The sequence below is a fragment of the Equus asinus genome, chromosome 17, assembly GCF_041296235.1.
Source record: "Equus asinus isolate D_3611 breed Donkey chromosome 17, EquAss-T2T_v2, whole genome shotgun sequence".
NCBI classification, from domain to species: domain Eukaryota; kingdom Metazoa; phylum Chordata; class Mammalia; order Perissodactyla; family Equidae; genus Equus; species Equus asinus.
Genome location: NC_091806.1, coordinates 22729589 through 22801677, shown reverse-complemented (window position 1 = coordinate 22801677; position 72089 = coordinate 22729589). Strand labels below are relative to the sequence as shown.

Below are 72089 nucleotides of genomic sequence, written 5' to 3'. Positions count from 1 at the left end.
CTCAATTCATAGATAAAAAAGCTGAGGCTTAGAATGGTTTATTTCACTTGTCCAGGATAGTGAGGCTGGTAAGTGGTAGAACTAAAAACCAGTCTGTGTTCTCTAAGTTCAGTGATCTCTGTCTAATTTAAAAGCTTTCCAAAATCAGAAGTCTCTGGAAAGTGTTGAAGCATGTTTCAATTGAAGCAGAATGATAATCCTGGATTTCAAATTATAATGAGAATATTCTGAGAATTCAAATACATGGAGGCCATAATTTGATCTATAAAGAAATAAATTTAAAAATCTTAGGCATTGAGAATTGAATGAATTATTAAAGACTATCGAATTCATTATTTTTATTTTTCATATGAAGAAAGTGACCCAGGGAACGAAAGAAATACTCCCCAAGTTGCACATTCAGATGGTGACACATTAAAAACAAGAAATTAGATTTCCTAAATCTCAACCTGTTTATCTTTTCCCTACATGTAATAGCTGGAATTCTCACTTGTTAAACAGTAATTTAAACAAAAGACATTGTTTTGTTTGTCTAATTGATCTATATAATTATTTCAATGAACCTCATTATTTTCCAAGTGAGACTTGCCTTGGGAAATGAAGACATTGAGAGATCATAGCCAAATATAGCCTTTGACTCTTTCCTATAGGATTTTCTCATAGAATGGTAAATCACAAAATGTCAAGCTTATGATACAGAATTCTTTTAAGCTTCCATTTTCCACACAGATTTAGCCTGTCTCTCCATTTTATTCCTAACCAAACAAGTAAATTAAGTGACAGTGTGTTAAGATTCACTTTCTGCATCTGTCAAATCTTTTTGATAGCCCAGGCACATAGTACAGATTTTTTGCTTACTATTTTGGAAAGAAAGATTAGTTCTAAATACTTCTACTCAGTCTTTCATACCATGATAACTTTACTGCAGTGGTCAGGGACCCACTATGGAAATGTATGCCTCCTGTAGAATACATTTAGTCCGACTGTATAGACAGAACTGGCCCAGTGTGACAGCTTTGGGCCAATATTCTTTCACCTTCCCTCTGCTTTCTGACCAGTGCACTATAGTGGCATTCTGCCACCCAGGAATGAGCATTAGTTTAGAACCTATTTCCAGTAATATCCAGAAAAATTTGAGTATTTTTCTTTGCCCAGAGCACAGTTATCCTGGTAAATAGTCTCAGATCCCTCAGAGAAATGTTTAGATGAAGGTTTATACCACCAATTTGTGGTGATATCATAGAGTTCTTATTCAAGGATGCCTGATGACACCTTCATTCAAAAGGCTCTGGATTCAGAAACTATTCACATCTGGTGATTAGATGAAAAACCATGCTTTTCCTGAATTGAAACGTGGTGATTCAATTCAGACCTCTGTTCACCAAAACAAGATTATTTTTATCATCATCAACATCATCATCATCATCATCATCATCATCATCATATTAGATACCAGAATGGGTAGCTTAAACAACAGACATTTATTTTCCCACAGTTATGGAGGATAGAAGTCCAGATCAAGGTGACAGCAGGGTTGATTTCTGGTGCGGTCTCTCTTCCTAGCTTACAGATGGCCACCTTCTCACTCTGTCCTCACATAGCCTTTCCTCTGTGAACACACATGCAAGAGAACTCTGGTGTCCTTTCCTCTTCTTACAAAGACACAGTTCTATTGAATTAGGACCCCACCCTCATTATCTCAAAGAGTGCCAGGCATTGCAGTCCCCATTGTTCAAGACTTTCAAACCTAGTACCAGATATATACGTATGAAGAAAATTTTTAGGGGGCCTGGCCCGGTGGCGCAGCAGTTAATTTCACATGTTCCACTTCAGCAGCTGGGGGTTCACTGGTTCGGATCGTGGGTGTGGACATATGCAATCCTTGTCAGCCATGCTATGGCAGGCATCCTACATACAAAGTAAAGGATGACAGGCATGGATGTTAACTCAAGGCCAGTCTTCCTCAGCAAAAAAGAGGACGATTGGTGGCAGACGTTAGCTCAGGGCTAATCTTCCTAAAAAAAAAATCAATAAAATTTTTTAATCTCAAAAAATTATCAAAATATAGTAAAAGATCAAAAAATAGTTTAATCTGAAAGAAAGGAATAGAATGCCTTGGACCTAGCCTCTAGGAGTAGCCACTTGAATATATGAGATAAATGACATATACTAGTTGTCAGAATAACAACATATTACACTGACTCAACCAAAGTCACTCATGTGATAGAGACTAATGTGCTATACTAATAACAGAAAAGCTGTTTATAATCATTTGAGCAGGCTTTGCTAGGGCTAAGGATCACCACATAGCTTGTAGGGATGTTACAAAAGACCATTAGGCATGGCTCCCCGTAGTCTCCAATGGATTTATCTTGAAGTGGACTTTTAATTCCACTCTTGACTTCAGTTAGCCTGTGATCCATATCACAAATGAAAATGCTATCAAGCTATTTGAACAATACATGGTGTGCCAATTTGTTCCCATAAGTTACATCTTAATGAACCAAGGCACAAATTTCCCCATGTCCGGTGCACATAAATGGCTAAGAAGTATATCACATGAACATGTTATCCTCCTTACAATTGATATAATAAGGGATTATTCAAAGTTAAAAATTGGGATCAGATGGGTAATAAGTGGCTAAAAGGGAAAATCATGACAAAAAGGAGAGAAGCACACAAATGGGTGATAACTCTTAGGAAGGACACTATTATTCTTTACCCATGAGATTATCTTGACTCTAGAGAATAAAATTCAAGTATTTCTCTTATATGTGACATTAAGTCAGTTTATGCTAGGAAAAGGCGCTCAATCCCTTTTTGACTGAGTGGGAGAACATGACTGAAGTTTATTTAGTCCTTTACCTGAGAATTATATTATTTTTTGGAAAGATATAATGCAATGCATCTACTGACCCACCGGAACTATCAAATGGTGGAAATCATAAAGGCTAAAGAAGGAAAACTGGTAGTCCAGTTGGTAGAGGAATGCCTAAAAGTCCTATAGTATAGTCCAGAATCCTGGGATGTAGACAGCAATCCTGAGGCATGGACCTTCTTGAGTCTCAATGGAAAGTCTAAGGCATTTAATTAGTCCCTCTGAACTGGTAGAACTTGAGCTCCAAACTCTTCTGCCGTGCCTCCGCGTTGGGAGGCTACTGAAATTTCTGCTCACTCTTTCAGCCTTTCAGCTATTTTTCAGCTGGGCTGAATGTAGTCTCAACCTGCGTATATGCAACTCAGGAGTAAACTCAGTATTTGAGGGGTGGAAAAAGCCCTAGCCAGCAGAAGTACATTGCAAGAAATGCAAAAAGAAGTTATTCAGGCTGAAAAAAAATCATATAAAAATCAGGATTTATGGAAAAGAATGGAGAAAGTGGAAATGAAATACATGGATAAAACAGAGATTCTTTTTTCTTAAATGCTTTTCAAATTAACCATTTAAAGGAAAATTAATAATATACTCAGGAGTTTATAACATTTGTATCAGTAAAATGTATGACAACAATTTCAAAAGACAGTGGGATGTAATGGGAATTACAATTTGAAGAGATTCTTAATTTATGTTGAGAAACTGAATTATGGCAACAATTATCTGAGCAAGCTAAGTGGATTCTTCCTCAGCTAAGCCTTCATATGAGACTGTAGCCCCAGCCAACACCTTGATTATAGCCTTGTGAGAGATCCTGAAGTGAAGAAAATAGCTAAGTCATGCCCAGTTTCCTGAAATAAAGAAACTGTGAGGTTAGAAGTGTGTTTTGTTTCAAGCCACTAAGCGTTGGAGCATTTGTCATGCAGAAAGAAAGTAAATATAGATATCCAGAAAATTTTCCAAATATTTGGAAATAGCAATAAATACTTAAAGAACTCATGAATCAAAGAAGAAATCATCTACTTATTTCTAAGAAGAAATCATATTAGAAATAAGTAGATGTTTATAACTAGCTAATAAAAGCATATTGGGATGTGTGAGATTCAACCAAAACAGTACTTAGAAGGAAATTTATAGTTTCAAATGCTTATATTAAAGATAAAGTCTTAAAAGCAACTATCTGAGCATTTATCTTGAGAAGCTAGAACAAGTGGTGTAAATTAAAGCCAAAGTAAAAGAAAGGACACAATAAAGATAAGATCAAAAATCAGGCGCTGGCCCAGTGGCGCAGCAGTTCCCACGTTCCGCTTCGTTGGCCTGGGATCCAGTGCGGACATGGTACCGTTTGACAAACCCTGCCATGGCAGGTGTCCTACATATAAAGTAGAGGACGATGGGCATGGAGGTTAGCTGAGGGCCAGTCTTCCTCAGCAAAAAGAGGAGGATTGGCAGCAGATGTTAGCTCAGGGCTAATCTTCCTCAAAAAAAAAAAATCAAAAATCAATAAAATATAAAAGGAAAATGGAGGGAATCAAAACAGCCAAAAGCTGGTACTTTTTAAGCAAAATTGATGAACTTCTAGCAAGAGTGATCAAGAGAAAACAGAGAAAAATCCAAATTACCAGTATGAGAAATAAAAGAGGAGATAAATATCACACAGATCCCTCACACTTAAAAAAAAATAAGGTTGGGGGCCGGCTCCGTGGCCGAGTGGTTAAGTTCACGCGCTCTGCTGCTGCGGCCCAGGGTTCGGATCCTGGGCGCCGACATGGCACCGCTCTCAGGCCACGTTGAGGCGGCGTCCCACATCCCACAACTAGAAGGACCTGTAACTAAGACATACAACTGTGTACAGGGGGGCATTGGGGAGATAAAGCAGAAAAAAAAAAAGATTGGCAACAGTTGTTAGCCCAGGTGCCAATCTTTAATAAAAAAAATAATAATAATAAGGTTGTTATTAAAAAACCTTATTCCAATAAATTTGATAACCAGGTAAAATATAGGAAAAATACATACTTCTGAACATGACTCAAAAAGAAATTGAAAAGGAAGTACTCACATCTCTCGAAGAAATGAACTGTCCTTTTTTAGTGGACAACATGATTGTGTCATAGAAAATCCTAAGGAATCTACAGAGATTATTAGAAATAGTGAATTTAGAAAGTTTGCAGGATCCAAGGTCAAAATTAAATAATCAATTGGATTTCTATATATATATTAATATCAATAACAATTGGAAAAAATATTAAAGATCTGTTACAATGGCATCTGAAACATAAATATTTAGGAAAAGATGAGCAACATACCTATACTAAAAACTACTTTTCAAAAATAAAATGAAAAGAAAATATCTAAATAGATAGATAGTATTCAGGAATTAGAAAATTCAATATTGTTAAGAATAGTGTTCACTCCAAAATGATCTATAAATTCAACTTAATCTGAATGAAACTCCCAGCATGCCCTTTCAGAGATGTAGATGATTATATTTTCCAAAAATGATTACAACAATATCTCCCATCCCACATCCTGTTCTGCAATTTGACTTTGCCAGTCTGCCATCAAATGATGTCATCTATTTCTCCACCACCCCAAATCTGGGCAAGCCATGTAACTGCTTTGAGCAATAGACGATCGTGACAGTGACAGTATGATAGTTTGGGACATAGCCCTTAATTTGCCTGACACTTTCAACTTTCTACTGCTGGAATCCCTGAGTATCACATAAAAAGTCCAACTATCCTGCTTGTGGCCCTACATCTAAAGGAATAGGGAGAGGGACCCCGGAGGTCCCTTCCAGTCATCACTTCCAAGATAACATGATTGTGAATTAAGGTGTCCTGGATCTTACAGAGCACCCAGTTGTCAGTTGAAAGCAAGATGTTAAAGCACCATTTTCCTTGAAATAATTATGTAGAGTCGTAAAATTCTGAATATATTTTTATGAGTTTTCAAACTTTACAAAATGACCCTAAAATTTATCAGGAAAAATAAATATTTGAGAATTGCAAGAAACTTTTGAAAAAGATAACTAATTAGGGGAGACTACCCCTGGTAAGCATAAATATACATTACAAATCCTTGACTACTGAAATAGTGTGCTATTTGTAGGGGAATACACCAAAGAACAAGAAGGAACACGAGGATAAGGAGAAGGAGGAGGAGGAAAAGGAGGAGAAATGCTCCCCAAATTGAACCTTTTAAGTGTGTAAAATGACATATTACATAGAAAAATTTCATATTATTACTGAAAATAATAATAATGCTGGCAGATTGTTTTACCTGTTTTGGGGAAGTAGGCTTAGATATTTCCTAACTGCAAACAAAATTAAATTCTAGAAGGATTAAAAAATAAAACTTTTTTTTAAAAGTTATCAAAACAAACCCAAGAGGTTAAAATTTATAAAATCACTGAAAAAAAAGGAATTTTCCAAGAGTGATGTGATGGAAGAAATCAAAAAGTAAAAGAATATTAGAATATAACATCTTTATATAAAGTCCCCATAATTACAGCCTAAATATGGTTAACATTTGTAGCAAATATCAAAGAAGAGCAAATGTTTGTAGCAAATATATATATTTAATGTAGAAAGAGTTCATCAAAATTAATCAGTAAAAATTCTCACTCCAGTACAGCAAGAATTCAAGGACACAAGTAACAACAAAGTTTATGGAGAGGATTCTGTGTCCCAGACATTATGCAGGGAAAAGACAGCACAAAAACTACTGAGTTACTTTCCCTGACTTCAGGCAGCTTATAGAACAAGGAACAGAGGCAATTGATAAAGATTTTTATCTCATCCATTGAAATAACTATACAAACTTGAAAATTAACTGAATGTCTGTCTTAGTCAATTTGGGCTGCTATTACAGAATACCATAGACCGGGTGGCTTAAACCACAAATACGTATTTCTCACAGTTCTGGAGGTTCAGAAGTATCAGATCAAGGTGCTGGCTGATTCCGTGTCTGGTAAGGATCTGCTTTCTAGTTCATAGACAAGTACGTTTTTGCCATGTCCTCACAAGGCAGAGGGTCAAGTGAACTCTCTGGGGTCTCTTTTATGAGAACACTTACCTTATTCCTGAGGGTTCCACCCTTGTGACTTAGTAATTTCCAAAAAAAACCACCTCCAAATGCCACCACATTGTAAAGAATTTAACTTGTGAATTTGGAGGGGGGAGGGTGGTTCTTAAGTATGGTTGATTAATTTCACCTCACTTTCTGAAAAATATATTATGAGAATAGATGCATTTCCTTACTGCAAAATAAAAGTATAAATCTTAAACCTAAAATTGGTAACGCGATTAATAGTGAAACATTAAGCCTGTCTTATTTCAGCTTAATTTTAAAAGCAGAATTTTCCTCCTGTTTATGTGAGTTTTTATGCTTAGGTCAGAACAGAAATACATTATATACCATTAGGATAATAACGTTTAAGGGTACCTCTGACCCTCTTGAGAACGAGTAGTAAAGAAAAGGCATGAATCCCAGACAAAAAGTAGAATTATAGGATATGAATTCTCAAAACTCTCAGCAAAATGTGTATGCTTACACTGTGTGAGGTAAGGAAATAGGATGTCACTGTGAATGTCCCAGGCCTCCAGTCTCCTTCTCTGACCAGCATTTCTGTCAGACGACTTCAGCACTCACAACATGTGCAGTACAAACAAGCTGCATGTTCTGCTATTTTATTCTGTCCAGTAGGACATTTGACTATTTTGGGGGCAAATACCAGTTAAAAGAGAAAGATAATAATGAATAATAAATGCTAAAAATAAGGTAATAAATTCTAGGTATGATTCTTCCTCACAAAGCTTCAAAGAAAATATCATCCCAATGCTATTTAAACTGTTTGGGAAAGTAGATTATTTCAAAAAATAAAATTCCTAATTCTCTCTATAAGGCATTCATTCAATTATTTGCTATGCCAAGCACTACTATAAGTGCTAAGGAACCAAAAAGAAACTTACATTCTGATGGGAGAACAGATGATACACAAAATTTTAAAAGTATATGTATAGTGCATCAGCTAGTCATAAGTGTTAACATTAATTGTGAAAGAAAACATTACATGGGACAGAGAGATAGGGACTGTCCGTATGTATTGTAACTTATGAAAATCCATGCAGGAATGCTTTAAAAACATCTCACAGAATCTAGCAATATAAAAACATGGTATAAAGTGACCTAGAAAAGTTCATTCCACAAATGCACCGGTGATCCAATACAATAAAATCCTCTAATATAATTAATTACATTAATATATTTTAGGAGAAAATAGTGTAATCATCTCAATAACTGATGAAAAGTCATTTTGAATGATAACACCATTCTTGATTTTTAAAAAACTCTCTAAAATGCAAATTGTGGGAAATTTCAGCTACTAACAACTTTATTTGATATTATTCTGAGTGTAACAACCAATGTTAACTCCACAAGAGAAATAAATAAGAAGTATTAGAATTTGGAAAGGAAAAAGTGCAGATGATGTAATTATGTACCTGTAAAAACAGAAAAAGAGAAAGAAGCTATTCCTAAAATTTGAAGGAAAAAAACAACCAAATGATTTTAACTTACATAAAGTTGGTGGCATAACAACAGAGAAAAATGGATATCTTGAGTTAATTTTAAACAATATTCTAATTGTAAATCTCTACTAGAATAAATTCTACAGGCAAAAAGAACTGCAAAGTAATCTTAAACTGCATTGAGTAGTAGTAATATTAATATTGTTACTTTTTGGAAGTACCAAAAAGTAAGGAACAGGGGCCGGCCTGGTGGCGCAGTGGTTAAGTGCGCACATTCCGCTTTGGCGGCCCTGGGTTCACCAGTTCGGATCCCGGGTGTGGACATGGCACCACTTGGCATGCCATGCTATGGTAGGCGTCCCACATATAAAGTAGAGGAAGATGGGCATGGACGTTAGCTCAGGGCCAGTCTTCCTCAGCAAAAAGAGGAGGATTGGCAGCAGTTAGCTCAGGGCTAATCTTCCTCAAAATAAAAAAAAGTAAGGAACAACTTGAACACTACTATAACTTGAACTCAAACAATTTTAAGCTTTTGAACATTCTATAAGACTGGTGACCTGGTATCTCTAACAAAACAATAACGTTAAAGTGGCCATTAAATAGATCATTTGTGGATTAAAAAATAAGATATGTTAAGTCACTAAAATAGATTAAAATGAGAGAGATGAATATTACAAAATAAAAGTAACCCAAGAGAATTTCTAACAAATACAATGGCTGGATCTTGTTTGCATGGTGATAAAAACAAGCAATTGTAAAGAGACGACTTTCAGAAAATGAAATCAATAATTCTGCTAAATATAAATGGTCCAAACACAATAAGTAAAAGACAAAGATTTTCAGATTAGATAGAAAGCAAGACCCAATATACTTGCTGTCTACAAAAAAATCAGTTGAAATATAAAGATAGATATACCAAAGTGAAGGAATGGACAACAATATACCATGCAAACACTGATCAAAACTGAGCTGGAGTAAGTATATTGATAAAGCAGGCTTCAGAAAAATAAATATTACCAGGAATAAAGATGACTATAACATAATGAAAAGGAGTCAATTCACCAAGAACATATAACAATCTTAAATGTGTATTCACCGAACAAGAGAAATTCAAAATACATGCAGCAGATAATAATAGAAATAAAAGCAACAAAAAAAAATCCACAATTTTAATTGATAAATACAACTCATTTCTCCCATTAGTCAATATAAATGTAGACAGATAATCAATAAGGAGATCAATCCAACTGAAGAGCACTATGAACCAACTTGACCTTTATGACACATAACAACAGAACACATATTTTCTCCAAGTGCATATGTAATATTTACCACTCACAAACATTAAGCATATTGGGACTACAAAATGTTGAATTCCTAAGAATTCTAATCGTGTATACCATATTCCTTTGCAAGGCAGAAATTAAATTCAAAATCAAGAATGAAAAAATCTATAAAATCTACCAAATATTTGGAAATTAAATGACAAACAGAATATTCATTCTTGTCACATAAACACAGAACATTCCCCAAGATAAAGTACATTCTGGGCAATAAAAAAATACATTAACAAATGTAAAAGGATTCAAATCATACATAGTATATGCTTGTATCTTAACAAAATTGAACTAGAAATCAATAACAGGAAAAAAAAAGAAAAAATCACCAACTATTTGGAAATTAAACACAAGCTTATAAATAACACAAAGCCAAAGAAGAAATCAGAACATTTTAAATTAAATAAATTAAACTAAAATTAAAATGAAAGTAAATTAAATTAAATAAATATTTAAAAACAGCATTTTGGTGGCCAGCCCCACGGCCTGGTGGTTAGATACAGTGTGTGCCACTTCAGCAGCCTGAGTCTGGTTCCCAGATGTGGACCTACACTACTCATTGGTGACCATACTGCGGTGCTGACCGACATACCAAGCAGAGGAATATTGGCACAGATGTTAGCTCAAGTCAAACGTTCTTCAGAAAAAACAAAAAAGGAAACAGCATTTCAAAATTTGTGGGATGCAGCTAAAAGTCTTCAGACATAAATCACCATTATACAGTCCTTGGATGTAAATTAGCATTAAATGCATGCATCAGAAAAGAAGAAACATCTCAAATCAATTATCTAAGTACCTACCTAAAAAGCTGAAGAAAAAAGAACAAATTAAATCCAAGCAAGGAAAAAGAGAGAAACAATTAAGAGCACAAATCAATGAAACTGAGAACAGAAAAAGGTTAGAGGAGAACAAATGAGATGAAGAGCTGATTCTTTAAAAAAAAATTTTAAAGTTGGTAAATTTCTACCCAGACTGATTTAGAAAGAAAAAGAGAAAACAGACAAATTGCAAATATCTAGAAAGAAAAAGAGAAAACACACAAATTACAAGTTATAAATCACAAATATCAAGAGTGAAAAAGGGGAAATACAAACCTACAGACATTAAAAGGATAATAAGGAAATATGATAGATTGTGTATGCTCATAAATGTGACAACTTAAAGGGAAAATTCTTTGGAGCACATAAGTTGCCAGAGCTCACTCAGAAAGAAATAGATAGCATGAATATCCCTTTTGCTATGAAATAACTTGAATTAATAGTAAAAATCCTTTCAACAAAGTAAAATCCAGAGGTAGATCACTTCATTCGTGAATTCTACTAAACACTTAAGGAAGAAATAATATCAATTCTATAGCAATTCTTCCAGAATATAGAGGAGTATGAATCAATTCCTAAATCAGTTTACAAGGCCAGAATTACCTTGATACCAAAACTAGACAAAGAGCTTAACAGAAAAGTGCAGATTCTTACATGAACACAGGCACAAAAATCCTCAACAGAATTCTATCAAATCAAAATTATATATGATGACCAAGTAGGATTTATCCTGGGAATGCAAGGCTGACCCAATATTTGAAAATCTACTTATGTAATTCATCCTATCAAAGTAGTAAAAAAGTAAAATCATATGATCATTGTAATAGATGTGAAAAATGCTGAGACAAAATTCAACTTCTAGTCATGATAAAAAACCCTTGGCCGATTACAAACAGAAGGAAACTCCCTCAATATGATAGCAGGTATCTCCAAAACCCTACAGCTAACATCATACATAATCAAAAAAGCACAAATGCTTTCAATCCAAGATCACAAACAAGGAAAAGATGGCATCTCTCACCACTCATGTTCAATACCAGATGTAGGTCCTAACTGAAGCAATAAGGCAAGAAAAAGAAATAAAATGCATCACATTGGAAAGGATGGAATCAAAATGTTCCTATCCACAGAGAAGAATTATATACCTAGAAAATCTCAAAGAATCTAGAGAAACAGCTACTATAACTAATAAGTGAGTTTAGTAAGCTCATAAGATACACAGTCAAAAATTAACCATATATCTATACACTAATAAGGAATAATTTGAAATTGAAATTTTCTTTTGAGGAAGATTAACCTTAGCTAACATCCACCGCCAATCCTCCTCTTTTTGTGCAGGAAGATTGGCCCTGAGATAACATCTGTACCTATCTTCTTCTATTTTATATATGTAGGACAAATACCACAGGATGGCTTGATAAGCAGTGCATAGGCCTGTGCCAAGGATCCAAACCAAGGAACCCCAGGCCCCCAAAGCAGAATGTGTGAACTTAAGTGCTTCACCAATGGGCCAGCCCCTGAAATTGAAATTTTTAAATGTGCCATTTAAGCTAACAAGAAAAATCATGAAATCTTTAGTCATAAAACTTATAAATATTGCCATAGTGTTCTGAACTACAAAATACTGATAAAAAACAAAAGAAAATGAAATATGTAAAGAGATATACCACAGTCATGAATTAGAAGACTCATCATTGTTAAAATCTCAGATCTCCTCAAATGGATCTATAGATTCAATGCAATCCTAAACAAATTCCCACTACAATTTATTTTGTAGAAATTGACAAACTGATTCAAAATTTTGTATGGAAAAGCAAAAGAACTAGAATTGCCAAAATAATTTTGAAAAGAATAAAACTGAAGAACTCACATCACCTGCTTTCTAGAAGTAATATACAGTGTAGTATTGAGGAAAGCTTATACATGTAGATCAATGAAATAGAATAGATAGTCTAGAAACAGACCCACACATTTGATGATTTATAACAAGTGCTAGAGGTAATTAACTGTAGATATAACAGTCTTTCCAATAAGTGGTACTTCAATAATTAGATATCTATTTGCAAAATGTGAACTTTGATCAATACATCAAGCCATAAACAAAAGTTAATCCAATATGGCTCACAGAACTAAATGGTAAACCTAAAAATAATATTTTAAAAAAACCTTCTAAAAGCAAACATCAGAGAATGTCTTTGCGACCTTGGATTAGTCAGAAATTTCCTAGATATGACAATAAAAGCATGATAAATAAAATAAACAGATGATACATTGGAGTCTATCAAAACTGAGAAATTCTGATCTTCAGAAGATATTTTAAAGAAAATGAAAAGATAAGAAACAGACTGGGAGAAGATACTTGCAAATCACATATCTGATAAAGGACTTGTTTTCAGAGTATATAAAGTACTCTCAATTTTCAATAATAATAAACAACTAAGAACAAAGTGGTCAAAATAATTGAACATAAATATCACTAAGGAATGGCGAAAAATGGCAAAAAAGCACATGAAAATTGCCCAACATCATTAGTTATTCAGGAAATGCAAATTAAAATCATAACAAGATATCACTACTGACTTATTGGTATGGCTAAAATAAAAATCTTGAGAATATCCAGTTCTAACAAAGGTGGAGAAAGCCTGAAAAATATCATGTGTTGCTAGCAGGAAAATTATGTGCTATGCTTTGGAAAATATTTTGGGAGTGTTTTATGAAATTAAACATACACTTACTATAAAACCAAGCTCTCCCTCTCCTAGGTAATTATCCAAGTGTAAAGAGAACTTATAAAATCTATACATGAAAATTATAGCAGTTTTATTAATAACTTCAAATATCTAGAAAAAATAAAAATGTCTTCATTGAGAAAAGGATAAACAAACTGTGATACATCTGAAAAAACGGAATACCATTCAGCAGTAAAGTGAATGATCTATTGATGAGCACAATAATGTGCATTAATCTCAAATGCATGTACTGAGAGAAAGAAGCCAAATTTAAAAGACGACATACTGGACATATACTTATATATAGAAAACTCTGAAGACTCCATCAAAAACTGGTAGAACTAATAAACAAATGCAATGAATTCAACAAATAAATAAGTTAGAATATTATACATACTAATAGTGCACTATCCAAAAACAAAATTAAGAAAATAATCACATTTAGAATATCATGAAAAAGAATAAAATATTTAGGATTAAAATTAACCAAACAGGTGAAAGATTTGTACACTAAATTTCATGGAACCACAAAAGACCCCAAATAGCCAAAGCAATCTTGAGAAAGAAGAACAAAGCTGGGTAAATCACACTGTCTGATTTAAAAATATATTACAAAAGTAATCACAACAGTATTGTACCAGCATAAAAATAGACACATTGAAGAAGGGAACAGAATACAAAGCTCAGAAATAAACTCATCATATGCAATCAATTGACCTTCGAAGAAGAGGCCAAGAATACACATAGGGAAAGGAAAGTCTCTTCATTGCACTGGGAAAACTGGATATCCATATGAAAAGAATGAAATTGAACCCTTGCTGTGGTTTGAGTGTTTGTGTCCCCTAAAATTTGTATGTTGAAATCCTAATGTCCAATGATGGCATTAGAGGTGGAGCCTTTGGAAAGTGATTAGGTCATGAGAGTTGAGCCTTCAACAATGAAATTAATATCCTTATAAAAGAGACATGTTGACAAGGATGTAGAAAATTTAGAACCCGTGTACACTGTTGGTAGGAATGTAAATTAGTTCAACTGCTAGGGAAAACAGTACCTAAAATAGAACTACCACATGATCCTGCAGTCCCAATTCTGGGTATATATCCAAAGGGTATGATATCCATATCTCAAAGAGATATTTGTACTCCCATATTCACTGAAACATTATTCACAATAACCAAGATATGGAAACAACCTAAGTATTTATTAGGTTTATATGTCATCTGCCTGTCGACAGATGAATGAACAAAGAAATGTAGCACATAGAAAAACTAAAGTCTTATTCAGCCATAGAAATGAAGATAATTTTGCCTTTTGGGACATGGGTGAACCTGGAGGATGCTAAGTGAAATAAACCAGATAGAGAAAGGTAAATACTTTATGATCTCACTTATATGTGGAATCTAAAAAAGTCAAACTTATGGAAGCAGAGAATAGAATGTTGATTGCCAGGGACTGGGGGTGGGGGTAGGGGATGTGGGAGATGTTATTCAAAGGGTACAAACTTCCAGTTATAGGATAAATACGTTCTGGAGGTCTAATATACGGCATGGTGACTGTAGTTAATAATGCTGTATTGTATACTTGAAATTTTCTGAGATTGTAGATTTTAACTGGTGTTACAAAAAATGGTAATAATGTGAGGTGGTGGATGTGTTAAATGGGCTTGATCACTGTAAAGATTTCTCAGTGTGTGTATATATATATTAAATCATCACATTGTACATCTTAAATATATACAGTTTTAATTTGTCAATTATACACCAACAATGCATCGAGAAAAAAGATGACATTCTTTGTGATTCAATATATATGACACTCTGGAAAAAACAAAACTATAGGGATAGAAATAGATCAGTGTTTGCCAAGATATGGAGGTGATGGAAGAAGATGACTACAAAGGTGTATAGGGAAATATTTTTGGTGATGAAGTGTTCTGTATATTGATTAGGATGGTGGTTATGCAAACTCTGTGTATTTGTCACAACTTAGGCTAAAAGAAACAATAAATGATGTTCTGGGAAAATTATATCTCATTTTAAATTTTTTTTTAAAAATTGCCTACATCCGAACAACAGACACTCAGAAATATAATAGAAGATAAGATCCTATTTACAATAGTACCATAAAAAACAAACCCAAACAGACTGAATTTACAAAGAAACATACTAGATCCATACGACCATAAAAGAAGACCAGTTAAATGAAAATACCTGCTCAGTTTGTGGATAAAAGAATTCTCAATTCTTCAAAGATACAAACTCTTTCTAAATCAAATGTTACTGAAAATACTAACTAAACTTAGTTTTTACTAGACTGAATCTTTGAAATTTAATTTTAAAACATAAATATGGAAGAATAGACATAGTTTTGATAAGGAATAGTTATGAAGGTGTGCTAAGCTTCTCAAAGTGTATTATAAATCAAATGCAATCACATCCACAAGATATGACATTTCTTCTCAAGAGCTTCTTCATAGCATTAGTCATTTCCGAATTTCTCAGAGTATAAATTAATGGTTTCAGCATGGGGGTTACAACTGTATAAAACATAGCCAAGGATTTGTCATTGGGGAAGGTCTCCGCAGGGCTGGCATACATGAAAATACAAAGAATGTGAAGAAGACAACCACAGTGATGTGGGAACCACAGGTCTAGAAGGCTTTCCACCACCCTCCCTGACTATGGTTCTTCAGGGAGCACAAGATTACACCATAAGAGATGAGTAACAGCAGACACACAATGGTGCAAATCAGTCCTCGATTGTCCACCAATGAGAAGCCAATGACATAGGTGTCAGTACAAAGTTTCAATAAGGTGTACACCTCACAGGAAAAATGATCAATGACATTAGGTTTACAGAATTGGAGCCAATAAATAGTGCTAAGTTGAGTTACTGAATGAAGAAAACCTCCAACCCAACACACTAATAACAACACAATACACATTCATTGCCTCATGATAACCAAATAATGCAAGGGCTTACAGATGGTCACATAGTGGTCATAAGCCATCACCAACATACAAAAAACCTCTGATCCACCAACAAAATATGCTATAAAGACCTGGGTCATACAAGATTGGAAAGATATGGTATTTTCCCCAAAGAACAAATCTGAAATCAATATGGAGGTAATGGAAGAGGAATAAATGACATCCATAAATGAGAGGCTAACAAGAAAAACGTACATGGAAGAGTCTAGGGTCTTAATGACAGTTACGGTCATAACAATGAGTATGTTGCCCCCATTGTCAAAATGTAAAAGAGCAAAAACATGACAAACAGAACTTTCTGCTGTTTTGGATTCTGTGTGAGACCCAAGAGGACAAAGTAAGTCACACTTTTCCTTGGTTCAGTGTAATTATTTTAGGGACTGACTTCAGAGATTAGAAGCAGTTTACCTACAAAACAGGGGAGAGGGGACTTTTAAATGAATCAGTTTAATCTTTTACTTATTCATTCAATTAGAAGAACATGTGCAGAATATCTATTTCTGTCAAGTGTGTCACAATGTGATTACCAAGTTGAAAAAGACATAATTCCAAACACTCATTGATACGATGCATAATTAGGGATCAGTCAATTCCAGAGCAATGTAATATGTGCCATTGTAAAAATATTCACACACTGCTAAAGGTCACAATATATGGATATATCAAACAAATCAGAGAAGGCTTCCCAAAGGAAGCAATGCTATAGCTGAATTTTAAAGGAAGAACTGAACAAAAAAGAGACGGTGGAAGGGAATTCCATGAAAAGATTCACCATATGTAAAATCACAAAAGTGTAATACTGGAGTCTCATTTAAGGTAATTTACATATTCAAAGTGAGTATATCAAATTATGAATGGAAAATCCCTGTCCTGGATTGTCTCAGACCTCATTAAGACCTTTTCCTTCAGGTCTTTAGACAGATTTCCCACTTTCCTGTGACCAACAAATGCTGAGGCACTTCAATTTTGTCTCTCCAACCCCCATCCATCCTCTAGTTTTCAAGGATCTGTGTGTAACATCTCCAATTTTGGACATTTCCAACTGGATATCACTCTAGAGCTTTTAAAACTAAATTTTTAATTTTCTGCCATAAACGTAGGTGTTTCTAATCTCAGTAAATGGTTCCACCTTCCATGTAATTGTGCAGACAGTAACTCTTACCATGTCCTTCACTCCTTTAATGCTCTCAAATTACTTATTCGGATCTTAACAAATCTTGTTGACTCTACTTTCTAATATTTCACAAATTTTACCATTTCCCATCCCCCATTTCCTTCGTGGCCCACTTCAAAAGCCTTCTGCCAACTCTCTCCACTTACATTCGGGCCTCCAACACCTTCTTCTCCTGAAGCAGCCCAAATGGTTCTTTTCAAATCTTATTGAAGATATATCACTCCACTGATCAAAACTCATACAGTTGATTACAATCCTATTCATAATTTATCACATTTAATATTTACAGTAACAAGGACTGTAATCTCCATAGTTGAAGAAACTGAGGTTCAGTATATCTAATGCATTTTTCAAAAGTCACACATTTTTTAAGTGAGAAAACTAGGACTGGAATCTAAGTTTGATTTATTTCAAAGCGATTCAATTTCTTACATAATGAAGAAATTCACACAATTGTGCAACTTGGTTCCCACTATTTACTGTTACTCTTACCTTGTGGAGGCTTGTTCACAATCTGTAGGAAGACATTTTAACTCCCTCAGAGAGACCTGGAATTCTTTCTTCATCCAGTGTGACAACAGAGGACAAAACGCTGTAATATTTCTTGAAGATATATTTTGTTTCATTCTACTATCTGTCCATTTTCTCCATGGAGTCTTTGATTATTTAGAAGACTGTTTTTATTGACACTGTAGATTATTTAATAGAAATACCATGGTGCACACAGAAAAACAAGAGTTTACCATTTAGGATACTTCATCAAAAAGGCAAGCAAATCTTATATTTACATAAGAAGATGGCAACCAGCCACTTGGAAGGAAATATTTCTGCAGTAACTTCATTCCGACTAACTTCAAGCTAGGAAAATATTCAATTGTTTCACCATTCTCACTCTATTGTTTGTATAGCTGGATTATTTGACTTGAAATTTTGGGATACATTCTTGTGTACGTTTTTTATGTCATGCTTTAAAGGACATCCTGAAAAATTGATTTCACTTCTTAAGATGATAACATCTTCTTCCTGACAGAGTCAAAGATCATTGAACATTTTCTCCTATAACTACAATTATCACCAAGTCCTAGAATTGAAATATATTCATGACTAATTCTAGCTTAATTAAATTCACTGACATTTTCGAACACATTTAAAAGTATATCTATATGTAAACATATTACTAGGCAAAATCAGATAATTAGGATCAGAAAGATGTAATATGGATAAAAAATATGTTTAGAACAATTATGGTACTATTGCTAACTATGAATAAAATATCAGCCCAGACATTTTGTTCCAGTGAAGATTGATTCATCAAGTGTTTCCCTACTTGCCATAGCAAGCTTCCCTCTCCTTTTATTTAATACTCAATTTATTCTGCCTTGAAATGCAGGTAGATATGTTAAAAATTTTGTCACCAATTTACATGAAATTACTAATTATTTATCCAATTTTTAATTATTAATCTAATTAATTAACCTGTGCTTATACAGCAAACAGGATACTGTGACAGAAAGTAAGAGAGAGAATTCTACTATGGATAACGTAATCAGAGGATGCCTTTCTTAAAAGGTGATGTTAAAGCTGAGATCCAAAGGGCAGGAAGTTGTTACCAGGGAAAGCACCACTACATGTAGTCTCAACAGTGAAAATAGCTTAGCAAGTTAATGACACTGACATTCTCCTTTTGTGTGTTGTCCTTGTCTGGTTTTGATTTCAAGGTAATGTTGGCTTCCTAGAATGAGTTTGGAAGCATCCTGTCCTCTTCAATAGTTTGGAGCAGTTTGAGAAAGATAGTATTAAATCTTCTTTGAATGTCTAGGAGAATTCACCAGAGAATCCATCTGGTCCTGGACTTTTGGTTTTGGGGGAAGTTTTGATTACTGTTTCAATCTTTTTACTTGTGATTGGCCTGTTCAGATTCTCTATTTATTCTTGATTCAGAATATTCTTGATTGAGAGGATGTATGATTCTGAGAATTTATCCATTTTTTCTAGGCTACCCAATTTGTTGCCATATAGCTTCTCAAAGTATTCTCTTGTAATTCTTTGTATTTATGTGATGTCCACTGTAATTTCTCTTCATGCCTTTCTGATTTCATTTATTTGAGGCTTCTGTCTCTTTTTTTAGTGAGTTTGGCTATATGGCTGATGCACATAGATGCAAAAACCCTCAGCAAAATATTAGCAAACTGGATACAACAATACATTAAAAGGATCATACACCACCATCCAGAGAGATTTATTTCAGGGTTGTAGGGATGCTTCAGTATCTGCAAATCAACGAATGTGATACACCACACTAAAAAGTGAAGAAAAATAATGTGATAATCTCAATAGATGCAGAGAAATCATTTGAAAAGATTCAACATACATTTATGATAAAAACTCTCAATAAAAAGGGTATAGAAGGAAAGTACTTCAACATAATAAAGGCCATATATGACAAACCCACAGTCAACATCATACTCCATGGTGAAAAACTGAAAGCTACTCCTCTGGAACAGGAAAAAGACAAGGATGCCCACACTCACCACTCTTATTCAACAGAGTAATGGAAGTTTTGGCCAGAGCAATTAGGCAAGAAGAAGAAATTAAAATGATCAGAACTACAAAGGAAGAAGTAAAACTCTCACTATTTGCAACTGACATGATTCTATATATATGAAACCCTAAAGAATCCGCAAAAAAACTATTAGAAATCATCAATGAATATTATAAAGTTGCAGGGTACATAATCAGCTTACAAAAATCAGTTGCATTTCTATATATTAACAATGAACTTGCAGAAAGAGTATTCAAGAATACAATCTTATTTACAATCACAACAAAAATAATAAAATACCTAGAAATAAATTCAACCCAGCAGGTGAAGACCTATACACTGAAAAATACAAGATATTATTGAAAGAAATTGAAGAAGATATAAAGAAATGGCAAGATTGGGAGAAGAGCCAAGATGGCGCCGTGAGTAGTCCTCTTTGTCTCTCGCCCTTCGAGTCTACAATTATTTGGACACTTATCGCTTGACAAAGGATATCCAGACAGCATCTCAGGACGTCTGAGACACCCACGCGACTATACATCGGAAGGCGGATGGACTTTCCTCCGGGAGGATGTGGAAATAGGTGAAAACTCTCCGACCCCGACGGGAAGCCTAGTACCCGCAAGCGGCTTTCTTCCAACGGACGCCCCCAGAGGATCCACACACATCTAGGGCAGGAGCGAGAACACAACAGAGGAGCGACGGTGGAAACAGGTGACCAGAACCCTACCTAAACCCCCTGCAATTACTCCTAAATGCAGAGGGAAACTTTGGAGTTGCACACCTGAGCCCACGGGGAGAGACTCAGCCTGGTGCTCAGGGCGCCCGGAGGGTCCCAGAGAGAGACACGGAGGGCACGGAGATCTCCCAGCTGCCGTTGCCCGCCCCGTGGGACTAGGGATTGCCGGAGATCTCGGAGAGGACCGGGGCCGGGGGAACTTTCAAAGGCCGGTTCTGCGACCCGGAGGGGAAGCGCCGGAGCTCCGCCCGGGCAGCAGACAAGGCTCTCTGTCTGCCATTAGCAGAGGGGCCACGCTGAGCATTCACGGCTCCGGGAGAGGCCCGGAGAGAATCCCAGAGGGCGGGGCGACCCCCAGCTGCCGTTGCCCGCCCCCGTGGGGCTAGGGATTGCCAGAGATCTCGGAGAGGACTGGGGCGGGGGGAACTTTCAAAGGCCGGTCCTGCGACCCGGAGGGGAAGCGCCGGAGCTCCGCCAGGCAGCAGACAAAACTCTCTGTCTGCCATTAGCAGAGGGGCCACGCCCAGCATTCAGGGCTCCCGGCAGAGGCCCGGAGAGAAGCCCTGAGGGCGGGGCGACCCCCAGCTGCCGTTGCCCACCCCGTGAGGCTAGGGATTGCCGGAGATCTCAGAGAGGACTGGGGCTGGACAGAGTTCCAGAGACCCAGCTTAGTAGCCTAGGGGGAAACCCTACAGGCTCACAGCAGCCTTAGGGAAAGCCTCTGCACAGCACCAGTAGAAGGCACCCAGCCGCCAGCCACAAGGCTGGAAGACCCCAGGGCAAAAGCAGCATAGCTAGGTGTACTAACCACAGACTGTAGAAGATGCCAATAGCTCTCCTGCGACCCATAGAGGACAAGTGAGATTTGGTGGGTGCCAACAGCAACGGAGCGACAAATATAAGTGATCCCACCCCTGGCCGCTGGAAAAGCCCATAACACCGTTGCAGACCCCAAGGAGAGAGCACATCTAGGTGGGCTGCAACAGTAGGCACCTGCAGCCTGAAGCCCCCCTGTGACGGCCCCCACGGCAGAGGAGGGAATCCAAAGGGCCACTGTGGCTACGAAGAGGGGCCCAGGCCCAGTTAGCAACTACGGACAGGGTTCCTGGTTGGTGAAGTATAAACAGCTGCTCCCCCCACCGCAGCAGCTGAAACAAGTGAAAGGAGCAACTAAACTCTATCTCCATGCGGAGGCACAAATCAACAACATCAAGCAATATGAAAAAATACATTAAATCTCCAGAACAGAAAGAAAGCAACAAATACACAGAAAACAATCCCAAAGAAAATGAGATATATAACCTAAATGACGATGACTTCAAAACAGCCATCATTAAGATTCTCAATGAGTTAAGAGAGAATTCTGACCGACAACTCAACGAGTTCAGGAGCTATGTCACAAAAGAGTTTGATACGATAAAGAAGAACCAAACAGAAATATTGGAAATGAAGAACACAATAGAGGAGATTAAGAAAAATCTAGATGCTCTGAACAGTAGGGCCGATAATATGGAGGAAAGAATTAGCAATTTGGAAGATGGCAATATAGAATTGTTGCAGGCAGAGGAGGAGAGAGAAGCAAGACTTAAAAGATATGAAGAAACTCTCCGAGAATTATCAGACACAATTAGGAGATGCAACGTAAGGATTATAGGTATACCAGAGGGAGAAGAGAAGGAGAAAGGGGCAGAAAACCTATTCAAAGAAATAATGGCTGAGAACTTCCCAAATCTGGTGAGGGAGATGGATCTTCAGGTGACAGAAGCCAATAGATCTCCAAACTTTATCAATGCAAGAAGACCAACTCCACGGCATATAGTAGTGAAGCTAGCAAAAGTCAACGACAAGGAGAAAATATTAAGGACAGCCAGGCAAAAGAAACTAACCTACAAAGGAACCCCCATCAGGCTATCAGCAGATTTCTCAGCAGAAACTTTACAGGCTAGAAGAGAGTGGAATGATATATTCAAAAATCTGAAGGACAAAAATCTACAGCCGAGAATTCTCTACCCAGCGAAAATGTCCTTCAAATACGATGGAGAAATAAAAACTTTCCCAGATAAACAAAAATTAAGGGAGTTCATTGCCACAAAAACCTCCTCTTCAGGAAATCCTCAGGAAAACCCTCATTCCTGAAAAATCCAAAAAAGGAAAGGGGCTACAAAACCAAGAGCAGAGGAGATAAGTAGAAGGACAACAACAGAGAGTAGCAGCTCTACATCAGAACAGATTAAACCATGGGACGAGAAACAAAGGAAACTGAAGAAAACCGGAAAACAAGACACAAAATGGGAGTGGAAGGCCCCCACGTCTCAATAATCACTCTAAATGTAAATGGATTGAACTCCCCAATCAAAAGACACAGAGTGGCAGGATGGATCAAAGAACAAGATCCAACAATATGCTGCCTCCAGGAAACACACCTCAGCCCCAAAGACAAACACAGACTCAGAGTGAAGGGATGGAGAACAATACTCCAAGCTAATAATGAACAAAAGAAAGCAGGTGTCGCTATACTAATATCAGACAAGGTAGATTTCAAAGCAAAACAGATAAAGAAAGATAAAGAGGGACAGTATATAATGATAAAAGGGACTCTCCACCAAGAAGACATAACACTTATAAATATATACGCACCCAACACAGGAGCACCAAAATTTGTAAAGAAACTCTTAATAGAACTAAAAGAAGACATCAACAACAATGCAATAATAGTAGGGGACCTCAACACACCATTAACACCAATGGACAGAACATCCAGACAGAAAATCAACAAGGAAATAATAGAATTAAATGAAAAATTAGACCAGATGGACTTAATAGATATATATAGAACACTTCATCCAAAAACAGCAGGTTACACATTCTTCTCAAGTGCACATGGAACATTCTCAAGGATTGACCATATTTTGGGAACCAAAGCAAACAACAATAAATACAAGAGAGTTGAAATAATATCAAGCATCTTTTCTGATCATAACGCTATTAAACTAGAAATCAACTACAAGAAAAAAGCAGAGAAAGGTGCAAAAATGTGGAGACTAAACAACACGCTTCTCAACAAACAATGGATCATTGAAGAAATTAAAGAAGAAATCAAATATTATCTGGAGACAAATGAAAATGAGAACACGACATACCAAATCATTTGGGATGCAGCAAAAGCAGTCCTAAGAGGGAAATTCATCGCAATACAGGCTCACCTCACTAAACAAGAAAAAGCTCACGTAAGCAACCTCAAACGACACCTAACGGAACTAGAAAAAGAAGAACAAACAAAGCCCAGAGTCAGTAGAAGGAGGGAAATAATAAAAATAAGAGCAGAAATAAACGATATTGAAACAAAAAAGACAATAGAAAGGATCAATGAAACAAAGAGTTGGTTCTTCGAAAGAATTAACAAAATTGACAAACCCCTAGCCAGACTCACCAAGAAAAGAAGAGAGAAAGCGCAAATTAATAAAATCAGGAGTGACAGAGGAGAAATCACAACAGATACCAATGAAATACAAGAGATCATAAGAGAATACTATGAAAAACTATATGCCAACAAATTGAACAACTTGGAAGAAATGGACAAATTCCTAGACTCCTACAATCTCCCCAAACTGAATCAGGAAGAAATGGAGAATCTGAATAGACCAATCACAAGTAAGGAAATAGAAACGGTAATCAAAAACCTCCCCAAAAACAAGAGTCCAGGACCAGACGGCTTCTCTGGAGAATTCTACCAAACATTCAAAGAAGACTTAAGACCTATTCTCCTCAAACTGTTCCAGAAAATTGAGAAAGATGGAGAACTCACTAACACATTCTATGAAGCCAACATCACTCTGATCCCCAAACCTGACAAGGACAACACAAAGAAGGAGAACTACAGGCCGATATCACTGATGAACATAGATGCAAAAATCCTCAACAAAATTTTGGCAAACCGATTACAGCAATACATCAAAAAGATTATACACCATGATCAAGTGGGATTTATACCAGGGACACAGGGATGGTTCAACATCCGCAAGTCAATCAACGTGATACACTACATCAACAAAATGAAAAACAAAAACCACATGATCATCTCAATAGACGCAGAGAAAGCATTCGACAAGATCCAACACCCATTTATGATAAAAACCCTCAGTAAAATGGGTATAGAAGGAAAGTACCTCAACATAATAAAGGCCATATGTGATAGACCCACAGCCAACATCATACTCAATGGACAAAAGCTGAAAGCCATCCCTCTGAGGACAGGAGCAAGACAAGGGTGCCCACTTTCACCACTCCTATTCAACATAGTACTGGAGGTGCTGGCCAGAGCAATTCGGCAGGAAAAAAAAATAAAAGGAATCCAAATAGGTAACAAAGAAGTAAAACTCGCGTTGTTTGCAGACGACATGATCTTATACATAGAAAACCCCAAAGAATCCACAGAAAAACTATTAGAAATAATCAACAACTACAGCAAAGTAGCAGGGTATAAAATTAACGTGCATAAATCAGTAGCATTTCTATACACTAACAATAAACTAACAGAAAAAGAACTCAAGAACTCTATCCCATTCACAATCGCAACGAAAAGAATAAAATACCTTGGGATAAACTTAACCAAGGAAGTGAAGGATCTATACAATGAAAACTACAAGACTTTCTTGAAAGAAATAGACGATGACATAAAGAGATGGAAAAACATTCCTTGCACATGGATTGGAAGAATAAACATAGTTAAAATGTCCATACTACCTAAAGCAATATACAGATTCAATGCTATCCCAATCAGAATCCCAAGAACATTCTTCACAGAAATTGAACAAACAATCCTAAAATTCATATGGGGGAACAAAAGACCACGAATTGCTAAAGCAATCCTGAGCAAGAAAAACAAAGCCGGCGGAATCACAATCCCCGATTTCAAAACATACTACAAAGCTACAGTGATCAAAACAGCATGGTACTGGTACAAAAACAGGTCCACAGATCAATGGAACAGAATTGAAAGCCCAGAGATAAAACCACACATCTATGGACAGCTAATCTTCGACAAAGGAGCAGAGGGCCTACAATGGAGAAAAGAAAGTCTCTTCAACAAATGGTGCTGGGAAAACTGGACAGCCACATGCAAAAGATTGAAAATTGACCATTCTTTTTCACCACACACCAAAATAAACTCAAAATGGATCAAAGACCTAAAGATTAGGCCTGAGACAATAAGTCTTTTGGAAGAGAATATAGGCAGTACACTCTTTGACATCAGTTTCAAAAGAATCTTTTCGGACACTGTAACTCCTCAGTTGAGGGAAACAATAGAAAGAATAAACAAATGGGACTTCATCAGACTAAAGAGCTTCTTCAAGGCAAGGGAAAACAGAATTGAAACAAAAAAACAGCTCACTAATTGGGAAAAAATATTTACAAGCCACTTATCCGACAAAGGGTTAATCTCCATAATATACAAAGAACTCACACTGCTTAACAACAAAAAAACAAACAACCCGATCAAAAAATGGGCAGAGGACATGAACAGACATTTCTCAAAAGAAGATATGAATATGGCCAATAGACACATGAAAAGATGTTCATCATCGCTAATCATCAGGGAAATGCAAATCAAAACTACACTAAGATATCACCTTACCCCCGTTAGATTGGCAAAAACATCCAAAACCAAGAACGACAAATGTTGGAGAGGTTGTGGAGAAAGAGGAACCCTCATACACTGTTGGTGGGAATGCAAACTGGTACAGCCACTATGGAAAACAGTATGGAGATTTCTCAAAAAGTTAAAAATAGAAATACCCTATGACCCAGCCATCCCATTACTGGGTATCTATCCTAAGAACCTGATATCAGATATCTCAAGAGTCCGTTGCACCCCTATGTTCATCGCAGCATTATTTACAATAGCCAAGACGTGGAACCAGCCTACATGCCCAGAAACTGATGATTGGATAAAGAAGATGTGGTATATATACACAATGGAATACTACTCAGCCATAAAAAAAGACGAAATTGGCCCATTCACAACAATGTGGATGGACCTCGAGGGCATTATGTTAAGCGAAATAAGTCAGTCAGAGAAAGACGAGCTCTATATGACTCCACTCATAGGTGGAAATTAGTATATTGAGAAGGAGATCTGATCGGTGGTTACCAGGGAAAAGGGGGGGTGGGGGGAGGGTACGGAGGGGGAAGTGGTGTACCCACAACATGACTAACAAAAATGTACAACTGAAATTTCACAAGCTTGTAATCCATCATAACATTAATAAAAAAAAAAAAAAAAAGAAATGGAAAGATTGGAAGAATAAACATAGTTAAAATGCCCATGCTACCTAAAGCAATCTATAGATTCAGTGCAATTCCAATCAGAATTCCACTGATACTCTATATGGAAATAGAACGAAGAATACAAAGTTTATATGGAACAATGAATAGACAAAGCAATTCTGAATAAAAAGAATAAAATCTGGGGTATCTCATTCTCTGAATTCAAAAGATGCTACAAAGCTACAGTAATCAAAGTAACATGGTACTGGCAGAAAAGCATACACACAGATCATTGGAACAGCATTGAAAGCCCAGAAATAAAACCACACATCTATGGACAGCTAATCTTTGACAGAGGAGCCAAGAATATACACCAGAGAATATGTTGTGGGGCCAGCCCAGTGGTGTATCAGTTAAGTTCACTTACTTGTGGTTCTTTATGCCCTCCTGCTTTTTTATGTGTAGGGCAAAGAGCGACAAGCACAACTATCTATCAGATAAAATAAAACACTTTACACAAGTCCCCATCCCCTAATGTAATGAAAATTGAAGGTGTGTGGCTACCCAAAATCTTTGAATGCACTCAGACATTTTGTTAGTACCCCAGATGATGTAGTACCCACTTTTCTGAAATAAAATTCAAAGGACTACTTTTTCCAGATCTCCTTGACAATTGAGTGCAGACGTGTGACAGGGGTTCTGCCAATCAGGATCATCCATGCAAGTCTTCACATTGGAAATTAGTTATCTGATCCTGGGTTCTTGTATGATGTCAGAGTCAGACTGGTTCCTAAGTCAGCACAGTAGGGGCACCTTTGCAGTTAGTCAGTACCAGCATGGCCATGGTGTCAGCAGAGGCAGGATCTCCTTTAGCATGCCAGCCCTGTTAGATGTGCTTTTACAAATTGTTCCTTGCCAATCTGTCTAGAATCTGTGACTCTAGTCCTTACAAAGATTATTTATGCTATAATTTAATATAGTAAATATCTTCCAATTGAACTTTCTAGGTATAATTCTATCTCTTCAAATAAGAACCATGACATATACCAACTAATCTAAAATTCTCCATTTCACTTTATCACCAAGGTGGAAAGTCATCAATTTCAGAGGCATTCCTATTAACAAGCCTTCTTTTTACAAATACGTTTATTCTAAAGAATGTTACGAGGCCATGATTCCAATTTATTGAGTAAATATTTATTAAGCATTTATTCTGTGTTGATCTCCGTTCTAGAAACTTAGAGATGTGGTAGTGAGTACTACAAGTAATGACCTGTACTTTTATGGAGTTTGCACACTAGTTGTAAGACAGAGAAAATAAACAGATAAATCAGATTTCGAAAATGCTGTAAAGAAAATTAACAGAGCTGTTTGACAAACTGCAACTCAATGAGAAAGAGAATGGCTTTACATGGATGGTTAAGAGGGACCTCTCTTAGAAGGTGACAGAACTGAAGACTGAGTGATGAAAATGAACCAGTAATGTGGACATCTAGAAGACAAGCATTTTAGGACTAAAGAAGAGCTGGTGTAAGTGTCCTGAGGCAATAAGGAAGCCATTGGGACTGAAACATAGGCACTCTGGGAGACAGTAATACTGAGTAAGTTTAAGGAAATGTATTTTTGAGTGGAAGCCATTGTGTATAGTTTTAAGGCTATGAAAAAGTCAGTTATATTTTAGTGTAAATTTGGTCAAAGAGATTTATTTCTTTATACAGTTCAGCTTAGTTCAGCATCTTGAAATAATATTTGCTTAAATAAATATGATAAATATGTATTATACATATATATGTATATTACGTTTTATTTAGCTTCATGCTGATTTCGTTGGAGCTGAACTTATTAAATAAATTTTAGATTGTTTGGTGATCTTTGAGACAGAAGAGACAAGAATAGTTAATGATACTCATCCAGGCCAGGTAAAATTCCCCTTCCCATATACAGAAATTCCTCTCCTGTGGTTTTATCCATGACCTTCAGCTCATTATCTCTCATCTCTGGACATAGTTAGATAAATGCTCTAAATTCTTGCCCCTGGGTCTTCTTTGAAGATCCAATTTAAAGTGCTCTCCTGTCTTCTGTGTCACTCTCTATCACATTACTTCTTTTTTAAGAATTTTTTATTCTCTTTATCATCTTCATATATGTTCACTTATCTCTCACCACTAGAAAGTGGTTTTTGATTTGCATATGGGTCATTATCATATTTACCACAGTGTTTAAGATTGCAAGTTCTGGAACAAAACTACACTGGTTCAAATCCTACCTTAGGCATTTAACAGCTCTGTGACCATGGGTAAGTTAGTTATTCAAGTTTTCCAAACTTCAGTTGGTTATTCCTGAAAAAGCATTAATTGTAGCTATTTCATAAGTCTCTTATGAGGATTAAACAAAGCAGTGCTTTCATAGCATGTCCTACATTATAGTACATGAATAAGAGACTACAATACAATTACAATTATGCTGCATCTTTTTAATCTGACATTAAAAACTTCATTCAATCATAAGGTTTTCCTTAACTTTGTTTTAATTTGTGTGACATGGACATTTTTAAAGTAAGTTATTCAGTTAATATCATTCATCTTATATTATTTTGTTAGATTTGCTTTGTGATTTATGAAACTTTTTCATGGCCTTAATATAATACCTATATATAATTGAATGATGAAAATAAATCATACACTTCAAAAAAGTTAGACAAACTAGACACTGAGTAGAAGTGAGGGAGGCAACAAACAGTGACATCAATTGAGTACCTACTGAGCACCAGACATTTTCCTCAATGCTTTGCATATATAATTGCATCAAATGATTAGAACACCCCTATGAAGTCAGTACTACCATTTCATTATATTTAATAAGTGAGATTAAAATAAGCCTGAGATTGAGACATGCATGCAGCATTTCATTAACTAGTGAGATAGAATATGCTCCTAATTCAATTGACTCCAGACTACTAAATGCTGCCATATTATCTGAATCTCTGCTGCTTAGAGAACTTGCTGAGGCTCATCAATGACCCTAAGACTCCATATGCAACTACTTGAACATCAAGGAAAAAATTATGTTGTTCATAATTTGCTTTGCGTTAGTCATACAAGAAACAAGTTTTTTTACCCCAATCTGGAAGTTGAGTGAATGCAAGTCAACATTTTTTGCTTTAAAAAGATTGTATAATGTTTTCTATGTGTCAGACACTATTATAAGAACATAACACGTAACTCATTTATGTGGCCCAGCCTCTTGATGAGATGGATACTATCATGACTCTTTGTACAGGAAAAGAAAATGTGGCATAGAGAGTTTTAAAAAATTTCCCAGGTCACATTGAAACAGGAAATCTGACTCCAAAACCTTCTCTTAACCATCACATCATACTGTCTTCTCTAGACAAATATCTTTCTTTATTTTGACACTTCATATTCTAGTTGTCTGCTATTTTGATCTCAGGTTCATAGTAAATGGCCTTCTGACTGCTCAAAAAGAACTTGTCAGTAGAAAATAAGACCCACAAATGGCTCAGCCTCAGGAACGTAGAGGCACAGGACAAATGCAGGTTAGAAAACCAGGAGGGGCCAGCTGGTGGCCGAGTGGTTAAGTTGTGCTCTGCTTCAGCAGCCCAGAGTCTCACCGGTTCAGATCCTGGGCACGGACCCACCACTGCTCATCAAACCATGCTGAAGTAGTGTCCCATATAGCAGAACTAGAAGGACCTACAACTAGAATCTACAACTATGTACTGGGGGCTTTCGGAAGAAGAAGAAAAAAAAAAGATTGGCAACAGATGTTAGTTCGGGGCTAAGGATAAAAAAAGAGAAAGAAAGAAAAGAAAACCAAGACACGGAGGTTCAGCAGTGGACAATGTCTTTGTAATTGCAAAGACAATAGGCTTACTTTGCATGATTTATCAAAATTTGAGAATTTCATGATTCCTGCAACTTTAGCTGTGAAGGACACTTCTTATGAAATGCTGTAACAATGTGCCTCCAGGGAAAGATGGCAAAAACGTGATGAAAAGGCCTTTCTGCTCCTTTGAATTCTATGTGAGACCCAACAGGACAAAGTAAGTCACATATTTCCTTGGCTCCATCCATTTATAGTAGCATCAAAAAGAATAAAATATTTAGGAATAAAGTCAACTAAGGAAGCAAAAGCCTTGTACATTGAAAACTACAAAATGTTGCTGAAAGATTTTATAGACAACACAAATAAATAGAAAGACATTCATGGACTACAAAAATTAATATTATTAAGATGTCAATACTACCTAAAGTGATCTACAAATTCAGTGTAAACTGTATTAAGTCCTAAAAATGTTTTCTGCAGAAATAGAAAATCTTGCCCTAAAATTCATATGGAATCTCAAGAGATCCCAAATAGCCAAAATAATCTTGAAAAAGAAGAACAAAGTTGGAGGTCTCACACTTCCTGATTCTAAAATTTACTCCCAAGCTATGACAATCAAACATTGTGGTAGTGGCACACAGATAGATGTGTAGACTAATGGAATAAAATAGAGAGCCTAGAAATAAACCTTTACACATGGTTTCAAATGATTTTTGACAAAGATACCAAGAACTTTCAATGGGGAAAGGACAACCTGTTCAACAAAGGGCATAGTGAAAACTGGATATCCACAAGCAAACAAATGAAATTGAACCTTGAACTTACACCATGTACCAAAAAAACCTCAAAATGGATCAAAGACCTAAAATACTAGCTAAAACCATAAAATTCTTAGAAGAAAACGTAGAAAAAGCTTCGTAACATTGGATTTGGCAAGGATTTCTTGGGTATGACACCAAAAGCACAGGCTATGAAAGAAAAAAATAGATGTATTGTACTTTATAAAAATTAAGAGTTTTTTGCATCAAATGATGCTATAACAGAGAGAAAGGGACTCCCACAGAATGGGAGAATAGATCAGCACATAATATATTTGATAAGGTATTAACATGCAGAATAAAGAACTTCTACATCTCAACAACAACAACAAAAAAACAACTGATTAAAAATGAGCAAAGGATTTGAGTAAACAGTTCCTCAAAGAAGATATATAAATTCCCAGAAGCACATAGAAAGATACTCAATGTCAGTAATCAATAATGAAATGCAAATCAAAACTATAATAAAATATCACTTCACAGCCACTAGGATAGCTATCATAAAAAATAAATTAAAATAACACATGTAGGGGAGAATGTGGGGAAGTTTGAACTATTGTACATTGCTGGTAGAAATGTAAAAGGACATAGCTGCTATGAAAATGTTATGGTAGTTACTCCAAAAATTAAACAAAGAATTATCTTATGATTCACCAGTTCTACTTCTAATATATATCCAAAATAATGGAAGGTAGGGACACAAAAATCCTGCTATTTATACACTCATCTTCAGGGCAATATTCTTCACAGTAATCAGAAAGTAGAAGCAATCAAAGTATCTACTGATAGAGAAATGTATAAACAAAATGAGGCATATGAATACACTGGAATATTATTCAGCCATGAAAAGGAAGGAAATCTTGACAGATGCTAAAACATAGATTAACTTATAATACGTTATCCTAAGTGAAATAAGGCAGTAACAAAAGGACAAAGATTGCATGATTTCACTTACATGAGATACTTAAAGCAGTCAAATTCATAGACAGAAATTAGAATGTTGGTTGCCTGGGGCTGAGAGAAGGGAAATGGGGAATTATTGTTTAACGCGTATGGAATTTCCATTTAGGAAGGAGAAAATGTTCTGGAGATGGATGGTGGTGATGTTTGTACAACAATGTGAATTAACTTAATGCCACTGAACTGGACACTTAAAAATGGTTTAAATTGCAAATTATATTATGAATTTTACCACAATTTAAAAAAAATTTAAAAACTAAAGTGACTTCATTAATAAGCTCTCCATGTGAACATAAACTATAGCACACAATAGCTCAAAGTGTATGTGAAGATCATAGGCTTCAGATATACCTGGAGTATTTGTTTAAAAGGTAGATATGTCAATCCAACAACAAAACTGCTCAATTTAAATCTTTATTGCTGTCTCCTGAGAGTCTGCATTCTACAAGAACCTTAACTAATTTTGATAGTTTATTAAAGTTTGACAACCAGTTAGGCAAGACATATATCTAATAGGGTATCTTTATGATAATAAATAGTTTTCCCCCTGGACATTTCCCCAGAGTGCCTATATGACAACATCAACATAGTTTTGACAAATAGTGTTGATTTGTTCCTGGACTATAAAAATTATCTTCTTTTCTCTTCTCCATTTAAAGGAAAAAGTCATTTTATATTGTAGTGATTATATTTCAAAGTCACTTTTTTACTACAGAACTTGCTCATAGCATTTTCACCTCTAAATTTCTGAGTATGTAGCTTTAAGAAATTTAACTAGGAAGTTCTCATAGTATAAAACACAGCCACAGCTTTATCAATGGAGAGGGTGGTGATTGGGTGCAAACATATAAATATGCAGGGCACAAAGTTTAGGATGATCACAGTGATGTAAGAGACACTGGTAGACAGGGCATTGCATCCACCTCCAAGCTATAGGTACTCAGGGAGCACAAGAAGACAGAATAGAGACCATCTAGAGGACAATAATTAACAGGCAGATGAACCTACTGTTGGCAGCAACAGAGAGACCAAAGGCATGAGTGTCCAGGGAGAAGAGTGTCAACAAAGGGTGTAAGTCATACATGAATGGTCTGTGACGTTGGAGCCACAGACAGGGAAGCAGACCTTGAAGAGGATCTGATTGGCTGGGAGGACAAAGCCTCTGGCTCGTGCCACTGAAAAGAGGAAGCCGCATCCCTGTCACTCATGAGAATTTCATATCACAGGGGTTTGCAGATGGCCACATAGCGCTAATTGACAACCACCATGGGCAGAATAATCTCAGCAGCACCAAAAGATGCTCAGCCAAGACTTTTGTCATGCACTTCCTGGAAAAGATGATTTTTCTTACAGTTAAAGTGTCGACTAGCATTTTAAGGGCCATGGATGAAGAACAGCAGCTATCTCTAAAGGAAAGTAGCACAGGCAGGAAACGGAAGCACTACCCAAGGGTACAAAAGATGACCTGATGAATGAAAAGATCTATTCTGTTCATGACTCTAAAGATATAGCTCTTTCTAAATTAATCATGTTAAATTGAATCTTATTGAAAATAATAACTGAACTTTGCTTTGCAACTAAACTATTTTAAACTTTTTACCTTAATTGTAAACTTACTTTGACTTTAAACATATTATTTTCTTATTTAAATTTATAATTTTATTTTGATTTTGAAATATATATATGAAGACTAGACATAATTCTGAAAAAGAACAGCAATGAGGGACTGCTTGTCTTTTCACATATCAAAATGTTATATATCAAAGCAAGTATATTGTGTATCATGTAGCACATGAATAAAGAGATCAACAAAATTAAATAGAGTCCTGAATTGGATCCAAATATATATAGTAGTTTAGAATACAGTAGTCAGGATTTCAAATCAATAGTAAAAAGAGAATTATGCAACTATGAAAACAACTCAAATGGAATGCCTATTTAACTCCTATATCAAAATAAGTTCCAGATGGATCAAAAGTTTTAAAATAAGATACAGACCAGAAAAATGCTTTAAAAATTAAGTGTTAAGTAATAGTTGAAGAATATTTTATTAGAAGTGATGTGAGGAACGTCATTTTAAGCATGATACAAAAACAAAAAAAAATTAAAGAAAAAATGTAAAGGAAAAAAATATATATGCCAAAAGCAATATACACAGTATTAAAAAGTGAAGACCATAGCAAAAGCCATAAAAATAATAATTACATATACAATAGTAAAAAGAATCATTTTTAGCATAAAATTAGCTCATAAAAATCAGTATGCAAAAGACCAACAATTGAATAAAATAGATAAAAGATATTAATAGATGATTTACAGAAAGAGAAATATAAATTATTCTAAAAAGATGAAAAGATACTCAAACTCAATGATATCAGAAGGATTTCTTTCAAAGTATAAAAAATGAAAAAAATAACTTTAGTCAGATATCATATGCCATAAATATTTATCAGGTACTGGTTGCTGAGAAAGTGGACAAAAGCATCCTCAGAGATGGTGGGCAGTAGTGCAGCAATTAGCGCAACCTCAACGATGGCAGTTTGGCACTAACTGAATACCAATATTTTATATGCATACGCTATCTGACCATTGATTCAAATATGTATATTACAATTTCACTTCTAGGAACTCATACTTGCACATATTCAAAAATGGGTATTTATGACAAAATTATTGGCGTAGAAAAATATAAGGAACAACCTGAAGAGGGATGGATACGTTAATTTTAGTATGTATTTATAAGGCAGTATAACAGTATTAGAGATCTGTGTGGACTTGCATGCAAAAATCTTGAAGATGTTGCATAGTAAAAGCAAATATTTACATACACATGGAAAAACACAAATATATTTGAGTACATTTGCATTTGCAATGATTATTACCTGATGAATCTTAAGAAACAAATTAAGTGACTGCCTCTGTGGAAGAGGACTGGAGACTATAATGAGGGGCAAATAAGAAATTTATTCTACGCTTTATCATATTTTGTATGATTTTTATTTTTACTACTTATTATATCAGTTACACTTCAATTTTTCTTTAAAAAGTAGAAGTATTACACTAAAACTGTTGTATATAATGCAACTGAAAATTCATAAAGTCTTTACAGCATTAAACATCTTGAGTACAGTAATAATGACAACTTAAGTGACAAGAATATAAATAAAAATGATATTAAGTCTCAGAAAAAAGTGAAAAAGATAAATACATACACTGATTAAAATTTAGTTTAACTATATAAAAATTTCCTCTCTAATGAATTACATACTATTGACTCCTTCTATATAGGCATTATGGCTTTCTAGCTGAAGTGATGAACAAGACATTGTAGACCTCACATTCTAGCAGGGAGAGAAACAGTAATTAATGGCAAAATCACATAGTTCATTCCTAAAGTGTAATTATCATAAATTCTTTGAAGAAAAGAAAGTAAGCATCGGATTTAAGAAGACTTCTACATTTCAAGGAAATGGACTCTAATGTCAAATGACTATGTTCATGGTGGATGATGAACTTATTTACTACAAGATATGACCTTTCTTTGTCCAGAGCTGCTTCATAGCATTTGTCATCTCTGAATTTCTCAGAGTGTAGATTAGTGGGTTGAGCATCGGGGTTACGACTGTATAAAACACGCTCAATGGTTTGTCAATGGGGAAGGTTTTAGCAGGTCTCACATATGTGAAAATACAGGGAACAAAGAAAAAGACAACCACAGTGATGTGGGAACCACAGGTCTGGAGGGCTTTCCGCCTCCCTTTGTGACTAAGGTTCTTTAGAGAGTGCAAGATGACACCATAGGAGATGAGTAACAGCAGAAACACAATAGTGCAGATTAGTCCTCCATTGGCCACCACTAAGACACCAATGACGTAGGTGTCAGCACAGATGAGTTTCAATAAGGGGTACATGTCACAGAAAAAATGATCAATGACATTAGGGCCACAGAATGGGAGCCCATAAATAGTGCTAAGCTGAATTATTGAGTGCAGAAAACCTCCAACCCAACAGACTACCAGTAGCACGATGCAAACCCATCGCCTCATGATGACCAAATAATGCAAAGGCTTACAGATGGCCACATAGCGGTCATAGGCCATCACCAACAGAATAAACACCCCTGATCCACTAGAAAAATGTTCTGTAAAGAGCTGGATCATGCAAGATTGGAAGGATATGGTACTTTCCCCAAAGAACAAGTCTGAAATCAATCTGGGGGTAATGGAAGAGGAATAAATAGCATCCATAATTGATAGGCTGGCAAGAAAAAAGTACATTGGGGAGTTCAGAGTCTTACTGAAACTTACAGTCACAACAATGAGCATGTTGCCCACCACAGTCAAAATGTAAAAGAGCAAGAACATAACAAAAAGGACTTTCTGCTCCTTTGGATTCTGTGTGAGGCCCAAGAGGACAAAGTAAGTCACATTGTTCCTTGGTTCCATATAATCTTTATAGGTGCTGATTTTAGATATTAGAAGCACTTTACTTACAAAGCAAGAGACAAATCTTTTAAATGTATTGTAAGTTTAACATCTCATTTATTCATTTCATTATTAGAATGTATACAGAGTTTTTGTTTGTGTCAAACGTGTCATAGACACTGTGGTTACCAAGTTGAATAAGACATAGTTGTCTACCCTCAGTGATTTGATATGTAATGAGGCATCAGTCAATTCTAGGCTAATGTATTTTGTCATTATAAAAATATTCACACAATGCTAAAGGTCATAATGTATGAATATATCAACCAAACTGGAATGAGAGAAGGCTTCCCAGAGGAAGGAACGTTGTAGCTGAGTTTAAAGGAAAAGTAAAGGAACAGGACAAGATGGGAAGGGAATTCCACGAAAAAGTACAGCATTCATAAAGTCACAAAAGTGCAATGCTTGATACTCATTGAAGGTAATTTACATATTCAAAGTGAGTAGATCAAGTTATAAATGGAATGTCACTGACCTGCATTGTCTCAGTTCTCATTGAGACCACTTTCTTGTTTTTTTTTTAAAGATTTTATTTTTTTTTCCTTTTCCTCCCCAAAGCCCCCCAGTACATAGTTGTATATTCTTCGTTGTGGGTCCTTCTAGTCGTGGCATGTGGGACACCGCCTCAGTGTGGCTTGATGAGCAGTGCCATGTCTGCGCCCAGGATTCGAACCAACAAAACACTGGGCCGCCTGCAGCGGAGGGCGCGAAATTAACCGCTCGGCCACGGGGCCAGCCCTGAGACCACTTTCTTAGGGTCTTTAGATGGATAATTCACTTTTCTGTGACCAATAAATTCTGAAGCACTTCACTTTTGTCTCCAGCCTGTATCTCTTCCAGAAATTTCAAATATGTACGTGCAACATCTCCAATTTTAGACATCTCTAATTGGACGCCAATTTAGTATTATAAAACTAAATCTTCAATTTTTCACAGTAATTATGTGTTCCTCTTCTCATTAAATGGCGCCACCTTTCGTGTAATTTTTCAGACAACAAATCCCACAGTGTTCTTCACTCCTCTATTGCTCTCATATTACTTACTGATACCTTTATCGATAGGATTTGGTATCAAATCCTATTGACTCTACTTTCTAACATTTCACAAATTTGATCATATCCCAGCCACTATTTTCTTCCTGGTCCGCTGCAACAGTCTACTGCCAAGATTCTTCCTGTTCATTCTGCCCTCCAACAATTTCTTCTCCTTAAGCAGTGCAAACGTTCGTTTTGAAGTCTTCTGATTATATCATTCCACTGTTCAAAACTCCTATAGTGGATTCCAATCACCTACTCACTATTTAATTGTATCACATTTAGTATTTACAGTAACAAGAACTATAATCCCCATTTCATAGTTAAAGAAATTGAGGCTCAGAACATCTAATTAATTTTCCCAAGGTCCCACGTTTTTAAGGGATAAAACTAGAATTGGACTCTGTTTTATTTATTTCAAAGTCCATTAATTTCTTACATAATGAAAAAATGCACACAATTGTGAAGCCTGTTTCCCACTATTTACTGTTACTCTTACCTTGTGCGGGCTTGTTCACAATTTGAAGGAAGAATTTTTAACTCATTCAAAGGAAGCTAGAATTCTTCATTCCTCCAGTATGACAGCAGAGGACAAAAAGCTACATTATAAGTTGAGGATATATTTGCTTTCATTTGGCTATCTATCCATTTTCTCCAAGGAGTTTTTTGATTATTTAGCAGATTCTTTTTACTTGCACAACAGATAATTTAACAGGATTTCCATGATAAACATAGAAAAACAAAAATTTGTCATGTCAGGGTGATTTAAAGAAGGCAAGAAAATCCTAATTTTACATAAGAACAGATACTAGCCACTCCCCAGGGAAATATTTCTGCAGCAACTTCTTTGCTAAAACTTCAAAAGAGAAAAACATCGTTCAATTGTTTAGTCCTTCTCATACCATTGTGTTGATAGGGCTAGTCTATTTGAACTGAGATTTTGAGAGAATCTCTTGTGCTTTTTTTAATGTCACACTTTAAGCCTAACAAAGGACCTCCTCAAAATTTTATCAGTTCTTAAGATGATACCATCTTCTTCCCAAAGGGACAAAAAACATTGGACGTTTTATCCCTTCCAACCACATTTATCATTGACTCCTGGAATTGGCGCATGTCCAATACTAATTTTTCCTTAATTAAACTCACTGGGATTTGCCAGAAAATTAAAAAAAAAGATTTATATGTAAAGGCACTACTAGTCCAAATCACATGATTGGCGTGAGAAAGATGTAACAGAGGAAAAAAAGCTTTAGAACAATTACAAGAGTATTTCCAGTCAAGAATAAAATCTCAGTCCAGTCATTTTGTTCCAGTGAAGATTACTTTATCAATATTTCCTCACTTATCATAGCAGATTTTTATTTCCTTTTAGTTAATTCTCAATTTATTTTGCCTTGAAGTGTGATAATATATGTTAAAAAAAATTGTCACCAATTTAGATGTAATAACTGATTATTTATCCAGTGATTATTTTTTAAAAATTAAGAGCACCTATTTTATGCCAATGGCAACTTAAGAAGCAAATTCACCTATTTTACCCTCAAAATAAGATTTTTTGGGGAATAGCCAAAGGAATTGCAATTTGGGATGTGAATGCTATGGAAAACCATGGGCAAATCTGGAAAACAAAGGAGGATACTTCGCTTTTATAGAGAAAATGAGGGAGTAGAGAGGGGCTGTTCTAAACGAAAGTACCTGGGGGAAAGTAACAGTTCAGGGAAGCAATGACTTCTCCTTAGCTGAGCTGTGGCATTTCTCATTGGCTGGGCTGTTGCAGGGGAGAAGAATCTTCCCTGAGTAGTAAAGTACATCTACTTCCTGTTGAAGATGTAAGCACAGGTCTTTTCTTATTTGGTGTATTTAAGAATGTTTGAGAGAGCGTGAGAGTGCCCCCTACAGTCTTCTGGACTCAAATTTAGTTAAGGTTTCTTTATTAACTTCTGCACCAAGAAGTGTACTATGAGTGAGGACACAGCAATGAATAAAATAGGAAAAGCATCATGTAAAATGTCCTTCTTGCATGGGCCTTACATTCTTATGATAAAGTCAGATAAATATAAGGGGACAGATTACTAAAGTAATTATTGTCTTATTCAGTGGTTATAAGATAACAAGCAGGGTACTGTGAGAGAAAATAAGGCAAGGAATTCTACTATGGATAAGGTTATCAGAGAAGGTCTTTCTTAAATAGTGATGTTTAAGCTGAGATCCAAAGGCTAGGAAGTTGCTACCATTGGAAGCACTGCTACATCTAGTAATATTAAGTAAAAATTAATTAAGTGAGTAAAATTATCTCACCTCACAGATGACATGATTTATATCTGGAAAACTAAAAATTTCACAGGAGTTTTTATTGCAGTACTATGTCAAAAACGAGCAGTGAGAATGGTCACTCTTATCTCGTTCCTGATTTTAGTGGGAAAACTTTCAAACTTCGACTGTTGAATATGATGTTACCTGTGAATTTGTCCTATATGGCATTTATTACATTGAGGTATATTCCTTCTATACCCAATTTCTTGAGAGTATTTTATCATAAAAGGATGTTGAATTTCTACAGTATCTATGAATGACCCAAAAACCGTATTAAGAAAACAATTCCATTTACAATAGCATCAAAAAGAATAAAATACTTAAGAATAAACTTAACCAGGGAGGCAAAAGGCTTGTACACTGAAAACAGCAAAATGTTTCATAAAGATATTATAGTAGACACAAATAAATGGAAAGACATTCATAGACTGTAAGATTTCATATGATTAAGATGTCAAACTTCCTAAAGTGGTCTTTGGATTCAATGCAATCCTTTTTAAATCCCAAAAGCGTGTTTTGCAGACATAGAAAAATCCATCCCAGAATTCACGTGGAATCTCAAGGGACTCCAAATAGCCAAAACAAGATAGAAAAAGAAGAACAAAGTTGGAGGTCTCACACTTCCTGATTTCAAAACTTACTACAAAGCTATGGTAATCAAAACAGTGTGGTATGGGCATAAAGACAGACATACAGACTAGTGGAATAAAATAGAGAGCCTAGAAATAAATCTTTGCATATGTTTTCAATTGATATTTAGCAAGGGTGCCAAGAGCATTCAATGGTGATAGGACAATATGTTGAACAAATTGTTTTGTTAAAACTAGATATCCAGAAACAAATGAATGAAATTGAACTCTGAACTTACACTATATTCAAAAAAAAACTCAAAATGGATCAAAGAACTAAAATACTAGCTGAAACTATAAAACTCTCACAAGAAAACATAGAAGAAAGTTGGATTTGGCGATGATTTCTTGGGTATACACCGAAAGCACAGCGAGAAAAGAAAAGATAGACAAATTGTACTTTATCAAAATTAAGAACTTTTGTGCATCAGATGACTCAACAGCAAGTGAAAAGACAACCCACAGAATGGCAGAAATGATTTTCAAGAAATATAGATAATAAGGTATTAATATATAAACAACTTCTACATCTCAACAGCAGCAAAAAAAAAAAAAAAACCCAAATAACCAATTAAAAATGAGCAAAGGATTTAAACAGACATTTCTCCAAAGAAAATATATAAATGGGCAGTAAGCACTTGAAAAGATGCTTACCATCACTAGTCATTAGGGAAATGTAACTCAAAACCATAAGAAAATGCAGCTTCATACCAATTAGTATAGATATTATAAAAAGAAAAGAAAAACAGAAAATAACACGTAGGAGAAAATATGGAGAAATTGGAACAATTGTACATTGCTGGTAGAAATGTAAAATGATGTAACCTCTAGGGAAATATTATAATTGTTCCTCAAAAAATTAAATAAAGAATTATCATATGTTTCAGCAGTTCCATTTTGGGTATATATCCAAAATAATGGAGAGAAAAGACTCGAACACTCTGATATTTCTACACTCTGCTATTTCTACACCTATTTTAATGGCAATGTTACTCACAATAGCCAGAGAGTAGAAGCAACCGAAGTGTCTACTGATAGAGAAATGTATAAGCAAAACAAGGCATATGCACACAGTGGAATATTTTCAACCTTAAAATGGAAGAAAATCCTGACACATGCTAAAACATAGATTAATCTACAATACATTATCCTAAGTGAAATAAGGCAGTCACAAAAAAACAAAGATTATGTGATTTCACTTACAGGAGGTACTTAAAGTAGTCAAATTCATAGACAGAAAGTGGAATGTTGGTTGCACGGGGCTCAGAGAGGAGAATTGTGGAATTACTGTTTAATGGGTGTGGAGATTCAGTTTGGGAAGAAGAAAAAGTTCCGGAGATGGATGGTGGTGCAGTTTATATAGCAATGTGAATTAACATAATGCCACTGGACAGGATACTTAAAATGATTAAAATCATAAATTTTGTTATGTATGTTTTACCTCATATTAAAAATAAATTTAAAGACTAAAGTGATTTCATTAATAAGATCCTGATGTGAACATAATAGCTCAAAGTACATGTAAAGATCATTGACTTCAGATACACCTGGGTAATTTGCTTAAAAGCTAGATATATCAATCCAGCAACAAATCCACAAAATTAAAATCTTTATAGCTGTGTCCTTGAGAATCTGCCTTTTACAAGAACCCTAACTAATTCCGACAAAACACAGCCACAGCTTTATCAATGGAGAACGTGTTGATTGGGTGCAAATATATAAACATGCAGGGCACAAAGACTAAGATGACCACAGTGATGTGAGAGAGACAGAAAGGGCTCTTCATCTCCCCTCCAAGCTATAAGTCCTTAGGGATTACAAGATGATTACATAGGAGACTATCAGGAAGAAAAAATTTAACAAGCAGATGAATCCACTGATGGCAGCAATGAAGAGACTGAGGGTATGAGTGTCCATGCAAAGGAGTTTCAACAAAGGGTTTAAGTCACACATGGATGGTCTATGACACTGGAGCCACGGACAGACAGGCAGACAGTGCAGAGGATCTGAATGGCTGTAAAGATGAAGCCTCTGGCTCATGCCTCTAGAGAAAGGAAGGCACGTCCCTGTCACTCATAGTACAGGGGTTCATAGCACACAGGAAATCATATGATTTCATAGCACAGGGGTTTTCAGATGGCCACATAGTGCTCATTAGGAACCACCATAGGAAGAATGATCTCAGCAGCACCAAAAGTTGCCCAGCAAAGACTTCAATTGTGCACTCTCTGAAAAATATGGTTTTCCTTAAAGCAAAAGTGCGAGCTAGCTTTGTAAGGGTCATGGAAGAAGAATACAGTCGTCTCTAAGGGATAAGTAACACAGGCAGGAAATGGAAGCACTACCCAAGTGTATAAAAGCTGACTTGTTAAATGAAAAAATATAGTCTCTTCATGGATCATAGTTCTCTGAACTCTAAAGATATAAACTCTTCCAAAATTAATCTTCTTAAATTGAATCTTGCTGAAAATAATAACTGAACTTTGTTTTGTCACTAAACTACATTAAACTTATTTTAACTTAATTGTAAACTTACCTTTAATTTTGTTTCTATTATTTATCTTATTTAAATTGAAACCTTATTTTATTTTCAACTTAATTTTGAAACATACATATGCAAGATTAGGCATAATACTGAAAAAGAAAGTAATGAGTCCTATCACATACCAAAATGCACTGTATATCAAAGCAATTATATTGTATGTCAACTGGTACCTGAATAAACAGATCAATGAAATAGAGTCCTCGATTGGATCCTAATACATATGAGACTTTAGAATACAGTACTCAAGATTTCAAATACATGACGAAAAATAATTACACAACTATAAAAGAAAACCCTAAAATTTAGAACAACTAAAATTCAATTCCTATTTAACTCCTGTACCAAAATAAATTCCAGATGGATCAAAAATGATGAAATATGAGGGAGAATTCAACTATGAATAATATAATCAGAGAAGACCTTTCTTAAAAGGTGATGTTTAAGCTGAGATCCAAATGATAGGAAATTACTTCCATTGGAAACACTGTTACACATAGACTTTCAACTTTGAAAAGAGGTTATCAAGTTCAAGACACTAAAAGGTGAGTATACAAGGAGGTGATAGGAAAGGCAGAGAAGAAAAACTGAAATTGAAGGGATGATTAGGAAGCATACTCCAGCGCAGTACAGAGCTTAGTAAAGAATTTAAAGTTTAAGTCTCCTAAATTGAGAGTAAATAGAGTCATTTTCTTTGTCTTTAGTTTGGGAAATGTTCCATCTAAAACATTAAGAAAGTAAGATAGAAGATAGCTTTAAAAAAATGCTTTTCTAAAATTGCTACCAAATCACATGCTATACCATACTGAAAAGGTTAAGAAATATCTCAGTTATTTGTGTTTCTCTTTGAGCACTAAGCACAATGCTTACAGAGTAGGTGTTCAGTAAATATTAATTGAATATATCAATAGCTCTCTTTAGTATCAATAATTTTTCTGTTCACTCACCTACTTGTGATTCTTTATGTCTCCCTGCTTTCTTATGTGTGGGGCAAAGAACAACAAGGACAACTATCTATCAGATAAAATAAAACACTTTACATAAGGCTCCATCCCCAAATGTAGTGAAAATGGAAGGTTTGTGTGACTACCCAAAATCTTTGAATTCACTCAGACATTTTGTTAGTACCCAAGATGATGTAGTATCCACTTTTCTGACACAAAATCCAAAAGACTACTTTTTCCAGATCTCCTTGACAATTGAGTGCAGACATGTGACTTGGGTTCTGCCAATCAAGATCATCTGCGCAAGTCTTCAAATCGGAAATTAGTTATGTGAGCCTGGGTTCTTGTATGATGTCAGAGTCAGAGTGGTTCCTAAGTCAGCACAGTGGCAGCACCTTCACAGTTAGCCAGTGTCAGCATGGTCATGGTGTCAGCAGAGGCAGCATCTCCTTTAGGATGCCAGTCCTGTCAGATGTACTTCCACAAATTGTTCCTTGTCGCTCTCACTAGATTCTGCGCTGTAGCCCTTCCTAAGATTCTTTATGCCTTAATTTCATATACTAAATCCCTTCCAGTTAAACTTTCTAGATACAATTCTATCTATTCAGATAAGAACTATGACATACACAAAACTAATCTAAAATTCTCCATTTCAATTTATCACCAAGGTAGAAAGTCATCAATTTCAGAAGCATTCCTGTTAACAAGACTTTTTTTTATAAATTCATTTATCAGAAAATATTTTACATGGAGATGATGGCAATTTATTGAGTAAATATTTATTAAGTATTTAGTCTGTGCAAATCTCTGTTTTAGGTGCTTGGAGATGTGGTAGTGAACAGAATAAGCAATGCCTCTACTTTTACAGAGTTTATATTCTAGTTGGAATAAACAATAAACAGATAAATCAGATAATGAAAATGCTGTAGAGAAAATTAACAGAGTTGTTTGATAGTAACTCAAGGAGAAAGAGGATGGCTTTACATCATTGGTTAAGAAAGACCTCTCTTAGAACGTGGCAGTTGGACTAAGACTGAGTGATGATAATGAGCCAGTCATATGGGCCTCTAGATGACAAGCATTTTGGGAATAAAGAAGAACCAGCGCAATAGCCCTAGCTAAGAATGAAGCCTTGGGACAGAAACATAGGCAACGTGGGAGAGAGTGATACTGGACAAGTTCAAGGAGACATGTATTCGAGTGAGGAGCAATTGAGCACAGTCTTATAATCTATGAAAAGGCCATTTATATTTTAGTGTATATTTGATTAAACAGATAACTTTCTTTCCACAAATCTGCTTAACTCAGCATGTCGAAATAATATTTTCTGGAATATATATAATATATGTTTATGTGCGTGTGTGTATGTTGTAATGTTTTATTTAGCTGCATCCTGATTTTAGTTAGTGCTGAATTCATTATAATAAACTTAAGGTTGCTCAGTGATCTTTGAGTCAGAAGAGACAAGAGTAGTTCATGATATTCACCCAAATCAGATAAAATTCCCATTCCACAAACAGAAATTACTATTAGTGCTTTTACTCATGAACTTCAGCTCATTATCTCTCATTCCTTGACATGGCTGATAAATGCTGTAAATTCTTGGTCTTGGGTCTTCTTTCAACACCCAATCTAAAGTGGACCCTTGCCTTCTGCGTCACTCTGTATCACATCGCTGCGTTCTTTTGTAAGAACTTTTCACACTCTTCATCTTTTTTGTGGATGTTTACTTATTCATTGCTTATCTCTCCCCACTAGAAACTGTTTCTTTATTCAGGTATGTGTCATTAATGTAATATTTACCATAGTGTTTAATAGTGCAAGCTCTAAAGTGAAACTTCATCGGTTCAAAGCCTACCTCAGGTATTTGCCAGCTCTGTGATCTTGGTAGGTTATTTAAGTTTTCCAAACCTCAGTTAATTATTTCTGGAGAACAGGGAGAATTGTAGGTACTTCATAAGTCTCTGATGAGGATTATACAAAGCAATTCTTTCATAGCATGTGCCACATTATAGTACGTAAATAATAGGCTTTAATACAATTATAATTATGCCACATCTTTCTTATTTGACATTAAAAATTTCATTCAGTTATGAGGTTTTCTTTAACCTGATTTTAATTTGGAGGGCATTGACATTATTAAAGTAAATTATTCAGAGTTAATCTCATCTATCTTATATTAGAAAATAAATCACAGAGTTCAAAAAAGCCAGACAAATTGGACACTGATGTAGAAGTGAGGGAGGCAACAAAAACAGTGGCATTAATTAAGCACCTACCGGCTTTGCATACATTATCTCATCTAATGCATAAAATAACCCTCTGAATAAAGTATTACTATTTTATTATATTTAATAACTGAAATTAAAATGGGGCTCTGAGTTTGGGACACACATGTAGTGTTGCATTAACTAGTGAGATGGAACACAATCTTGATTCAGTTGACTCCAGACTACCAAATGCTTCCACGTTATCTGAAACTCTCCTGCTTACAGGACTTCCAGAGGCTGAATAATGACCCTAAGACTCCATACACAAGTATTTGAACTTTAAGTAAAACATATTTCGGTCATAATTTGGGTTAGTTTGATCATACAAGAGGGTACTTTTTTCACTTAGAAAGATAAAGAGAGGGCAAGATCCAATCCCAACTGGAAATTAGGTCAGTACAAGTCAGTACTTTTTGTTTTTACAAACACTTTTATAATGTTTTCTATGTGTCAGGCACATTTATAAGTACTTACCAAATATTAAATTGTTTATATGGCTCAATGACTTTGTGAGATAAGTACTATCATTACTGTTTTTATAGACGAAGAAAATATGGCATAGGGAGTTTTAAAAAATTTCCCAGGTCATGTTCAAACCCAGGAAATCTGATTCCATAACCTCTTAACCACCGCGCCATACTATGTTCTCTAAAAATTATCTCACTTTATTTTGTCAGTTTGTATACTGGTTGCCTTCTCGCTTGGCTTCAGATTCACAGCAAAATGACCCTTTGACCACGCACAAAGAACCTGTCAGGAGAAAATCAGACCCACAATTGGCTCAGCCCCAAGAACATGGAGGCCCTGGACAAATGTATATTAGAAAACCGGGAGACAGAGGTTCAGTAATAGCCAAGGAGGTTGGAAATCATTCTAGTCCTCAAGAGCCTCTTAAATGACAGTCAGCTTTCAAAACATTCTTCACAACAGGAGAATGCAGAGTACCATTTCTTCTAAATCTCACAAAAGTTTAGATTAATGGATATTTCTGTTGTACTTTTGAAGACTCCAGTAATAAAGAATGTTCATAATAACTGACAATTATTAAGCATTCAGTGGTACTAAGAGCTTTACAAGGATTATTTATTTGATCCAGGTAAGATCTAGATCATTACTCTTTAATTGAATCCCCAGTATGTTGTGGTTTGCAAAAATTCACACTATAAATGGAAAATTAAGTCTCAGGGCTGTTTCACTCAAACAATGTGCTCTAGTATTTCTAATCATATCATATTATATAATGATGAGAATGCTCATAATCATGAATCATTCTAATATACTTACTCCTATCATCTACTTCTCTTAAATGTTCCTACAAAAATTATACGGAAAATCTTGTTCACACAGCAAAATCATGAGAAAAAGGCTCTCAATGAGAATGACTAGTTAAGACAACTATAACAATGACTTTTAGTCCAATTAATATGGCAAGAATAATGGTAAAACTTCCCTTTGGGGGCAGAAAGAGAAAAAAGGAGTCAGCCCAAGTGTGGCAGAAGATTGGGAAGTAGAAGAAAAATATATGGAGAATACAGACCTACACCATTTCTATGCACTCAGATTTTTTGTTTTGTAATTGCAAAGACAATGAGCTTGCTTTGAATGATTTATGAAAATTTGAGCATTTCGTGATTCTCAAAACTTTATCTGTGAAGGGTACTTCCCAAGAAATGCCTTGATAATGTGCCTCTAGCAAAAGATGACAGATTAGGATGTTCCAGGTCCTAGATTCCCCACAGAAATATGAGGAAAACCATTCAACTGACTAAAATAACATTATAGGAGCTTGAGAAACTAGTCACACATATACAGCAACCAAATATCCAGTCAATAAAAAGCCACATTCAAATGATGGGATATTATAGCATGGCTTATGGCAAAGTTTATTACTTGAAGAATCTTACAGAATATATGACTGCATCTAAAGAAGTGGAAGACTCTGATAAGGGATGAGTAGGAAGTTGATTCTAATACTATTACCATTTTTGTATGGATTCTGTATTAATTTTTAATTTATATTAATTAATTAGTAATATTTAAAATAAATAAATATAAAAGTATTAATTTAATTCATTATTAAATTTTATTACCTTAAATCCAATATTATTAAATAAATTAAATTAATAAAAATAAAATTTATTGATTGATGTAATATTTATCTATTGCACTTTCAATTTTTATTTAAAAAGTAAAAATATGACACTAAAAAGTTCATATATAATGCAAATGAAATGGAAAAATAGAATGGTTTACATAGCATTAAATTCTTTGACTAGTACAATAAATAGAATGAAGATAAAGGACAAGAATCTGACTAAATACAAAATTAAGAACTATAAAGAAAGTTACAATAGTAAATGCAGAAATTAAATAATAGCATGACTCTATAGATATTTCATTGACTAATTAATTACATATTATTTACTGATTCCCTGCTGTACATGCATTTCACATTTCTAGCTACAGAGTTAAGACATAGCGCTTACATTCTAACAGGGAAACTGTTATTAACAGAATGTATAATTCTTTAATTATAATTAAAGTTCATTTTATGTACATATTAGTTATATATATTTACTAGATAATTATAGTTCATTCTTTAATTATAATTATCATAGATCCTGTGGAGAAAAGTTTGCATCACTTTTAAGAAAATTTCTGCATACTAAGGGGATTCACCTTAACGTCAAAGGACTTCATGGTGAATGGCAAACTTAATTATTACCAGATATTACTTTTCTTCTCCAGAGCTTCTTCATAGTATTTGTCATCTCTGAATTTCTCAGAGAGTAGATTGGTGGATTAAGCATGGAAGTTATGATTGTATAAAACACGCTAAGTAATTTTTCAATGGGGAAGGTCTCTACAGTTCTTGCAAATCTGAAAATACAGGGAGCAAAGAAGAAGACACCACAACCATGTGGGAACCACAGGTCTATAGGGCTTTCCACCTCCCTTCCTAAAGTTCTTTAAAGAGTGAAAGATGACACCATAAGAGATGAGTAAGAACAAAAAGAAGGGTGCAGATTAATCCTCCATTGGCCACCACTAAGACACTAAATGACATAGGTGTCAGTACAGATGAGTTTCAATAAGGGGTACATGTCACAGGCAAAGTGATCAACGACATTGGAGTCACAAAATGGAAGCCCATAAATAGTGCAAAGTTGAATTACTGAGTGCAGAAAACCTCCAACCAAACACACTGCCGGCAGCACAACTCACACCCAATGCCTCATGATAATGAACAAACGCAAAGTCTTAAGCATGGTCACATAGGGGTCGTAGGTCATCACCAATGGAAGTAAGTGTCCTGTAAAGAGCTGGGCCATACAAGATTGAAAAAATCTGTTTGTCCCAAAGAACAAGTCTGAAGTCAATCTGGTGGTAATGACTGAAGAAAAAATGGCCTCTAGAAATGATATGGTAGAAGAAAAACCCCATCAGAGAGTTCAGTATCTTGCTGACAATTACAGTCACAATAATGAGCATGTTGCCCACCATGGCCAAAATATAGAAGAGCAAAAATGTGATACAAATGACTTTCTGCTCTTTTGGATTCTGTGTGAAGCCCAAGAGGACAAAGTAAGTCACATTGTTCCTTGGTTCCATCTAATCCTTATAGGTGCTGACTTCAGTTATTAGAAGCACTTTACCTATAGAAAAAGAGTGAAAACTTTTAAATGTGCTATAAGTTTAATCTTATATTAAGTCATTCAATTAAAAAACTCTGTATGGAGTATCTATTTGTGTCAAATATCTCTTAGACATTGTGGTCACCAAGTTGAATAAAACATAGCTGCCTACCCTCCGTGATATGATGCATAATGAAGGATCAGTCAATTTCAGATCAATGTAATAAGTGCCATTATAAAAATATTCACACAATGCTAAGGGTCACAGTGTAGGAAGATGCCAGTCACACTGGAATCAGAGAAGGCTTCCCAGAGGAAGCATTGCTTTAGCAGAGTTTTAAATGAACATGAAGAAAGAGAAGATGGGAAGGAAATTCGATGAAAATGTGCACCATTCGTAGAGTCACAAAATTGTAATACTTGAGACAATTTGAAGGTAATTTACATTCTCAAAATGCATAGATCAAATAATGAATGGAAAGTCACTGCCCTGGATTGTCTCAGATCTCTTCGAGACCTCTTCTTAGAACATTTGGATGGATAGTCCACCTTTTTGAAACCAATCAATGCTGAAGCTCTTCAGTTTTGTGTCTCCAGCCCCTATCTCCCCACAAATTTTCAAGCGTGTATATGCAACATCTCCAAATTTGGACATATCCAATTGGATATCAATATAGTACTTATAAAACTAAATGTTTCACAAAATTAGAGATGAGGAACACCAATAAACATAAATATTCCTCATCTCATTAAATAATACCACCTTTCATGTAATTGTTCAGACAATAAATTTCACAGCTCTTTCAGTCCTTTGTTGCTCTCATATTACTTAGTGATACATTTAACAAGCCCTGTTGACTCTGGTTTCTAATATATCACATATTTGATCATTTCCCAGATTTTCTTCCTGGCCCACTGAAATAGCCCCCTGCCAAGAGTCTCCAGGCTCTTTCCGTCCTCCAACAATTTCTTCCCCTGAAGTACCACAAAGGATCCATATAAAGTCTTATTGTGAACATATCACTCCAATGCTCGCAACACCTGCAGTGGATTCCAATCACATGCTCACAATTTAATGTATCACATTTAATATTTACAGTAACAAGAACTTTAATCCCCATTTCACAGTTGAAGATACTGAGGCTCAGAGTATATAATTAATTTCCCCATGGTCACATATTTTTAAGTGAGAAAACTAAGCCTGGAATGCAAGGTTGATTTATTTCAAAATGATTTAGTTTCTTACACAATGAAGAAATTCACAAAATTTTGAAGCTTGGTTCCACTACAGTTATTCTTACCTCGTGGAGGCTTGTTCACAGTCTGGAGGAAGAGTAGTTAACTCACTCATAGGGACCTGTTATTCTTCTTTCACTCAGCATGAGAACAGAGGACAAAAAGCTGCATTATTACTTGAGGATATATTTTGCTTCATTCGGTTGTCTGTCCATTTTCTCCATGGAGTCTTCTGGCTATTCTAGAGATAATTTTTATGTGCACCACACGTTTTTAAAAACAATTTCCACTGTGCACAGGGAAAAACAAAAGTTTATCATTTAGGATAATTTACAAAAAAGACAAGCAAATCCTAAGTTTATATTAGAAGATAGCGACTGGCCATTTCCCAGAAATTTTTTCTGGAGTAACATCTTTCCTATTAACTTCAAAATAGAAAAATGCGATACAATTGTTTAGCTCTTCTCATTCTATCATGATGGGATAGCCGGACTATTTGACTTGAGATTTTTGAGAGATGTTCTTGTGCGCTACTAGGCCAAATCACATAGTTAATATCAGAAAGATCTAACATGGGGAAAAAATAGCTTTAGAACCATTGTGAGACTGCCACCAGTCAAGAATAAAATTTCAGCCAAGTTGTTTTGTTCCAGTGAAGATTAGTTTATCAAGTATTTTCCCACTTGCCATAGGAAATCTTTCTTTTCTTATTTTTAATACTCAATTTATTCTGCCTTGAGGTGTGATAACATGTTTAAAAAAATTGTTACCAATTTAGATGTAATAACTGATCATTTATCCAATTATTAATTATTTTTCAATTAAGAGCATCTAATTTATGCCATTGCCAACTTAAAAAGCAAATTCACCTGTTATTTTACCCTTAAAATCAGTTTATTTGGGAATAGCCAAAAGAACTACAATCTAGGATGCAATCTGTGCATGCTACAGTGAGCCATAGACAAATTGATAAAACAAAGGAAGGGAGCTCCTTTTACACATAGAAAGTAGGAGTAGACAGGGGCTGTTCTAAAAGAAGCACCAGTGGGGGAAAGTGACAGTTCAGAGAGGCAATACTTATCATAGGCTGAGCTGCATCATTTCCCAATGGAAGGGCTGTTGCCTGGTGGGAAGAGAAATCTTCCTTCAGTAGTAAAGTAGTTTTACTTCCTGTTGCATATGGGAGCATAGGCTTTTTCTTCTTTGACGCAACTCAGGATGTATAAATAGTAAGTGAAAGCTCCCACTACAGGCCTTCTCAATTCCGGTTTAGTTAAGCTTTCTTTGATTAATTTCCACATTATCAGGAACTGTGCTATAAGTGAGAACACAACAAATAATAAAGCTGGGGGAAAAAAAACAGGTAAAAAGTCCTTCCTACACGGACCTTATATTCTTATGATAGAATCAGACAATCAATAACAGCATGATGTAATAAAGTAATTATAGTTTTATTCAGTGCTTATAAGACAACAAAGAGGGTAAGAGTTAGAAAATAAGAAGGAGAATTCTACTATGGATGAAGTTATCAAAGAAGGTCTTTCTTGGAAGGTGATGTTTAAGTGAGATACAGAGGATTGGAACCTGCTACCATTGGAAGCATTGTTTCATGTAGTAAGGCTAAGTAAAAATTAATTAAGGAAAATTACTTCACCTGAGATATGACATGACATATAGAAAACTAAAAATTGCACAGGAATTCATGTTGCAGTACCATGTTGAAAAGAAAATGGTGAGGGTGGACACTCTTATCTTGTTCCTGATTTTAGTGGGAAAGTTTTTAAACTTTCACTGTTGAATATGATGTTACCTGTGAATTTGTCTTAATTGGCATTTATTATATTGAGGTACATTCCATCTATACCCAATTCTTGGGAGTTTTCTATCATAAAACGATGTTGAATTTCCATACTATCTATGAGCAACCTGAAGAGGAAATTAAGAAAATAATTTCATTTGCAAAAGTATTAAAAACAATAAAATACTTAAGAATAAACTTAACCAAGGAAGCAAAAGGATTGTAAACTGAAAACTAGAAAATGTTGATGAGAGATATTATAAAAGACACAAATAAATGGAAAGACATTCATGTATTGAAAGATTTAATATTGCTAAATGTCAAACTACCTAAAGTGATCTATGGATTCAGTGCAATCCCTATTAAATCCCAAGTGTGTTTTGCAGAAATAGAACAATCTATCCTAAAATTCACACGGAATTTCAAGAGTCCAAATAGCCAAAGCAATCTTGAAAAAGAAAAATATTGTAAGAGGTCTCACACTTTCTGATCCTAAAACTTACTACAAGGCTGTGGTAATCAAAACAGTGTGGTATTTGCATAAAGGCAGACATATAGACTAATGGAATAAAATAGAGAGTCTAGAAATAAACCTTTGCTTATGCTTTCAAATTATTTTTGACATGGATGCCAAGAGCATTCACTGGGGGAAGAACAACCTGTTCAACATATGGTGTCATGAAACTAGATATCCACAAGCAAGGGAATGAAACTGAACACTTAACTTACAGCATATACAGAAATTAACTCAAAACGGATTAAAGACCTAAAGTACTAGTTAAAACTAGAAAACGTTTAGAAGAATATGTAGAAGAAAAGCTTCATAATGTGGAATTTGACAATGATTTCAGGGTATGTCACTAAAAGCACAGGCAAGCAAAGAAAAAATAGTTGAATTGTACTGTATCAAAATTAAGAACTTTTGTACATCAAATGACACTATAATAGAGTAAAAAGGCAATCCACAGGTTGGAGGAAATGATTTGCAAACAATACATATGATAGGGTAGTAATGTGCATAATATATAAATAACTTCTACATCTCAATAACAACATAAAAAGCCAAAAACCAATTTAAAATAAGCAAAGGATTTGAACAGGCATTCTCTAAAAAGGATATAAAATGGCCATTAAGCACATGAAAAGATGATTAACATCAATAATCATTATGGAAATACAAATCAAAACTATAATAAAATACCAGTTCATATCCATTAGGATAGCTATTACATATATTTTTTTTAAAACCCAGAAAGTAAAACATGTAAGAGAGCATGTGGAGAAACTGGAACAATTGTGTGTTGCTGGTGGGAACATAAAATGATTTAGCTGCTATGGAAAACATTATGGTAGTTCCTCAAATAATTAAACAAAGAATAGTCATATGATTCAGCATTTCTACATTTGGATATATATTCGAAATAATCAGAAGCAGGGACTCAAACCCCTGCTATTTCTACCCTACCATTTTCCTGGGAGTACTATTTACAATAGCCAGAAAGTAGAACCAACTGAAGTGTCTTCTGTTAGATAAGTGCATAAACAAAATGAGGTATACACATACAATGGAATATTATTCAGCCTTGAAAAGGAAGGAAATACTGACACATGCTAAACATAGATTAACCTATATTATCCTAAGTAAAATAAGGCAGTCACAGAAGGACAGATATTGTATGATTTCACTTACATGAGTTACTTAAAGTAGTCAAATTCATAAATAGAAAGTAGAATGTTGATTGCCTGGTGCTCAGAGAGAGAGAATGGAGAATTATTGTTTAATGAGAGGTGAGTTTCAATTTAGGAAGATGAAACAGTTGTGGAGATTAATGGTGGTGATGTTTACATAACAATATTAATTAACATAATATCACTGAATGGAGACTTAACATGGTTAAAATTGTAAATTTGGTTATATATATTTTAATGCAATTTAAGAAGATTTAAAAACTAAGGTGACTATTAATAGGTTCATGATGTGAACACAACAGCTCAAGGCATATGCAAAGATCATTGGCTTCAGATACACCTGAATAATAGGTTTAAAAGGTAGATATGCCAATCTAACATCAAAACTATAAAATTAAAATCTCTATTGCTGTGTTCCAAGAATCTGCATTTTACAAGAACCCTAACTAATTCTAACAGTGAATCAAGGTCTGAAAACCAACTGGGCAATACATAAATCTACAAAGGATATGTTTATAATGACAAATAATTTCCTGCCTGGACCTTTTCTCAGAGTGCTTATAGGTCAACATCAACATACTTTTGACAAACAGTATTCATTTTGCCCTGAACCATAGACATTATCTTCTTTCCTCTTCTCCATTTAAAGGATAAAGTCATTTTATATTGTCGTGATCATGTCTCAAAGTCACTCTTTTACTCAAGAACTCCCTCATAGCATTTTTCACCTCTAAGTTTTGAGTGTGTAGGTTTAAGAAATTTAACAAGGGAGTTATCATGGTAAAAAACACAGCCACAGCTTTATCAATGGAGAAGGTGGCAATTGGGTGCAAACATATAAACATGCAGGGCACAAAGACTAAGTTGACCAGAGTAATATGAGAGACACAGATGTAGAGGGTGTCGCATCTCCCCTCCAAGCTATAGATCCTTAGGGAGCACAAGATGACCACATAGAAGACCTTCAAGAGGAACGAAAAAATAACAGGCAGATGAGCCCACTGTTGGCAGCAAAAGGAGACCCAGGGTACAAGTGTCCATGCAGATGAGTTTCAACAAAGGGTTTAAGTCACACATGGAAGGTCTATGATATTGGAGCCACAGACAGGCAGCCAGACTGTGAAGATGATATGAATAGTTGTAAGGCAAAGCCTCTGGCTCATGCCATTCAAAAGAGGAAGCCACATTCCTGTCACTCATGATGATTTCATAGTACAGGGGTTTGCAGATGGCCGCATAGTCGTCACTGGCAACCGCCATAATCAAAATGATGTCAGCAGCACAAAAAGTTGCTCAGTAAAGACCTGATTCATGCACTTCCTGAAAGAAATGGTTTTTCTTACAGCAAAAGTGTCAGCTAACATTTTAGTGGTCAGGAGTGAAGAATAGCAGCAATATATAAGGAATAAGTAGCACAGGCAGAAGAAGCACTGTCAAGGATATAAGACATCACTTGTTAAACGGATCTATTCTGTTCTTGGATAACAGTTTTCAATAATCTAAAGATATATAACTCTTCCTAAGTTAACTTTCTTAAATTGAATCTTATTGAAAATAATAACTGCACTTTGTTTTGTGACTAAACTATCTTTAACTTATTTTAACTTTCCTGTAAACTTATTTCAATCATATTATTTATCTTGTTTAAATTTAAATTTATTATTTTATGTTAAACAATTTTGAAACATAGACCATGTAAGACTAGGCATAATTCTAAAAAGTAATTCTAATGAGGGACTGCTAGTCTTATCATATATGAAAATGTTATATATCAAAGCTATTATATTGTGTCAATTGGAACGTGAATAAAGAAATCAATAAAACAGAATAGAGTCCTGAACTGGATCCACATACACAAGAGACTTTAGAATACAATAGTCAGGATTTCAAATCAATATCAAAAAGATAATTATGCAACTATAAAAAACAACTAAAATTTATAAAAACAGCTAAAATTAAATCCCTATTTAACTCCTATATAAGGATAAATTCCAGATGAATCAAAAGTTTTAATATAAGACCACAAAAATCTTAAAAAATTAAATGCTAAAATATTCTTGTAGAATATTTTGGTAAGAGTGAAATAAAGATCTTTTTAAGCAAGATTCAAAAACCAAAAACATGCAAAGTGTAAGGAAAAAAATTTTACATAAAAGAGCATTTTACATAGCGTAAAAAATGTAAAAATTGAGCATAAGCCAGAAAAGCAATAATTGCATATACAATAGTAAAAGGGGTCATTTTTAATTATATAATTAATGTTAGCTCATAGAAATCAGTGTGGAGAAGACCAACAATGGAATGAAACAGAAAAAAACATATGAATAGATAATTTACAGAAAAAGAAATGAAAGTCATAATATAGGTGAAAAGATGCTCTAACTCAATAATGTAAAAAAGATTCTGATTAAAGTGTTAAAATAAAATACCTATAGTCAGATTGTTATGTGCCATAAATATTTGTCAGGTACTGGTTGTTGAGAATGTGGAGGAAAATATTCTGCCAGACTGTGAGCAGGAGTGCAACAGTTAGCACAAACTCAAGGGTGGCAGTTTGGCACTAACTATGAATACCAACACTTTATAAACCTATACTATCTGACCATTGATTCAAATACATACTTTAACAGTTTCACTTCTAGGAATTCTTCCATGCACATATTCAAAAATGCATATTTACTGCAAAATTATTTGTCATAGCAAAAGTTGAGGAACACCATGAAGACGAATGGATATATTAATTGTAGTATATATTTATAAGACAGTATCATACAGTATGAGAAAAACTAACAGATCTATATGGACTTGTATGGAAATGTCTTCAAGATGTTCCATAGTGAAAGTAAACATTTACACACAAAGAAAAAAAATTATTATAGTTAAATATATTTGCATTTGCAAAGACCATTACCTGATGAAACTTAAGAAACAAATTAAGTTACTGCCTCTGGGGAAGAGGACTGGAGACTATAATGAGTGATAAATGAGAAATTTATTCTACACTTTATCACATTTTGCATGGGTTTTATTTTTACTATTTATCTGTCACACTTCAATGTTTCTTTAAAAAAGTAGAATTATTACACTAAAAATTTTGTATACAATGCAACTGTATTTATTAGAGAAGAAAATCTATACAGCGTAAGATATCTTAATTACTAAAATGAAAAGAATTAACTAAATGAGAAGAACCTAAATAAAAATAATATTCTCAGAAAAAAGTGAAAAACATCAATGAAATAATTGATTAAGATTAGTGTAACTATATAAATTTTTTCTCACTAATTCATTACATATTATTGACTCCTTGCTACATAGTCATTACAGCTTTCTAGGTGAATTGATAAACAAGACTTTATAGACCTTACATGCTAGCAGGGAGAGAAACTGTTATTAATAGCACGATCACAGCATTCATTTTAAAGTTATAATTATCATATGTTATTTGAAAGAAGGAAAGCCAGCATTGGATTTAAAAAGACATAGGCATTCCAAGGAAATGGACTCTAATGTCAAATAACTCTCTTGTGGTGGAAGATGCACTTATTTACCACAGGATATGACATTTCTTCTCAAGAGCTTCTTCATAGCATTAGTCATTTCTGAATTTCTCAGAGTGTAGATTAATGGGTTCAGCATGGGGGTTATGACTGTGTAAAACACACTCAGTAATTTGTCAATGGGAAAGGTCTTAGCAGGTCTCATATACATGAAAATACAGGGAACAAAGAAGAAGACAACCATAGTGATATGGGAACCACAGGTCTGGAGGGCTTTCCACTTCCTTTCCTGACTTAAATTCTTCAAAGAGTGCAAGATGGCACCATAAGAGATGAGTAAGAGGAGAAATACAATAGTGCAGATCAATCCACCATTGGCCGCAACTAAGAATCCAATGACATAGGTGTCAGTACAGATGAGTTTCAATAAGGGGTACATGTCACAGAAAAAATGATCAATGACATTGGGGCCACAGAATGGGAGCCCATAAATAGTGCTAAGTTGAATTACTGAGTGCAGAAAACCTCCAATCCAGGAGACTACCAGCAGTGCAATGCACGCCCATTGCCTCATGATAACCAAATAATGCAAAGTCTTACAGATGGTCACATAGAGGTCATAGGCCATCGCCAGCAGAAGAAAGACCTCTGATCCACCAAAAAAGTGCTCTGTGAAGAGCTGAGCCATACAAGATTGGAAGGATATGGTATTTTCCCCAAAGAACAAGTTTGAAATCAGTTTGGGGGATATAGATGAGGAATAAATGACATCCATAAATGACAAGCTACCAAGAAAAAAGTACATTGGTGAGCCCAGGCTCTTACTGAAAGTTACAGTCACAACAATGAGCATGTTGCCTATCATGGTCAAAATATAGAAGAGCAAGAACATAAAAAAAGAACTGTCTGCTCCTTTGGATTCTGCGTGAGACCCAAGAGGACAAAGTAAGTCACATTGTTCCTTGGTTCCATTACCTTGGTTCCATCTATTCCTTATAGGTTTTGACTTCAGATATTAGAAATAGTTTACCTATAGAACAAAAGGGAAAAAAAAAACTTTAAATGTATTGTAAGCTTTATCTTTTTTATTTACTCAATCAAAAAATGAGCACGGAGAATCTATTTGTGTCAAATCTGTCATAAACATTGGGATCACCAAGTTGAATAAGACATGGCTTGCTATTTCAGTGACTTGATACATGATGAGGGGTCAGGCTATTGCAGGCCAATTTCATGTGTCACTATAAATATCTTCATGTGTCACGATAAATGTCTTCATGTGGGCTGAGAGTTCACAGCACAAGATCTAAATCAACATGGAATCTGCAAAGGCTTCCCAGAGGAAGCATTCATTCAGCTGAGTTTTAAAGGGAAAGCGAGAGAAAAGAGGATGGAAAGGGAATTCCATGAGAAGATGCACCATGTATAAAGTCACAAAAGTTTGATCCTTAAGTGAAGAGTCACTTAAGATAATTTACATTTTCAAAGTGAGGAGAACAATTTATGAATGGATCTGTGTATATAACTACCTAATCAATATCTCCAATGGATATCAATTTAGTATTTTATAAATTTGTTTTAATTTTTCACAATAAATCTATTCCTTACCAGATGTTCTTCATCTCATTACGTGGTGCAAAGTATTTTAATGAAACAAAATGTTAACATTGCAAGAACACCTATCTTTGTTATGAGGAACTATATATCAGATGCTATGCTCATGTTTACACTGATCTTTTATTTATACAGAAACATATATACTTACAAATATGTGTACATCTATATGCATACATATATATAAAACACATTTAATGTAACACTTAATCTTTACAGTAATTAGTATTATCCTCATTTTATAGTTGAAGAAACAGACTGTTTAGTTGATTTTCTCAAAGTCATACATTTTTCAGCGACAGAAATGAATTATAAACTTTGACTTCCAGAAGTTTTCAACATTTCAATTTTTATAAACTAAAATTTATAATAACTTCCAATTTAATAAAGTAATGCACACAATTGAAAAGTCTGGCTTCCACTATTAATTGTGATAGGATTACCTTTTGGAGCCTTCTTCACAATAAGCATGAGGACTTTTCCAAGTAAATCATAGGGACCTGGAAGTGCTTCTTCCATCTGATAGACCACAAAGAACAAAAAGCTTCATTAGTCCTTAAGGATCTATTTAATTTCACTTGACTGTTTCTGTCCATTTTATTCACATAGCATTTTAAATACTTTAGAATACTATTACTTTCACTGTGGATCTACTTAAAAGGAATTCCACAATGCAAATGGAAAAACAAAAATTTTCCACGTTAGGATAATTTATTTAACAGGCAAATAAATCCTATGTAACATAAGAAGTTGGCAATTAGCTATTTCACCAAGGCAATTGTTCTCTGGTAACTAACTTCTTTTCTTGTAACTTCATAAAAGAAAAAATAAAATTCAGATTGTGTTGCCATCTCATTATATTATGTCAGTATGGTGAAACTAATTGTACTGAGATTTTGAGAGGGCATTCTTGAAATAGTTATTGCTCCTCCTGAAAGAGTTATGTCTGTTCTGAAGAGGAGAATATCTTCTTCCTGATAGGGGTAAAGATCAGGGGACATTTTATACCTTCTAACCAGAATATGCTTGAGTTATGCAATTGGAATGTGTCCAAGACCAATTCATACTTCATTATATTCACTGTAATTTTGCACCAAATTTGAAAAGAATATCTATATGTAAAGATACTGTTAGACAATCACATAATTAGGGTCAGGAAGATGTAACAAAGAGAAAAACATAGCTTCAAAACCATTGCAGAACTTTTGCCAGTAGGAAATAAAGTATCACTCCTGTCATTTTGTTCCAAGGAAAATGAATTTATCACTTATTTCCCCACTTTGTCATAGCAAGATTTTCTTTCTTTTTATCCAATACTCACTTTTTCTACCTGTTAGTGTGGGGTTCTATGATAAAATTTAATCTCCAATTTAATGCAATAACCAAACACTGATCCAAATATTATTTTTTAAAATTTTTATTTACCAGCTTCTTTTTGTCAGGCTGTATGCTATGAGCTAGGGAAAATACTAGCAACTAAAACAGAAGAAAAAGTCAAGAGAAAAGTCCTGTCTTCACTGACCTTATATTCTTTTTTTCTTTTTCTTTTTCTTTTATTGCTAACATTGGATTATAACCTTATATAACTTTTGGGTGTACATCATAATGTATTTTGAATTCTGTGTAGATTACATCATGTTCACAACCCAAAGACTAATTACAATCCATCACCACACACATGTTCCTAATCACTGCTTTCGCCCTCCTCCCTCCCCCCTTCCCCTCTGGTAATGATGAATCCAAAGTCTGTTGCTATGTGCTTGTTTGATGTTGTTTTCATCTTCTACTTATCCGTGAGATCATACGGTAATTGACTTTCTCCCTCTCGCTTATTTCACTCAGCATAATACCCTAAAGGTCCATCCACGTTATCACAAAGGGCCAGATTTCATCATTTCTCATGGTTGAGTAGTATTCCATTATGCATATGCATCACATCTTGCTTATCCAGTCGTCACTTGATGGGCCCCTAGGTTGCTTCCCAGTCTTGGCTATTGTAAATAACGCTCTGCTGAGCATAGGGGTGCATGTATCTTTATGCATTTGTGTTTTCAAGTTCTTTGAATAAGTACCCAGGAGTGGAATAGCTGGATCACATGGTAGATCCATCATTAATTTTCTGAGGAAACTCCATAACATTTTCTGTAGTGGCTGCACCAGTTTGCACTCCCACCAGCAGTGTACAAGGGTTCCCTTCTCTCCACATCCTCTCTAACACTTATCTATTCTTGTTTTCTTAATTATAGTCATTCTGATGGGAGTGAGATGATATCTCATTGTAGGCTTGATTTGAATTTTGCTGATAGTTAATCATGTTGAACATGTTTCCATGTGCCTGTTGGCCATCCATTTATTTTCTTTGGAGAAATGTCTATTCAGATCTTTTGCCCATTTTTCAATTGGGTTGTTGATTTATTTGTTGTTGAGATGTATGAGTTCTTCGTATATTTTGGATATTAACCCCTTATCTGATATATGGTTTGCAACTAAATTCTCCCAATTCTTAGGGTGTCTTTTCATTTCGTTGATGGTTTCATTGGCTGTGCAGATTTTTAGTTTGATGTAGTCCTATTTATTTATTTTTTCTATTGTTTCCCTTGCCCCCTCAGGTATGGTATTTAAAAAGATGCCGCAAAGACCGATGTGAAAGAGCGTACTGCCTATGTGTCTTCTAGAAGTTTCATGGTTTCGGTCTTACATTCAAGTCTTTAATCCATTTTGAGTTGATTTTTGTGCGTGGAGTAAGATAACGGACTACTTTCATTCTTTTGCATGTGGCTGTCCAGTTTTCCCAACACCATTTAGTGAAGAGACTCTGCTTTCTCCATTGTATGCTCTTGGCTCCCTTGTCGAAAATTAGGTGTCAATATATATGTGGGTTTATTTCTGGGCTCTCAATTCTGTTCCTTTGATCTGTGTGTCTGTTTTATGTTTTTGTGCCAGTACCATGCTGATTTGGTTACTATACCTTTGTAGTATACTTTGAAATCAGGGAGTATGATACCTCCAGCTTTGTTCTTTTTCCTCAGGATCCCTTTGTTATATGGGGCCTTTTATTGTTCCATATAAACTTAGGGTTTTTTGTTGTATTTCTGTGAAAAATGTTATTGGAACTTTGGTAGGGATTGCATTGAATCTGTAAATTGCTTTAGGAAGTAGGGACATTTTAACTATGTTAATTCTTCCAATCCAAGAACACAGAATATCTTTCCATTTCTTTGTGTCTTCTCCAATTTCTTTAAACAACGTTCTACAGTTTTTGGTGTACAGATCTTTCACCTCTTTGGTTAAGTTTATTCCCAGGTATTTTATCCTTTTTGTTTCAATTGTAAATGGGATTGTATTCTTAATTTCTCTTTCTCCTTCTTTGTTGTTAGTGTATATAAACACAAGATTTTCACACGTTGATTTTCTATCCTGCAACTTTACCATATTCATTTATTATTTTTAAAAGTTTTTTAGTGGATTCTGCAGGGTTTTATATATTTAAAATCATGTCATCAGCAAATAGTGACACTTTCACTTCTTCTTTTCCTATTTGGATCCCTTTTATTTCCTGTTCTTGCCTGATTGCTCTGGCTAGCACTTCCAATACTATGTTAAATAAGAGCAGTGAAAGGGGCATCCTTGTCTGGTTCCCATTCTTAGATGGATAACTTTCAGTTTTTCTCCATTGAGAATGATATTAGCAGTGGATTTGTCATATATGGCCTTTATTATTTTGAGGTTCTTTTCCTTCTAGACCCATTTTATTTAGAGTTTTCATCATAAATGGATGCTGTATCTTGTCAAAGGCTTTGACAAGATGATCATGTGATTTCCATTCTTCATTTTGTTAATGTGGTGTATTATATAGATTGATTTGTGTATGTTGAACCATCACTGCATCCCTGGACTAAATCCCACTTGATCATGTTGTATGATCTTTTTAATGTACTGTCCTATTTGATTTGCTAGCATTTTCTTGAGGATGTTTGCATTGATATTCATCAGTGATATTGGTCTGTGTTTTCCTTTTTTGTGTGTTGTCCTCATCCGGTTTTGATATCAGGATAATGTTGGCTTCATAGAATGAGTTAGAAACCTCCTCCCCCCTCTTCAATTTTTTAGAAGAGTTTGAGAAGGATAGTTATTACGTCTTCTTTGAATGTTTGGCAGAATTCACCACGGAAGCCATCTGGTCCTGGACTTTTATTTTTGATGAGGTTTTTGAGTACTGTTTCAATCTCCTAACTAGTGATTGGTCTATTCAAATACTGTACTTCTTCTTGACTCAGTTTGGAGGATTGTGTGATTCCAAGAATTTATCCATTTCTTCTAGATTATCCAATTTGTTGGCATATAGCTTTTCATAGTATTCTCTCATTATCTTTTGTATTTCTGAGGTGTCTGTTGTAATTTCTCCTCTTTCACTTCTCATTTTATTTATTTGAGCCTTGTCTTTTTTTTTTTTTCGTGGTGAGTCTCTCTAAAGGTTTGTCTATTTTATCTATCTTTTCAAAGAACAAAGCTCTCGGCTTCATTGATTTTTTCCATTGTTTTTTAAGTCTCTATTTCATTTATTTCTGCTCAGATTTTTATTATTTCCTTCCTTCTGATGATTTGGGCTTTGTTTGTTCTTCTTTTTCCAGATCATTTACCTGCACTGTTAAATTGTTTATTTGAGATTTTTCTTGCTTTTTTGAGGTAGGCCTGAATTACTATAAACTTCCCTCTTAGAACAGCTTTTGCTGTATCCCATACATTTTGGCATGTCGTATTTTCATTTTAATTTGTCTTCAGGTATTTTTTTGGTTTCTCCTTTGATTTCTTCATTGACCCAATCATTGTTAAGTAGCAGTTTTATTTAATCTTCACATATTGTGGCTTTTATGATTTTCTTCCTGTAGTTGACTTCTAGTTTCATACCTTTGTGGTCAGAAAAAGTATTTGGTATTATTTTGGTTTTCTTAAATTTATTGAGACTTGTTTTGTGGCCTAATATGTGATCAATCTTGGAGAATGTTCCATGTGCATTTGAAAAGGATGTGTATTCTTCAGTTTTGGGATGGAATGTTCCATATGTATATGTACTAAGTCTATCTGATCTAATGTCTCATTTAAGACCAATGTTTCCTTATTGATCTTCTGTTTCGATGATCTCTCCATTGGTGTAAGTGGAGTGTTAAAGTCCCCTACTATTATTATGTTACTGTCTATTTCTAATTTTATGTCTGTTAATAATTGCTCTCTATATTTAGGTGCTCCTATGTTGGGTGAATAGATATTTACAAGTATTATATCCTCTTGTTGGACTTTTCCCTCTATCATTACATAGTACCCTTCTTTATTTCTTGTTAGAGTTTTGTTTATTTTTGAGGAAGATTAGCCCTGAGCTAACTAATGCCAATCCTCTTCTTTTTGCTGAGGAAGACTGGACCTGAGCTAACATCCATGCCCATCTTCGTCTACTTTATACATGGGATGCCTACCACAGAATAGCTTTTGCCAAGCTGTGCCATGTCCACACCCAGGATCCAAACCGGTGAACCCCAGGCTACTGAGAAGCAGAATGTGTGAACTTAACCGCTGCACCATTGGACTGGCCCCTAGAGTTTTTGTTTTAAAGTCTATTTTGTCTGACATAAGTATTACTACCACAGCTTTCTTTTCTTTGCCATTTGCATGGAGTATCTTTTTCCATCCTTTCACTTTCAGTTTGTGATTTTCTTTAGCTCTTAAGTGTGCCTATCATATGCAGTATATATATGGGTCTTGTTCTTTTGACTGGAGCATTTAGTCCACTGACATTTAAAGGAACTATTGATATATTTATTGCCATTTTGTTACTTTTTTCTGGGTGTTTTATTAGCTCTTCTCTGTTCCTTTCTTCTTCTCTTGCTCTCTTCCTTTGTGGTTTGATGGCTTTCTTTAGTAATGTGTTTGATTTCTGTCCTCTTACTTATTTGTTTATTTATTATAGGTTTCTGGTTTGTGATTACCGTAAGGTTCATATATAATATTTCTACATATTAGCAATCTGTATTGAATTGATAGTCTCTTTAGTTAGACCTCTTTCTAAAAGCTCTACTCTTTTACTTCCCTCCACCCATATTTTATACTTTTAAATCATTTCCAATCTCTTATTTTGCGTGTGTCTATCCATTACCATCTTTTCATTGATATAGGTAATTTTAGTATTTTTGTCTTTTAACCTTCATAATATATTCATAGGTGGTTGATCTGCTACCTTTGCTGTATTTTTGCCTTCAGTTTTGGGATGGATTAAATCTGTGCTCTAGTGGGTGTGACAGACCCCTGGGCTAACAGACCAGGGGAAGAGCTCCAATGGTGTCTGCAGGGTCTGTGTCAGCACACCTGTCCTGGGTCACAACAATGGCTACCATCAATGTCCCAGTCTCCAGAGAGGTATCACCTCCCACCAAGATGCACCTAGAGCCTACCAGGTGAGTCTCTTTTCACCAAAGGACTGTGCACATTTCTTTCTGGTGATTTTAGGTTGCTCTCTGAGATGGGTGAATTTGTGCATGTTCCCTTTAAGAGCTGGCTTTATTCCACTTACATCAATAGCTTTTCTGGGGGGTATTCCCAGTTGCAGTTAGCAGCCAGTAAAACTAGATACTATGACACTCATCTCCGTTGTGCTTAGTCTGAAGGATATTTATAGCAGTAATTTGCCTCCACTCAGGTCTGCTCTTCTCCAGGGAAGGCTGTTTACCTTAGGGTCGCTCCTGCCCAGCTGGCTGTGAAGCTCCACCACCTGTGAAGGTGGTTTTTTTCTCTCCAGATGGAATTTCTGCCTTTTCTACCTGAGACAGTACTATCCCTTGTTGTGGGGGTTCTCTTTATTCAGTTTTCAGTTCTTTCTCTGGGGTAATTTTTCCAAGAATAGTTGTAACCTGGTTGTGTTCATGGGAGTGGGTGAATTTAGAGTCTGCCTACACCACCATCTTAATGAGATCTCTCTGACCTTATATTCTTTTCATAGCCAGGCAATAAAAAAGGGAATAACTTTATAGAGTAATTGTACTCTGTGATCGGTGCTAATGAGACAAAACACCATATACTGTGATATAAAATAAGAGGGAGATCATATTGTAGATAAAGTAGTCAAAGAAAGTCTTTATAAAAGGTGATATTTTAGCTGAGATCCAAGAGGTGAAAAGTAGCTACCATGGGAAGCACTGTTATATGTGGAAAACCCCAACATTGAAAAGAGTGTGTCAAGTTCCAGACACTGAAATGTCATTGTGCCTGAAGAAAAATGGGAACAGAGAGAACAGAACAAATCGAGGTTGAATGTATGGCCAAAAACCAAACTGTGAAGAGCAGTACACATCTACAAAAGGAATTTGGGTTTCATTTAATGTTCCTTTAAAATTAGAGAAATCAAAGTAAAACAGGATTTTTTTTCTCAGTTGAGGAAAGCTTTCATCTAATAGCATTCAAATTAAGGTAGAAGAGTTACTTGACAAGTGTTACCAAATCATAGGCTATACTACACTATCACCAGAAGGTTAAAGACTATTCTATTTAGTCGAGTTTCTATTTCTGCACTAACCACAATTAGTACACAACAGGTACTCAGTAAAATTAAATGAATATATGAATTAGTCTCTATGGTATCAATAAATTTCTTGGTCTCTGGATTCCTCGTGGACCTTTATTTCTGCCTTTTTTCTTATATGCAAGGTACACAAAGGGACATTCTTAAGTTTTCTAGGAATAAACAACTATCTAAGAGGTAAGTGAAACCCATTTTATGAGATCCCCTCCCCACTTGTAGTGAACATCAGGGGTGTATGGCTTCCCCAAGATCTCTTAAAAACATCCTGCACATGCTATTAATTTCCAAAGTTGGAATTGACTTTCCCAACATTAAATCCAAGTACCTACATTTCTCTAGACCCCTGCAAATTGGGTGAAGACATGTTTTGGGTTCTTCCAACCAGGAACATTTGTCCAAGTTTTTGAGTGGAAATTAGCTACCTGAGGCTAAGTGGTTCTGAGAATCAGCATGGTTCTAAGGTCAAGAAAATACTGGTACATTTCCAGTTTTGCCTGGGGCAGAGTGATCCTGGCATCAACAGTATCAGCATCGCCTTTAGCATTCCAGTCCTGCCTATGAGTGCTTCTCAAGTTCTTAATTATAGCTCAGCCTAGAATGAGTAACTCCAGCCCTTCCAAACATTTTTAAAGCTACTTAATTCCATCTAATACATATCTTCTACTTAGGATACCTAGGCATGATTCTGTATTCAGATAAAATCACTAACATATACCAAACAGACCTAAAATTCTCCAATTCAATTTATCACCAAGAATGGAATGTCATCATTCTCTGAGGCATGCTAGTTGACAAGTGTCATTTTTACAAAAGCACTTAATCTTAGGAAAGTTTAGAAGGAATAGTCATTCCTTCAGTAAATATTGATAAAACATTTATTCAGGGCCAAGTTTTCTTCTAGGCTGAACATGTGATATTGAACTAAACATACACTATATACACTTCTGAACAGATAACTTCCTGTATTTTAAGTGTTTACACATTCTGCTTGTATGCTATGTTGCCCTCATTTTCATAGTAAAATAATGCTATGACCCTTCCCACAGGTGTTTTCATGGAAATCAAACCAACAAATGCATCACTCTCAAGTCTTTGGAGGTACGGGGCCAATATATATCAGAGAATAAGAGAGATTCAGGTATGCTAAGAAGATTGGAGACCATTCCAGCCCCAAGACTCTTTCAAGGCCATTCAATTTTCAGAGTGTTCTTCTCAGCAGGGATAGAGAAATCATGTATACCTCTTTTTAAATCCAAAAAAAAATTAGCTTAACATTCTAGGCCAGGTGAATAGTTTCCTAACAATTTAAAATATTGCAGCAATAAAATGTGTTCATAATAACTAAAAATTTGAGAATTTGGTTGTCTAAGAGTTTATATAAATTATTTTATTTGATCTTGGGAATATCTCCATCATTCCTCACTAACTGAAACCAAAAGATGTCATATTTTGCCAAAATTAACATGACACATGGCAAAGCTATGATTGTCTAACCCAATCACTATGCTCTTACCCGTTATAGTGTAATAAGCCCTATCACCCTTTCCTCAAAAATGTACATAAAATACATGATACATAAAATCTCCTTCACAGGGAAAAACAGAAAAATAATGCTCTCGATGTGAATGATTAGTTAAGATTATAATAGCCATGAGTTTTAGTCCAAATTCTGTACTAAAAATAGACAGTAGAACTTTCCTTTTGGAAGAAGAAAGAGAAAATGAAAGAATCAGACAAGGTGTGCCATATTCAAAAGTACAGAAAGAGAAATTGTATAACAAATACTAAAAAATTTCCTATTTTCCCAGAGTTTTTTATTTTGCCGTTGCACAGGTAGTGAGCTTGTATTATATGAATTATGAAGATTTGAGAGTTTCATGGTCCTTGTAGGTTCTGCTGTTAGGAATTCTTCCTAGGTAATGCCTTAATAATGTAACTCCATTAACACACTCAGCTTGTGAATGTAATCTATAGAACTATTGTTCAAATTGGTGCAAAGATTACCTACTTCAGGAACATGAGGGTAATTGTTTAAAAGGCAGTTATGCCTATCATTCAAGAGCATCACTCAATTAGAATCTCTAGACCTTTGTCCTTGGAATCTGCATTTTCACAAGAACCCTAACTGATCCTCATAGTACATTAAAGAATGGCAAACATATGGGTAATGATTAAATCTAACTTGGATATATTTATTATGATAGTTTCTTACCAAGGCCTTTCCTTAGAGTACCTATATGCTGATATCAAAATTCTTTTGAAATAAAGTGCTTTCTTGGTCCTGAATGTTAGAAATTATTACCTTCTTTATTCATAATCTTTGGAAGGATAAAGTCATTTTACAGTGTTGTGATTATTTCTCCATTGAAGTCACTTAGAATATCTTCATAGCATTTTTCACCCCTTCATTTCTGAGCAATGGATTAAAGGGCTTGATATAGGAGTGATCATGGTTTAAAACATAGCTGTGGATTCATCAAGAGAAGATGGTCACTGGGCACAGATATACAAATATGCAGGACACAAAGAATAAAATGACCATGGTGATGTGAGAGGAGAGTTGGAGAGGTTTTTGTGCCTTACCTCCAAGGTATGAGATTTCAAAGTATGTAAGATGGTCACATAGGAGACCAAAAGAGGAGGAAACTTAATAAGAAGGTGAATCCTTTGTAGTCAGCAATAAAGAGACTTAAGGAATGGGTATCCATGTAGATGAGTTTTAACAAACAATTCGAGTCACACATGAAGTTATCTATGACATTGGGTCCACAGAAGGACAGCCAGACTGCAAAGATGATATGAATTCTTAAATACAAGTAGCCTTAAGCACAGACCAGTCTCATGAGATAGCCAAACTCATAGTGACTCATGAAGATTACATAGTACAGATGACCATGTAGCAGTCATAAGTCATACCTCTCAGCAAAAGGATATCAGCAGCACCAAGAGATGCTCAAGTCATCTTACATCATGCACTTCATGAAAGAGATGAGCTTTTTTACAGCAAGAGTGTTAATTGGCATTTTAGGGGCCAGGGAGGTAGAACAGCAGTCATCTACAAGGGATAAGTAACACAAAAGACATTGTAAAGCACTACAGAGGAGCATAAAGAAGACTTGACTAAATGTAAACACGTATCCTCTTACTGATTAGGAATTCTCAAATCTCTAAAAACATAAACTCTTCCTAACTTAATCTTCCTAAATCAAATTGCATTGAAAATAGCTGGACTTTTTTGTGACTAGCCTAGCTTATTTTAAATTTAGTTCGGCAACATCAGCATAGAAGAACAGGCATAATTCTGAAAAGAAAGGTAATTAGTGAGTACTAGGTTTTTCAAATATCAAAATGTAGAGAAAAATGCAATTATATCATGTATGAAATAACACATGACTGAAGAGATCAATGGAACAGAATGCAGTCCTGAATTGCACGCAAATATATATGGCACTTTAGAAGCAATAAAATTGGGATTTTCACTCAGTGGTGAGAAGATAATTATGCAGCTAAAAAGATTTCACTTAGAAAACAAATAAACTTCATCCTTATTTAACTCCAATCAAAATAAATAGCAATTGGGTCAAAAATTTCATATAAAATATAAAATCACAAAAGTGCAAAAAAATTAAATGCTAAAAAGTATTATTGTTAGAGTGAAGCAGGCAAGTCTTTTAAGGAAGATGCAAACAACAGATAAAATATTCATAAATATGACTAGGTAAATATAAAGAAGTCAACGTGGCCAAAAAAAAATTACCAGGCAATTTATAGATAAGTAAATACAAATATCTTTAAATATGTGAAGAGATGCTTAAATCAGCATTGAAAGAATTTCAATTAAATATGCAAAGCAAAATCAATTTCTTTAATTAATCAGACTGTCATATACCATAAATGTTTACCAGTACTGGTTGTTGAGAATGTGGATAGGCAGATATTTTCCAAGACTGAGGGCAGAAGTGTATTTGGAACACCATTTGACCAAAAATTCTACTTCTAGGAACTAACATTTCTAAGAACACATATTCAAAAACATATGTATTTATTGCAGAAAATAAATAATTTACATGTATAGAAAAAGATCAAAAATAACATGAAGAGTACTGGATACAGTAGTTCTACGAAAATTTAAGGGAATGTTACATATTATGAGAATACTGAGAATCAGTTTACCTATATGTATTGGTAAGAAAAGATCTTCACAATATTGA

General features: G+C 35.1%; 1 protein-coding gene and 1 pseudogene across 1 annotated transcript; both read right to left on the bottom strand.

Moving 5' to 3' along the window:
- Positions 1–36144: 36144 nt before the first annotated feature.
- On the bottom strand, positions 36145–37068 carry LOC139040573 (olfactory receptor 4A47-like). The gene has a single exon (XM_070487325.1). It carries the CDS (start codon positions 37066–37068, stop codon positions 36145–36147), a length of 924 nt encoding a protein of 307 aa, XP_070343426.1.
- A 21672-nt stretch (positions 37069–58740) lies between these two features.
- On the bottom strand, positions 58741–59669 carry LOC139040572 (olfactory receptor 4A47-like; annotated as a pseudogene).
- Between the last annotated feature and the right edge of the window lie 12420 nt (positions 59670–72089).

Coding starts and splice junctions, on each gene's coding strand:
- LOC139040573 (XM_070487325.1), bottom strand. CDS start 37,068: ATGGAACCAAGGAACAATGTGACTTACTTTGTCCTCTTGGGCCTCACA.